This window comes from Abramis brama, assembly GCF_963993115.1.
Source record: "Abramis brama genome assembly, chromosome: 19".
NCBI lineage: Eukaryota > Metazoa > Chordata > Actinopteri > Cypriniformes > Leuciscidae > Abramis > Abramis brama.
The window spans coordinates 25,774,190-25,846,278 of NC_139981.1; the positions used below are offsets into that span (position 1 = coordinate 25,774,190).

General features: G+C 41.1%; 1 protein-coding gene and 1 long non-coding RNA gene across 3 annotated transcripts; one reads left to right on the forward strand and one right to left on the reverse strand.

The window, feature by feature from the left end:
• The first annotated feature begins 3,081 nt into the window (after positions 1–3,081).
• haao (3-hydroxyanthranilate 3,4-dioxygenase) lies at positions 3,082–51,696 on the forward strand. Of its 2 annotated transcripts, none has more exons than XM_084093840.1 (11): positions 3,082–3,203; positions 27,417–27,513; positions 27,607–27,685; positions 29,141–29,224; positions 29,378–29,484; positions 29,640–29,729; positions 35,839–35,882; positions 36,766–36,911; positions 50,100–50,168; positions 50,315–50,397; positions 51,337–51,696. In XM_084093840.1, the coding sequence occupies exons 2-11, from the start codon at positions 27,425–27,427 to the stop codon at positions 51,419–51,421; spliced, it is 876 nt and encodes a 291-aa protein (XP_083949966.1). In that variant the 5' UTR covers positions 3,082–3,203; positions 27,417–27,424; the 3' UTR covers positions 51,422–51,696. The 2 variants fall into 2 exon arrangements, with proteins under 2 accessions (XP_083949966.1, XP_083949967.1); XM_084093841.1 differs by lacking the exon at positions 3,082–3,203 and adding an exon at positions 21,709–21,727.
• A 16,604-nt stretch (positions 51,697–68,300) lies between these two features.
• LOC311070130 lies at positions 68,301–69,518 on the reverse strand. Its single transcript, XR_014603622.1, has 3 exons — positions 69,114–69,518; positions 68,557–68,612; positions 68,301–68,428 (listed from the first exon to the last, which is right to left on the reverse strand). It is a non-coding gene; the product is annotated as an uncharacterized lncRNA (long non-coding RNA).
• Positions 69,519–72,089: the final 2,571 nt, after the last annotated feature.

The following is a 72,089-nucleotide window of genomic DNA, read 5'->3' on the forward strand; positions in this document are numbered from 1 at the left end:
CATGGGTGGTGGAACATTTTTAGGCACATCAGTGCTATCCTGTCTCAGGGAGTATGAATGATCTTCCAGAATTTGTCCAGTGGGAACATCATTTGTGGATAAAAACAAAACAGGGACATTTTTTTCCCCTGCAGGAAAATGACAGCTGCAGATGCGAGAATGGACACTGGGCTTCCGGTCAGCTCGTCTAAGGATAAATTCAAAATAAGCAATGTTAGTTTTATGGAAGTTACACCTTTACAGATTAAAATTACAAATTTCACACAATAAAATATTTGTATTAAATTAGAATGGAGTTTTCCAGCATTTACATTAATCTTCTTCATTGATCTGTCCACGTTTATATAGCACATTAAATATAGTTAACATTTACTACTAAAATAACAAAGATTAATATCATTGTTACCTAATGCCTTAACTACCGGTAATGCTGTTTACAAATACAATCATATTATTATAAGTGGGTAAAAGCCAAGTTCACAAATATCAGGGTGCAGGACCCACCCTTTCTATAATTATATCCAAACAAGTTACAATAAAAGTCAATAAACCAGGTATTATTTTGAATATTTTAATTAAACACATTTCTCGACGTAACGTTAGCCTTTAATAAAACTGCAGCGGATCTAATCTATTAAACAGTGGCAAAGTAAACAAGCTTTTAGATATTTTAAGAGAAAGACAAAAGGTATTTTAGCTGTTGATTTGGTTATGAAAAACGTTTATTCTTGCTACTGACCATCTGACCGTCAAAGTAACATTAGCGTGTTAAGCAATGCACCATTAAAGTTTCGTCGTGGCCACATTAAGGCAGTAAATACGGTGTTCACATGGAAATCATCGTTGTGTGAGCACCTTACGGCACGAACCCAGAGTCTCCGCTGGGTAACATCAGACGGAAAACGGTAAAACGAGCATCTTTCATTCGACGACTTGTGGTTGCATCTCGGGACAAAACAGTCTCTCCACAGAAATAAAGAACTGGTAATCGGTTACCTTAATATCACAGAATTCTGTGTACAACAATATTTGGAAAAACTACAATTTGAAAAGACTAAGTATATAATGTTATGTATATTAACTGAAAGGTAAACTTCTAAGAACGTGAAGCTGAAACGCGGGCTAGTGAGAGATTTCATGTTTGTCATGATGACGTCTAAAGTCTCCGCCAAAGGATGTAGTCCCTTTTAGCAACTTGTTAGCAACCACCGTTTTTAAGACACAATAAAGTTTAAAAAAATCACAAGCAGGTTATAACTGGTGTGTTTTATGTCATAGATCAAAACGTGAAAATATTTAGAGGCTTTGTTAACCACAGACCTTATTTCAGGCGATTTAGCAAAAACCCATTCAAAAAACCCATAGACTTTAGGGCGAGGGAACCGGTAGTGCTAAAATGCTAACTCACTTCCGCGTTTTGGCCTACAAAGTGACGTCATAACTTCGGCACTCTATATTCTTAGGTTTCCAGAAACCAATTTTTTGTAGGACCAATCAACGAACAGAGGGAGTGGCTGAGAACGATGACGTTGATGTAGTGCGTCAGTTTGAGTTGGAGTAATGGCAGCGGAGAAAGATGTGAGAAAAGATGTGAGAAAAGCTATTCGGTCCGTTGTTGCAAAACTGCCGAATATACAGAAGTTAAAGCCGGAGCAAGAACAATGTTTGCTAAGTTGTGTTGGTGGCCATGATGTTGTGGCCCTCCTCCCCACGGGGTTCGGGAAAAGTTTGATTTCCAGCTCACTCCGCTAGCACTAGAAGTGCCAGAATTCCATAACTACTAGAACTGCCGCAAGCGGTCATTTTGATCGCTATTCAAAACTCTATATCTTTAATGATAAATCCCCAATTGAAAGATTAATGCATTGTATTAGGATGTCTTTTAAAAACAAAACAACACCAAACTGTACATTTAAACAAGTTTAATTATAATTTATAAATAAATAATATTCGTAGATGTCCTGAACAAAATAGTAGCCTATGTTTTCATGTTTCCACTGTTTGATCGCTCCCGCCGACACACACAGCATATTCCAGCATTGCAGCCTGTTCATTATAGCCATAATAAAATATAATAATAAAATAGTCAACCTAACATATAAAAATTCCACTGCTCTGTTTCTCAGTACTAGTAGTTACCATTTTATGCGTGTGAAGAGGATGATTTTTTCCGTCGATATTGGAACGTGAGTGAAGTTCAAAGCCTATGACAAAGAATAGTTTAGCATCCAAATACATCGCAAATGTTGAAACATTTTGATTCTAATTAGAGAGTTACGTGAGCCCAACGCCGCTTACTTTCACTTTCGCTTATAAAGCATTTCATTTTGGCTTTAGTTATTTTTTCATTCTTGTTCTGTTCTGAATATCATTACATTTAAATGATTTGTTGTTGAATATGTTTAGTGTATTTTTTTACCACATTTTATTGTTGCGTAGGCTATATTGGTATAATAATACCGCGAAATTCAGTGCGGTCAATATGACCGTTAATGGCCGAAATAGGTAAATATGTTCATTTGTTTTTTTTGCCTTATGTGTAATTTATATGAAAAACATTTTAAATGAAAATACAGACACTTTTAGGAAAAGTCAGGTACCAGCAGGATTGTATTTAATTTTTTCAACAAAGTTATTGCAGATATAAAATTCAAAACGGTCAAAATGACTGCCATGGCAGTTCTAGTGGTGAATGAGTTAGCTAAGGCGAACGATAGGGATGCAAAGCCGATAGTTGTTGTCGTCTCCCCTCTTGTTGCACTAATGGAGGACCAAGTGAAGAAGGCAGAAAAGTTGTTTCCGTATCGCGCAGTAGCCTGGTGATCACTGTACAGCATTTGCGGCAGATCCGAAACGACCGCAGCGGCGTATTGTTAATGATTAGACCCAGCTTCGACAGTTGACTGAATACATCACTGTCCTTAGTGTCAAATATACATTTAGAATTTGTAAATGTTTCCGGCCGGTTTCGGCGCATGACATATGTCACGACCACACGTTAGCGATTGGCTATGGCAGATCCTGAGTGACTCTGGGCAGATCCAATAGTTTTGAACTTTAACAGAGAACCCGCCTACAAGGAAGTAAACGTTTCTCAATGGAGAGAGGCCAGACTCTCTGTACAAATGAAATGTACGAGAGTCTGGTAGAACCAGGCTAGCTACGTGCACTACCAGAAGATATCTTCAAATCTGCGGCTGCTGGTAAGTGGCGTTTCATTCTCAGCAAAGTGATTTTGATGTTTGTTTACTTATTATTATTATTATTATTTTACAAGGATGACGTGAAGAGAGCATGCAGATATGTTGTTTATATTGCTGTGTGTTGGCTGTAGAAGTTCTACAGCCAACACACAGCGAGAAGTAACTGTTCTCTTACGAGAGGTTCTCTCGTATTGCGTAAGTTGCTTACGCATCGGGAAAGTCTTCTTTCTTCGAGACCTGAAGCCAAAAAATTATCCTTAATTTTGTATTCATTGTCAACGCAGTGCGGCAGCCGGCAGACCTAGGCAGGCTGTATAAGCGTGCTCATTGGCTGCTCGGCGGCAACTGCTTAAGCCTATCAGTGAGCACTCTGAAACGTGGCCACCAATGAGGGCGCTTCGCGCCCTCCACACCCTTCTAACCGTCAGAATGGGTGTGGCCAGCGTGTATATAACCAGTGCTCACAGGCTAAAAATCTGATTTTCTTGTCTTCAGCGAAGCTCTTCGCATCGCTGGATCTTGAGAGCCGCCGCCGTTGAAACCAGCGACCAGCAAGCCTAGGACAGCGCCTGAAGAAGCCTGCCGCCTTCGCCGCCTTCAGCCTTCCGTGCCTGCTACGCTATCCGGCGTCATATCCTTTTACTGCTGTGTGTTCGCCTACTGCGACACACTTTTCTCTCTATCTAAAGGAGCACGGGGCGTTTTTCTCAAAATGCCCCGTTTTTCCTGTGGCTCGTGCCGCGCTCCGCTCAGCAACGGAGACCGCCACCTCATCTGCGCTCTCTGCCTGGGCCGCGAGCACGCCGCCACCGCACTCTCCACGGGCGGCTGCCCTGAGTGCGAGGAACTTTCAATGTCGACCCTGCGGGCTCGACTTGAAGTTTTTGACCAGGATGTCGCTCTGCCTGTCCCTGCTGGGCCGCGCAAAAAGAAGCGCCGCTCACAGCGACCACCGGAGACCGACGAGGCGCTTCGAAGCTCGCCGGATCCTCTCCCTCGAGCTTCCCTCTCGCCTTCCCCGCCCCCCCTCCCGGCCGCGCAGCCGCTGGCTCCCGCCCGCGCCGCCGCCGCTTCAGGGGATGAGGCGGACGAGTTTGATGAACGCGCCGCAGACAGCTGTTCCATCCTGGCCTCTGACAGCGAGGAGTGGTCTACTGCCTCCTCTTCAGTCCAGGAGACGGGCCGTACTCGAGCGGGCGAGGACGCGGAACTTTTACGCCTCCTCACGCGAGCTGTTGAACAGCTGGGCCTTGATTGGTCTCCTCCTCAGGAGCCAGCACCGAACAGACTCGACGGCTGCTGAGAAGGGGTATAATGCCATTCCCCCCGTGGAAGAGGCGGTCGCAGCGCACCTTTGCCCGCCCTCTGGTTGGCGCTCAAAGGCTGCCCTCCCGTCTAAGGCTTGCAGGACCACATCAGCCCTCGTCGGCCACGCTTTCTCCGCCGCCGGACAGGCTGCTTCTGCACTCCACTCTATGGCCATACTGCAGATCCTCCAAGCTAACCTCCTCCGTGATCTGGATGAGAAGGGCTCGGAGTCTGCTTCCATCACGGATTTGAGGAGCGCGACGGACCTCTTCCTTCGCGCCACGAAATCCGCTGCCCAGGCCATTGGACGGTGCATGGCCTCTCTGACTGTCGCAGAAAGGCATCTCTGGCTCACGCTCGCGGATATGAGGGAGTCTGAGCGCGCGGTGTTCCTTAACGCCCCCCTCTCCCCCACCGGCCTGTTCGGCCCAGCGGTAAACGGGATCGTGGACCGCTTTTCGGAGGTTCAGAAGACCACACAGGCTATGAATTTGTTTCTGCCTCGGCGCTCCAGGCCTGCTGCACGCCGTCCTCGTGACCAGCCTGCGCAAACCTCTGCCCAGCGCCCAGCTCGACCTCCGTCCTCGCAGCGACGACAGGGCGCGTCAGGCCGCCTCCTCCCCGGGGACCCCGGCAGAGGATCGCGGTGAAGCCTGAGCCTGCAAAAACCTCCTAGCCCGAGGAAAGAAGCGACGATCGTGTCCCGCCGCGGCCGGACCATCGTCAAAGCTTCGCGCTCTGTCAGTCCCCGTTGCTACGGTTACTGCAGACCCTCATCTCGCAGCCAACGAGCCGGTGAATTCACCCTCTCGCCTGCACACAACCGCCGTTTTCACGGCGACCCAGAGATATCTCGAAAAGAGCATTATGCCTGGTCGCGCGTCTCGCGCTGTATGTGTTTCAAATGCAGTAAATGTGCCCACTTATCTGTGTTCACCTCTGCACACAAGCACCATAAACCCTGTGTTTCTCACAGAGCCCGCTCGCATAAAGCAGGCAGAAGCTGCTCGAGCGTTAAAAGTAGGTCACGTGTCCACCCCGCTGTGCCCACACCTACTCACTGCCCGCTCTGTTACACAACCCCTCACGACCGGTCATGTTATGAGTACAGATGCTGTGCCCGCTCCCACGCGCTCACACATCCTTTCGAATACTTCGCCCCCGACGACGCTTTCAAGCGTCGCGCCCCACACTGTATGTTCCCCGTCCAAAGCCACCGGGACGCTGTGTGTAAAACGGCCAGTTATCGCTGCCTGCGATCCGCCGTATCTAAGCACCGAGAGCGCGCGCGCCGCGCCCGCCCCTCCGTTTCGAGCTCTCGAGCCCGCGATCAGCGGCGATCAGAGCCCGGAGGCCATTCTGCCCCTGGCTGTACACGCGAAAGCGTGGGAAGCTATTCCGGGCGCGTCAGAATGGGTGCTGAGCACAGTAAAACAGGGCTATACTCTGCAGTTCGCTCGCCGCCCTCCGCGCTTTCAAGCGCGTATCGAGACCAGAGTGAATGGGGAAGTAGCACATCTACTTCGAGCAGAAATAGCCACACTTCTGTGCAAAAGGGCTATAGAACCGGTTTCCCCTTCCATGAGCGAGTCTGGCTTTTACAGCCGTTATTTCCTCGTTCCCAAGAAGGACGGAGCTCTCAGACCGATTTTGGATCTGAGACGTTTGAACAAGGCTCTTATGAAAAGACCGTTCAAAATGCTCACAACCAGACAAATTCTCGCGCAGATTCGCCCGAGGGACTGGTTTATATCTCTCGATCTAAAAGACGCGTACTTTCAGATCCAGATAATACCCCGTCACAGGCCATTCTTGAGATTCGCCTTCGACGGTCAGGCATATCAGTACACCGTCCTGCCGTTCGGCCTGTCTCTGGCACCCCGTACGTTTACGAAGTGCATGGACACGGCTCTCGCTCCCCTGAGGGGTCGGGGAATGCGAATTCTGAACTACTTGGACGATTGGCTGATTCTAGCACAGTCAGAGGCCGAACTCATCGCCCACAGAACAGTGCTTCTAAGCCACTTGGACAGCCTGGGGCTTACGGTCAATTGGACCAAGAGCTCGCTAGTGCCCAGTCAATCAACCTCTTTTCTGGGTTTGGATCTGGACTCTGTGGCAATGACGGCCCGCCTGTCGACACAGCGCTCGCTGCATTCGACGCCTGGCCGCGTCCTTCCGGCCGGGCAGCACCGCACCTCTCAAAACATTTCAGAGGTTGCTGGGTTGTATGGCCTCAGCTGCAGCAGTGCTTCAGCTGGGTCTCTTGCGGATGCGCCCGCTACAACGCTGGCTGAATGCCCGAGTGCCTCACAGAGCCTGGGCTTCCGGCGGCATCCGAATCAGAGTGACTCAGAGCTGCGTTTCAGCACTGAAGCCCTGGTTAGCGGCCGACTGGTACCAGCGGGGAGTGACAATGGGAGCCATCTCACACCGCAAAGTTATCTCGACGGACGCTTCCACCTCAGGTTGGGGCGCCCTGTTCGAGGGCAAACCGGTTTTTGGCCTGTGGTCAGACCAGGAAAAATGCCTCCACATAAACTGTTTGGAGATGATAGCGGTCGAGAACGCGCTCAAGCGCTTCCTCCCATTCATACAGGATCACCATGTGCTAGTCCGCTCGGACAACATGTCCGTGGTATCCTATGTGAACCGACAGGGCGGTGTCAGATCCAGGAATCTGTGCAAGCTGACAGAACGCCTTCTTGTGTGGGCTTACCGCTCGTTGCGCTCGCTGAGAGCCACGCACGTGCCGGGCCACTTGAATATCGGTCCAGACAGACTGTCCAGGGACAACATTCCCCCGGGAGAATGGTCCCTGCACCCCCAGACAGTCCAGTTTCTCTGGCGCCTATTCGGCAGAGCGGAAATCGACCTCTTTGCGTCGGAAGACAATGCTCACTGCCCGAGATTCTTCTCGAAAAGCGAGGACGCGCTGTCCCAGACATGGCCCAGCCTCCCGCTGTATGCTTTTCCTCCGATCTCCCTGTTGCCACAGGTCATTTCAAGGATCAGGGAAACGCACCACTCAGTGCTTCTTATAGCCCCGCGCTGGGAGAACCAAACTTGGTACCCAGAGCTAGTGAGGCTGTCGCGCTCATCCCCATGGCCGATCCCGGTGAGAAAGGATCTCCTCTCCCAAGCCGGTGGATCGATCTGGCATCCCCATCCAGAGCGTTGGTCTCTGCATGCATGGGTGATCAACGGATACCCGTTGACCTGCCAGAAGGGGTCGTGAACACGATCACACAATCTAGAGCTCCCTCTACGAGACGGCTCTACGCATCTAAATGGTCAGTGTTTTCTAAATGGTGCGCTACTAAGAGCTTGGATCCACGCGCATGCGGGGTCCCGCGGGTGCTTTCCTTCCTACAAGAGCTGTTGGAAAAGGGCAGGTCCCCTTCCACGCTCAAAGTATATGTGGTGGCTATTGCAGCGTTCGCTGAGACGACGCGCGGCCGGGTAATAGGAAGGAACGAGCTCATTATCCGCTTCCTCAGAGGAGCTAGACGGATGAATCCCCCGCGGCCCCCCTCGGTTCCTATTTGGGATCTGTCCTTGGTCCTGGAGGCCCTGAAGGCTTTTCCCTTTGAACCGCTCGAATCCGTGGATTTAAAGTACTTGTCGCTTAAAACCGTTTTTCTGATAGCCCTGTCTTCAGTTAAACGTGTGGGGGATTTGCACGCGCTATCTGTTAGCCCTGCATGTCTTGAGTTCGGACCGAACGACTCGAAAGTCATTCTCAGACCGAGACACAGTTACATCCCCAAAGCGATTGGAACCCCTTTTAGGGCACAAGTCATTTCCCTTTCGGCTCTGCCAGCATCCGATAATGGGGACAGTGATAACCTCCTATGCCCTGTCCGGGCGCTGAGAGTTTACATCACGCGCTCCGCCGCTTTCAGGCGTTCAGAGCAGCTCTTTGTTTCCTTCGGCGGACGCACCAAGGGTCTCGCCGCCTCGAAACAGAGCCTGTCCAGGTGGATAGTGGACGCGATTGCAGCAGCTTATGCCTCCAAACACCTGCAGTGCCCTCTGGGTATCAGAGCCCACTCTACTAGAGGCATGGCCTCTTCGTGGGCCTGGTCCAGCGGAATTTCTATTCACGATATTTGTATGGCGGCGGGCTGGGCCTCCCCATCGACATTCGTGAGGTTTTATAACCTGGAAGTTCCCGCCTTACAGGCAAAATTACTGTCAGTGTAACTGACATATATGCTCTGCCCAGCCTCTCATGTGCAGACTACGTTTTCATGCTGACGATATGTCTGGTATGGCACTTGGGGTGAAGTGTTTTATACTCAGACCGGCTGGACCACTCTGTTTCTCATTCCCCTTTACGCGCTGCTTTCCGGTGTTGGCCCGCGCTGCCGGCCGCCCGTATTCCACTCTGTGGCGCTGGGGTCTATTCTCTTCATGAAAGACCGACTATGTCGCTCTTTTCTTACCCTAATAAGTGCTTGTGTACTGTATGGGCTCGCTCTGCCGGCTCTACCATTTTGCACTGTTATACGCTTATAGACCGGCCGCGCCGCTCTATTTTATATATACTGAGTTATGTGCTTGTACTGTGTTGGCCCGTCTCTCCGACCGGCCACCTATTCTAGCATACGTACTGTGTGGGCTCGCTCTGCCGGCCCTACTAATTTGCACTGTTATACTCTTATAGACCGGCCGCGCCGCTCTATTTCTTATATTGTGTGAAGTGCTTTGTACTGTGTTGGCCCGTCTCTCCGACCGGCCACCTATTCCAGCAGAATGTTTTTCCCCGGTCTCCCTGGGATTCATGGGCTGGATGCTCGGCGCACACGGCGTTGACAAAGGGTTCCCGATGCGTAAGCAACTTACGCAATACGAGAGAACCTCTCGTAAGAGAACGTACTCGGTTACCTAACGTAACCTCGGTTCTCTCTAGAAGAGGGAACGAGTATTGCGTAACCTGCCGTGTCGCGCCACGAGCTTTTGCGCTTCTGACTGCGAAAACCAGATTTTTAGCCTGTGAGCACTGGTTATATACACGCTGGCCACACCCATTCTGACGGTTAGAAGGGTGTGGAGGGCGCGAAGCGCCCTCATTGGTGGCCACGTTTCAGAGTGCTCACTGATAGGCTTAAGCAGTTGCCGCCGAGCAGCCAATGAGCACGCTTATACAGCCTGCCTAGGTCTGCCGGCTGCCGCACTGCGTTGACAATGAATACAAAATTAAGGATAATTTTTTGGCTTCAGATCTCGAAGAAAGAAGACTTTCCCGATGCGTAAGGAACTTACGCAATACTCGTTCCCTCTTCTAGAGAGAACCGAGGTTACGTTAGGTAACCGAGTACGTTTTCCTGAATGCCATCAAGATTGAAACCGAGACTGATTTCATAACAGGTCAATAAACAAATAGTTAAAATTAAGTCACTTACATTTTAGACGCAACGACTGTTTTTGTTCTGTTTCAGCAGCGAAAATAGTTCCAAACAAAGATCACAGCAGAACCATAGCGCATCTCACAGCAACACTTGTTGCATTACTGAATGATTCAGCGTTTTGAACGAATCGGCTGAGTCAAAGATTCAATTACCCATTCATAAACTGCCTCATTCTGAATAAATCAGCTTTTTGAACGAATCGTTTGAATGAATGACTCAATGACTCGCTCATTAAAACGGTCGCCTGCCGCCTCCTACTGGCGGTTTAGTTTCATAAAGTATCATTCTTTTCAACATTCCTTATTTTTGTATATTCAAAAATATTTAAAATAATCTAATTTAATACAGTTATATTTTTTCAATGTAAATTATTTAATTTGATTGGTAACAGCCTAGTGTCTTATTATTTTAATTGAATATATTGATCAAATTTAAGAATTTGAAATGAAAGATGGAGCATACATTTAATAAAATTAGGGGGAAAATACCCTTTATAAAAGGTACAAAAAATTTGTGTTTTCAAACAGTGATGTAATGAAACATTGACAATTTAAGTTTGAAGGGAGAAAAGCCTCTGTTTAGGCTATTAAGGTAATGTAATTTTGCCAAAATAACTTTTATTTTAAATAAATGTTAATTTTAAATCAGCCTACTTCAGTGTGATATGTTACCATATTATCATGCTTAACACTAAGAATTTGAATAATTGTAATGTGATGATCAGATGCAGATATCTAAATCAAATAGGCCGGGAGCCAGGTCCACTCCTCAGGATGGTTTTGCTACCTTTTTTTTCACTATTATTTCCTATTATCTTACACCTTGGGCCATCACAAGTTGATAACGACCACCCCCAACTCGGCCCCGTTTGGTCTCAGGGGCCAAAAAACACCCTTTTTGGGAAAAGCTTTTGATGGAAAGATGTAATTGTGAATATTAGGGTACTGCAGCTACATAAATGGCCATATAACCCTAACATTTTGCATGGTGTATCCTGACACATAAGGGAAACTAGCAGAAAAAGCTTCTGGGGATTGCTGCCTTTTTGCTGTCAAATATCACCCTCAACATACCCCAAAAGACAAAAAAAATGGCTGTCCACCTGACAAATTGTCATCAAAAGTGATCATTTTCAAGCATTTTATTATATATATCACTGCCTCAAATGTACATGAAAAACTTCCCAAGTTTATAAGCTTCAATTTAAGTCCAAGATGACCTTTCTATCTAGAGGATTATAGCTGGTATAACCAAAGTTCTCCACTGTACCTCAAATCGGAGAAAACAGAACTTTCAAGCATTACCATTCCATATTGGATTAAGCATATTTTTTGCACATGAACAATGTCTTAAACAAGAGTTGAGACTTGATTTATGTACTCCTATACTATATGAAGCGAATTGCATGAAAAGTGAGTAATGTTATGCCCCTAGGTCAGGGCTATTCAATTAGCTTCATTCAAGGGCCGGATTATTAAATCGGAATGTCAAGGAGGGGCGGTGGGTTTAGCTTATTTATTGAAACATTATTTATTACTTATTGAAACATAACAGTATCAATAAATAAGCTAAAGTAAACCTAAAAAAGTATTGTATTTACTTGGAAATGTGGTACCCAACAGTATGCAGATTTATGAGTCTTTAATAAATAACTTATTTACAGCTATGTACAAAAATATGAATTATACAAGATCATAGCTATTGGTAAGAATTATTTTATTTATAATTATTGTAGGCTTAAATGAAAATATTCTGACAGTGAGACATGATAATCACAGGTAAAACCATGCATGGCTACTCATTCACTACCACTGTATAACAAAATGCCTAAACACAGGTAAAAAATATACACAAAATGAATTGTATATTCCTCTACCCACCTAATTAATCTACTGCAATATAAATGACTATAAGATAGTATTCAGTATAAATATTCCACATTTCTGCCCAAACCATAGTAAATTACTACAGTACATTCACGGTAAATGTTTGTAAAGGTGGTGATTAGGGGATTTAAAGTCTTCTAACTTCGTTCATGCCACAATGTTTCTGCTGTTTACCTCATCAGTCGTGTTGGGAATGTTGAGGCTGCTTCATCTGATTTAAAACTAGTTAAATCATCGAGTGATTTGTGGTCTGTAACAGAGGTGTGTCGAATTTAACAAATTCTCACTGGATGTCGCAATGCTGTTTAATAATAGTGTCCAGAACCGGGAGTAAACGCAACTCCTTTAAGCTTGCGTTCCGTTATCCACTGCGCAGTTCAAAGTAAAACTAAACTGCGAGTTGAACTGAAACTAAACTGAAAACAGTGCTATTTGTTCTATATTTGTTGTTACTGACCGAGAAACAGCTTCAGATGATTCAGTGACAGAGCGGTCCGAACGAATCTGAATCGTTTCAGACCATTATGCAAGCGCATTTGGCCAATTCATGGAAAGGAAATAATTGAACCAAAGATCGAACAAAAGATTCGCACCATTCACAAATGATTGGTATCGCTGGTTCAGTCGACAGAAATACGGGACACACATAATAACTGCTGAAATATTCGGACTGAAAACGTTTCTCAGGTTAGTCGGAGCGCTCATGGTACGCACAGTGCGTATAGACGTACAGCTGCACACGCCACTACGGCCACTCGCATGTCTAACCAAATGTAACCACACCGCAAGGAAAAGAGGCGGAGGGAGGTTGGGGTGCCTTTGGGCCAGATGGAGATGATTGAATTGAATAGCCCTGCCCTACAGTAGGTGGACTGGGGTCAGGGTACAACATAGGGTACATTCACACAAACTCAATTAACCAAATGTGAGATTTATTAAAGTCCACAAAGTCCTCGCAACACAAGGAATAAAGATGACCCTAGTGTGCAGTCTGTTATCAAAAAGCCAACCTTCAATAGAGTAAACGTTAGTAACCTTCTGTACAGGTAAACATTCTTTACAGCCAAATGGCGAAACGTGTCAGTTACATATGGTAACCCTCGTTCCCTGAGGGAGGGAACGGAGACGTACGTTGTGACCGACTGATAGGAATCTCGCTAGAGAGGACTTCGAGTAAAACTAAAACGAGCCAAAATATGCATGCAAAACGAGCATGCAGTCATTTGCATCAGCTGTTAAGCCTACAGGTATATAATGAGCAGCAGGTGTGACGTGAGCTCCTTTTTTCCTGAGGAGCCAAGCCTGGTAAGCTGGCCGCCCCGACGGGCAGCAGCAGATGTGACGATGTACGTCTCCGTTCCCTCCCTCAAGGAACGAGGGTTACCATATGTAACCGCGACATTCCCTTATTGTATGTCGTGACCGACTGATAGGAATCCCTACCAAAGCACCACAGCTGCTGCACCCCATCCAGTGCCCGGTGTAAGCCTGTACCCCTTCTTGCCTGGACGGACGATAGGAAAGGGCTTATACAGAGCGTATCTGTCACTGTTGTTCCGTGATAACCCATACAGTGAGATTATTGGATAATACTGGGAAAGCGTGCCCTTTCTATGGAAGGGGAACGCTGCGGAAGCCACTTTCTTCGAGGGAGTTATGTGGAAAAATACATATGGACTAGCCCGAAGATTGTACTGCATATGAATATTGGGTAACTTAGTCCAAGGGAAAGACACGGGGCTTTGATTAGGAGCAGCCGTGGAAGTATACACATATGGAATCCCTGTAGGGTCACACATATGGAACCCAGCCTAACACCTGATCTCTGAAGGGAGTGGTAGGAACCTTGGGCACATAGCCAGGCCAGGATCTCAGTACAACATGGTTGTCACCCGGCCCGAACTCTAGGCACGATTCGTCGACCGAAAATGCATGCAGGCCCCCTACCCTCTTGATAGAGGCCAGTGCAATCAGCAGCAAAGTCTTCAAAGAGAGAAGCTTTAAGTCTGCTGACTGCAAAGGCTCAAAGGGAGCATCCTGAAGAGCTTGAAGCACCAGGGAAAGGTCCCAAGAGGGTATGGAGGGGGGACGAGGAGGGTTTAACCGTCTCGCCCCCCTAAGGAACCTGACAACCAGGTTGTGCTTTCCAACTGATTTGCCATCTATGTGGTCGTTATAAGCTGAAATAGCGGCAGCATGTACTTTGAGGGTGGAGGGAGACAGCCTTCGCTCCAACCCTTGCTGCAAGAAGGAAAGCACGGACCCTATCAAACATCTTTGGGGGTCCTCTCGGCGAGAAGAAAATCACTCGATGAACAGGTTCCACTTCAAGGCACACGTCTCGTGGACGGCGCCCATACAGAAGTGATGGTGTTAAGTACCTCTGTGGGTAAGTCACCTAGAACCAGAGATGGAGTTTCCAGAGGTCCGAACGCGGGTGCCATAGGGTGCCCCGTCTCTGAGTCAGAAGGTCCTCCCTCAGAGAAATGGGCCAGGGAGGGACTGTCACAAGGAGCATGAGTTCTGGGAACCAGGTCCGGGTGGGCCAATAGGGGGCCACCAGAAGGACCTGCTCCTTGTCCTCCCTGATTTTGCACAGGGTCTGTGCAAGTAGGCTCACTGGGGGGAACGCATATTTGCGGAGGCCCCGGGGCCAGCTGTGTGCCAGTGGATCCGTGCCGAGTGTTCCCTCAGTCAGGGAGTAAAACAGCTGGAAGTGAGAGGTCTCTGAGGAGGCAAACAGGTCTACCTGAGCCTCCCCGAACTCTCTCCAGATCAGCTGAACTGCCTGGGGGTGGATTCGTCATTCTCCCGGGAGCACAGCTCATGATAGCTCGTCGGCCACACGGTTGAGCACACCGGGGACATACATGGCTCGAAGTGACCTCGGATGCTTCTGACTCCAGAGGAGGAGATGGCGGGCAAATTGCGACATGCGACGGGAGCGTAGACCACCTTGTCGGTTGATGTACACAACGGTTGCAGTGTTGTCCATACGGAACGTGCTGCCTGTAGCGGCCTCTTTAAGCGGCTCAGAGCGAGACGTACTGCTAGCAACTCGAGGCAGTTGATGTGCCAATGCAGTTGAGGGCCCGTCCACACCCCTGACACTGCATGCCCGTTGTACGTGGCACCCCAGCCGGTGGCAGAGGCGTCTGTGAACACCACAGCATGCCTGGAAACCTGTTCCAAGGGGACTCCTGCCCGCAGGAACGAGGGGTCTGACCACGGGCTGAAGGTCTGGCGGCACGCCGGTGTAATTGTCAACCGGTGAGTGCCGTGATGCCACGCCCATCTCGGGACTCGGCCATGAAGCCAGTGCTGAAGCGGTCTCATATGGAGCAGCCCGAGCGGAGTTACCGCTGCTGCCGCTGCCATATGCCCCAGGAGCCTCTGAAAGAATTTCAGTGGGACCGCCGTCCTGCCATTGAAGGTGTTCAAGCAGTTCAGCTACGGCCCGCTCCACTGGTGGGACACGTGTGTATCCCTTAGCCGCCCCGCCATCAAGAGTGGCGAGGGAGGAGGAGCCACCGGAGCGGTTTCTGGAAGCAAAAGGTGCCATCCTGCGATCCCAGGTAACGACCACATTCACAGAAACACACAGATAGAATTTCATCTTTATAAAGACGAGTTCTATCTGTGTAAACTCCCTTTAGGGACTGCTCTCATTAGTGCTGAATTACGCAGGGGAGCGGTCACTGCGAACACAGACAGGAATGTGCAACTGTCTGTGCGCTCTCTCTCCTCGCTGGTCTTACCAGCCGTGAAAACGTCCTTTGAGTGCTCTCAAGCGCACCTTACCAGCTGTGAGAACAGCTTTTGTTTGCTCAAGTCAAAACAAAAACAAAAAGAAAAGAAAGAGAGAGAAAAAAGACCGCTCGCGCTGCTGTGCTGTGTCACCCGCACCAGTGTGGAGAGGTCTGAAGAAGAAGAAGCTCGCTCAGTTTCACAATCTCCTTGAAGATATGTAGAACAACATTGAAGTGCTTGGCTCCGAAGCAAAAAACTGAAATGCAATCGCACCTGCTGCTCATTATATACCCACCCTGCGGGGCTGAACAGCTAATGCAAATGATTGCGCGCAAATGTGTATTGGCTCGTTTTAGTTTCACTTGAAGTAGATTGGCCTCTCTAGCGAGATTCCTATCAGTCGATCACAACGTACGTAGAGAGTGACCGACCGATAAGGGAGCTAAAATACAGCTCAAATGTAAAATAGAAAACATTTATTTGGTTCTTAGATCTTTTTGCTGCTTATCCATGCTGTACTTCGACGACTGGTCATGTTAGTGTATTGTATTAGTGTAGAATATAAATATTACTCTATTACTAACCAGACTTTATTTTCTGTCACACATCTACAGAAGTTTTTATTGAGAATTAACAGAGGTTTAGATGTTGATGTCTTATTGAAAATGTTTTCATTTGAGGTCACCATCATGGAGAGCATGAATGTTATGGACTTATGGAACCCATATGGAATGGTAATGCTTGAAAGTTCTGTTTTCTCCAATTTGAGGTACAGTGGAGAACTTTGGTTATACCAGCTATAATCCTCTAGATAGAAAGGTCATCTTGGACTTAAATTGAAGCTTATAAACTTGGGAAGTTTTTCATGTACATTTGAGGCAGTGATATATATAATAAAATGCTTGAAAATGATCACTTTTGATGACAATTTGTCAGGCGGACAGCCATTTTTTTGTCTTTTGGGGTATGTTGAGGGTGATATTTGACAGCAAAAAGGCAGCAATCCCCAGAAGCTTTTTCTGCTAGTTTCCCCTATGTGTCAGGATACACCATGCAAAATTTTAGGGTTATATGGCCATTTATGTAGCTGCAATACCCTAATATTCACAATTACATCATTCCGCCAAAAGCTTTTCCCAAAAAGGGTGTTTTTTGGCCCCTGAGACCAAACGGGGCTGAGTTGGGGGTGGTCGTTATCAACTTGTGATGGCCCAAGGTATGAGATAATAGGAAATAATAGTGAAAAAAAGGTAGCAAAAAACATCCTGAGGAGTGAACCTGGCTCCCGGCCTAAAAGAATATGGGCGGTTTGCGGGTGGATTATTTATTTTTAACAGTGGATTCGGGTGACTCAAAGTGCACCAGATTAATGAATTTATCTTTAAAATGTACAAAATTTTCTTACGGGGGAGCATGCCCCCGGACCCCCCTAGAGGTAGCGAGCTCAACCCACAAAAATACTGTGGGAAACACATTAGGCTATATGATGATCTACAAAAAAATACAAATTTAATTATCTTATTATTAAAATACATTATTAGGATTTTAACACCTCCGCCTCATTTTGAGCCAGGAAAAACACAGCCCCATTTAAAGCCTTGTTCCATGTGCCCCCTTTTATACTTTGAGCACCTGCCCCTCCAGAGGTCTCTGCACGGCCCTGCTGTATATTGTTAAGCAACGAGTCGATCACACTTAAATCATAAAGCGTACAGTTCCCACGAATAAAATTTCGTTTGATAGATAAAATCTTTCTTCTGACTGCATTAATCACGGATAACGCCTCCATTTATGTTCTCTGTTCAACGTAAGGGGCGCGGCACCGGATATAAACGTGTGACCTGAGACAAAAAATTCAAAAGTGACGCGCATGCGTCTTTGAAAGAACACATAGGTGTATATATCTATGGAAAGAACACAGGTTATACCAGGCACATGTATGTTTTCCAATTAAAAACATGGTTGAAGATGTTGGCTCCTATCCCTCAATAAAGTAGGCTACATCCCAGTCGTCATCAATATACAATTTGTTATATAATATCATAGTTAGAATTACAGGGGATTAATATCAGTTTTGGGGGGGTCAGATCATTTTTCTGATATTGTGAAAAAATATAATTACAGTTACAATACAAGTCAACTCCTATTTTCACTGTAGGAACATTTTAATGTAAAGCGATTTCAGACACCCCTATTGTGGACCGTACCATTTTTAACCACCGTGGCAGAAGCAACGGAGATAGAGAACGACTTCAAATTCTCAAGCAAGTGTCAACGTTGAATGACAAAACGCTAGTTTCATAAAGTATCATTCTTTTCAACATTCCTTATTTGTATATTCAAAAATATTTAAAATAATCTAATTTAATACAGTTATAATTTTTCAATGTAAATTATTTAATTGTATTGGTAACAGCCTAGTGTCTAATTATTTTAATTGAATATATTTATCAAATTTAAGAATTTGAAATGAAAGATGGAGCATACATTTAATAAAATTAGGGGAAAATGCCCTGTATAAAGGTACAAAAAATTAAAAAAGTGTTTTCAAACAGTGATGTAATGAAACATTGACAATTTAAGCTTGAAGGGAGTAAAGCCTCTGTTTAGGCTATTAAGGAAATGTAATTTTGCCAAAAGAAGAACTTTTATTTTAAATAAATGTTCATTTTAAATCAGCCTACTTCAGTGTGATATGTTACATTATCATGCTTAACACTAAGAATTTGAATAATTGTAATGTGATGATCAGATGCAGATATCTAAATCAAAGAATATGGGTGGTTTGCGGGTGGATTATTTATTTTTAACAGCGGATTCGGGTGACTCAAAGTGCACCAGATTAATGAATTTATCTTTAAAATGTACAAAATTTTCTTTTGTATGACCCCCCTAGAGGTACCAGGCTCCACCAACAAAAAAATGTGGGAAACACATTAGGCTATATGATGATCTACAACAAAATACACATTTAATTATCTTGTTATTAACCCTCTGATGGTCCTCGGTCATTTCTGACCGAATAATTTTCTGTTTTGAATTTCTAAAAATCACAGCTTCATCGGAGGGTTATGATACTTGGTGACTTTTATTGAATTAGGTATGTGAATACAAAAAAAAATTGAGGTCATGATCCGAGCATGCTAAGTGGTCGTAAAAAAAAAAGAGTCACACTCGTGGTCTTCGGTCAAAAATGAATGGGAAATTTACAAAAACACAAAAATTCTCTGAATTTTTATCTGTACAATCTACAAATCAGCCACGATTCTAAAAAAAAGTACACCGCAGTAAAGGGGTGACACTCTACAACATCAAGAGTGCAAAAAATTCAAACCCACCCACACACACACACATACAAACACGCCTTTATACACATACACACCAATAAATTCAGATTACAAAAAATCTGTTTTGAATTTAAAAAAATCACAGCTTCATCGGAATGTGACGAAACTTGGTGACTTTTCTGGCATTTGGTATGTGAACACACAAAAAAATTGAGTTCATGATCCGAGCATGCTAAGTGGTCGTAAGAAAATTATTCAACATTTTGGTGTTCGGTCAAAAATGACCTCCATAGGAAATGAATGGGAAATTGACAAAAACACAAAAAAATACATTCAATCCACATCTTTAAAGTAAGTAATTTGGTCCAAAAACAACTAGAATTCACAAGCATCTCCATTTAGAGCTATACAGGCATCTAGTGGTAAACCCATGCAATAACATGATTTATTTAATTTTATGTTTAATAAATTGATTTATTTTTTTTATTTTTATTTTTTTTCTGAAAGCCTAGTCTCTATTTTAACCGAAAATACTGCATAGAAAAAAATTAATTAAAATAAATAAATTTAAAAAAAATAATCATTATTTTCAATGGCAAAAAATGGACTATAAATATTGCATAAATATTAATAAGTTCAATCAAATTGTCTCAAAATTGCATTGGTTTTTACTGGGATGGAGGAAGTTTCATTTTTAGGTGTCCGGTCACTTCTGACCGGGAAGGCCCCCAGTGTGACTGCTAAACGAAGACCATCAGAGAATACATTATTATGATTTTACCACCTCCGCCTCATTTTGAGCCAGGAAAACCCCTGAAATAGGCAATAGGCTTCTTGTAAAGGTATTACTTTTACTAGTAGGCTAATTAGAATGGAATTTCAGTGCACTTCTAACTTTTGGGAGTTGATCAAAACAGTTCTCTTTTGGATATATAATAATATATTCTGTAGCCTACTGATTATCAGTTTGTCGCATTGTATGTGTGTTGCACAACACATGTTGCACTTGGCGATCACGGTGGGGATTGATATGGTAGTGGACCATGATGGTCATAGAAGAAGTGAAGGAGCAGTACCCCCCAATTATGGTGGGGTAAATCGCACTCTGTATAATATGGTAATGTCTAACCACGCCTAAAAGGGCTTTTATTTTGAAAAGTAGGAAATGGGTGTAATTCTGTTTTGTTGATATCAAGAATTATCATTTTAACTAGTGAAAATTTAATTGTGGATATCAAGAATTAGCATTGTTACTAGTGGAAATGTAATTCCTGATATCAAAAATTATGGCAAGCCATTTTAGCTTAAATTGTACCCAGCGTTACTCGTCGTAATTGCATTTTTACTAGTAAGAATTCAATTAGAGAGCTCTACAATTCAATTCTTACTAGTAGCAATTACAATTAGAGAGCTCTCTAATTCAATTATTAATAGTAAAAATTACAATTAGAGAGCTCTCTAATTCAATTATTACTAGTAAGAATTACAATTACAGAGCTCTCTAATTCAATTCTTACTAACAATTACAATTAGAGAGCTCTATAAATTCATTTTTACTAGTCATATGTCTCCATTGACTTCCATTCATTTTTAATTACGGAGCTCTACAATTGAATTGCTACTAGTAAGAATTACAATTAGAGAGCTCTCTAATTCAATTATTACTAGTAACAATTACAATTAGAGAGCTCTCTAATTAAATTCTTACTAGTAAGAATGCAATTACAGAGCTCTCTAATTGAATTTTTACTAGTAAAAATAAGAATTAAAGATATGTATAATTGCAGAGCTCTGTAATTGAATTAAAGAGCTCTGCAATTGCATTCTTACTAGTAATAACTGAATTAGAGAGCTCTCCAATTGGAATTGTTACTAGTAATAATTGGATTAGAGAGCTCTCTATTTAAATTGTTACTAGTAAGAATTGAATTAAAGAGCTCTGCAATTGCATTCTTACTAGTAACAATTCAATTGTAGAGCTCTCTAATTGTAATTCTTACTAGTAACAATTCAATTGTACAGCTCCGTAATTAAAAATGAATGGAAGTCAAAGAGACATAGTAAAAAATCATTTGTAGAGCTCTCTAATTGGAATTGTTACTAGTAAGAATTGAATTAGAGAGCTCTGTAATTGTAATTCTTACTAGTAATAATTGAATTAGAGAGCTCTCTAATTGTAATTGCTACTAGTAAGAATTGAATTGTAGAGCTCTCTAATTGAATTCTTACTAGTAAAAATGCATTTACGACGAGTAACGCTGGGTACAATTTAAGCTAAAATGGCTTGCCATAAAAAATTGCCATTTTTACTAGTAGAAACATAATTCCTGATATCAATAACTATCATTTTAACTAGTGAAAATGTAATTGTTGATATCAAGGATTCATATCCCGGAAATGAATAAAAGTTAAAACGGCTTGCCATAGTCTGTAACCTTACCCGTATCACACAATTGCTGCAAAAGTGTTTTGCAATACAATATGAACACAATAAGTACATTGTACCTAACAAATATTATTCTTAGTAGTAAGTACATAGTTAAAACGTGACCCAATATTTGTTCAAAGTTTACACTAATTAAAAATAAAATTAAAAATTAAAAAAAGATTCTGCTATGAATCTTTAGTTGATTGTGTTGCTCTTGGCAGAAATCTCTTCTTGGCAGAAATGTCTCCTCACAGCTTATATAAAATCTGTACTTTGACTTGGCTCTTCAAAGCCCTTCATTTCTGGTTTTAAGTTATTGCCTTAGAAAGGATTTGATATAAAAGATGACTGACAACGTGATCTCTAATGCATTCCCTGCAAATGAGGAATTCATGCATCAGACAGAATCACTTCCTTTTTGTATGCAAAGCTACCACTTCACTTCAGTTTGGTAAGTTTTTTTAATTTTTCATAATTCAAACAGATAATTCTGACACTCCTGTAGTCACAATTGCAATTTTTGAAAAACTTTTTGCTTATTGAATGAAATAAGGATTTCAGTGGAAATGACTGCAGGAAATAGATCATGCTTTCCTTTTCATTTCACATTCCTTTTCATGAACACCTAACACAGGAATAGATTGAATATTTTTGACTTTGAATGATGCATTAATAATGTGGTATGGTATTCATAAATGCTACCACATGTCATTTTTGTTTTGTTTCATTAATTCAAATACAGTTGGCTGGACAATACAACATAGCTTCTATGAGGAAACAAGAGGTTATGTAATGTTAATGAGGAAGACACCCGGTTTCACTTCCACCTTTTTATATATGGTTCATGAGCCATTTTTTTGTATTACATTCTAATGGCAAGGACATTTTTAAACAGCTCGTTAAGGCTCTGTTGTGAACTAATTAAGGAGTTGTGCCACTGCATCATCATCATGACTGCAACCCCATGGATTCAGTTGCTTGAAACATTCACAGAAATGCCCAGACATTAAAAATGTGCTTGTTTGTTTGATTGTTTGTTTTTTGTCTGATGGTCCAAACAAAAAGTGCAAATTAAAAACTCCTTTCATATTTCTGCAGACCCACTAACATTTGCACACACACACACAAAAAAACTAATTGGTTTTTTTTTTTTTTTTTTTTTCCTTTTGTAGTTTTGTTCATGGTTTTGAATCCAGCACTAATTTAGCTAGCTTTTACCATGTGACAATATGAATTTGCACCAAAATTCGTTTTTTTGATTGGACATATAACCTTTAAAATCACTTGTTGGTTCAGGTGTGCTTGATTAAGGTTGGAGTTGCATGCACGCATGTTGTAATTACTATAATTTCAAGATGACAACACATGATGTTCTTCTTGGAGCTACTGTATATGTACATATATACAGATGTAATCGAAATTATTCAACCCCCATTGCAAATCAGGTTTATTGGGAAAATTTACAGACTTTAAGCTGTTTGCAATGAACAAATCAAACAAAAGTAATTAAAATAGCTCAACACAACAAATGTTTCAAGTGGTTTCCCCAAATTCAACTGAAAATGCAAATTGTAATGACTTCTGCAGTCTCAAAATTATTCAACCACCTGAATAGAATCCCTCACAACAGCACAAATCTGCAAAACAGATGTTGACACATGCCCTTGTTTAGTTGCATCAGGTTGAGCTAGAATGCATGGAATATCTGAACAGGCTAGGTTTGTTGAGTGTGACATGTTTGACTGCATGTTAGAAATATGACTAAGTCAAAAGAATGGCCGTCCAAAAAGTTAAGAGAAGATATCATCGGCCTTTTCAAACAAGGAACAGGAAACAATAAGATAGCGAAGGCACTAAATGTTCCTAGAGACACCGTTGGAAGCATAGTTCGCAAGTTCAAAGTTAAAGGGATAGTTCACCCAAAAATTGTAATTAGCCCATGATTTACTTACCCTGAAGTCATCCTAGGTGTATATGACATTCTTCTTTCAGACGAAAACAATCAGAGTTATATAAAAAAATGTCCTGGCTTCCAAGCTTTATAATGCCAGTGAATGGCTATATGTCTTTGGAGGTCCATCAAAGCACATCTATTCATGATTAAAGTGCTCCACGCGTCTCCGGGGGTTAATAAAGGCCTTCTGAAGTGAAGGGATGCGTTCATGTAAGAAAAATATCCATATTTAAAACTTTATGGACTAAAATAACTAGGTTCCGGCATAGGTAGCCGTACGCATCAATTTATGCAAAAAGAGTAACCCTTGAACTTGACGCACAACATAATGACGGCAATTGACGCCTCTCGCGGTTCAAACAAACATGAGTTCAAGCAACTGTGTTCGTCAGTACATTGTGCATCAGGTCAAGTGTTACTCTTTTGGCGTAAAACGCGATGCGTACGGCCGTCTGCCGGAAGCTAGTTATTTTAGTCGATAAAGTTTTAAATATGGATATTTTTCTTACACGAACACTTCGCTTCAGGTTTCCATGCCAGAACTCTAAGGCATACACCACTACTGACCCAAAAGCACAAGAAAAGTCCCTCAAAATCATATAAATAACAGGGTTTCAGGGCATTAAAAGTCAATAAATGGATTTTGCGATAATTAAGGCCTTAAATGGCAGTAAAAAGCATTCAATTGTAATCCTACAGGCATTAAAAAATGTTATCGTTTTGAAGAAAATTTTATATTATCAATTTATTTGAATATAGCCTTCATAATTAATTATTTTTATTTGCTGTCGCAAAATATGTATGTTAGTGTGATAAACACGTGGAACCAGTTTGGTGATTTCCTCTGGCCGGAGCAAAGTTGCGGAGGTGACGCCAGAAATAAAAAATCAATTTTGAACAGCAGGAATAAGACTAGACCAGAAAACTGGGAAGGTGCAAGGAAGACAAACAATTTAGAACATGGTTGCAGGCCGTTGGTGGTCTTTTGGATTACAATTTGGCCGTTGGATTACAATTTTGCAAAAAGAAGGATTTTGCAGCGTTTGCAAAAAGGTATTTAAATTGGGTAGCTACACGGGAATCAACGCCGTAAAATCTCATATGCAGTCTGACAGCCACAAATCGACGGTAAAAGGCAGACAGCAATTAACTATGTGTATTAACTTTCTCTCATCAGCTTGACATCCGCTATTGAAGCTCACTTTGCGTTTTTTTAACGCGTTAACGCATGAGATTATTTTTGTCCAGTTTAACGTGTTAAAATATTCAACGCAAAACGCAGCATTCGTTAATTTTTGTCATCCTTTAGGTAGCGTTACATTATATGATCCCGAAGTGACTTTGGTTTCCCCTCAAAACCAAAACAAACAGTGCTCCAACCAATCACCGACAGAGGGTGGGTGGGCTGCACGCGAAGTCGGAGCTGAAGAAGAAGCTGGCTCAAAACCTCACAACACCCTCCCCCTGTCTGTTAAGATGAGGCAGAAATGAAGCGGAGAGAGAATCCATGTGCAAGCATTACTTTTAATAAAACAAACAGGTAATCCAAGCAGACAACAGAACTTAGGACAGGAACATGGAAACAGCTACAACGACCGACAAAAAACAACTGAAGCACAGAGGTTTATATACACAGGCAAACAAGCTAAACAAGATAACAAGGGGGTGTGGTTAATCAGAAACACCTGGGGAGACTAATAAACAAGAAAAACTACAAAGGACTACAAAACATGGCACAGGACAGGAAATAACAAGTTCACACAAGACAAGGGAAACACAGGACAGGAATCATGACACTGTCGGTGATTGGTTGGAACACTGTTTGTTTTGGTTTTGAGTGGTTGGTGAAACCAATTGTTTTTGTGTGCAGATCTCAGAGCCTAGGCTGCCTACAGAGACGCGTTTTTTTGACGGCATGCTTATGGGGCGGGCAGCTGGCGGATCGTTAGGAAAGATTAGATGAATGTGATCTTTTTTGGGGGGGGCCTGAAATCACTGATACAACCTTTAAAGGTCCCGTTCTTCGTGATCCCATGTTTCAAACTTTAGTTAGTGTGCAATGTTGTTGTTAGAGTATAAATAATATCTGTAAAATTATAAAGCTCAAAGTTCGATGCCAAGCGAGATATTTTATTTAACAGAAGTCGCCTACATCGAACGGCCCGTTTGGACTACATCCCTCTACTTCCTTCTTTAATGACGTCAGTAGAACAGTTTTTTGACTAAACTCCACCCACAGGAATGCTCCCTCAACTCTACCGAAATTCGTTTATGTACTTGCGCACTTCTTATAACTTACTGTTTACTCGGCTCTTACGGTGATTTTCTGAAGTAAAACTGACGCTTCATCTTTTGTGTGATGTACAATAAACTTTATTAAACTCATCAGTATATGTTTAATCATCATTCGGACCTGGTCCGAAACAGCAGACTTGTAGGCTATTAATAAATAATGGATACATACAAGCAGATGACAAATACGTTATAATAACCGTAATTAAACTATTAAACTACTAAACTATACAGCACTCTGACTCTGTAGGCATTATTGTCCGACTCGAAATGAACACCGTTCTGATATTATCATCATTCCATGAGACTTATTTTACATCTTGTGAAAAGGCATAATACGGGACCTTTAAATTAAAAGTTGTCATTTTTTTTAAGCCTAATGTTAAAAAATTGATAGCTTTCAATTACACTGTAATGTTGGATGGCTATAATTAATGTTTAAAATTAGGGGGGAGAAATAAGTTTTATCCAGATATCAATAGCTGTATTAGTATCAGTGAGACTGGCCTTTATGTTGTCTCTACATTCATTTGTAGATTTGTAGATACACACACACACACACACACGCAAGTTTTGGGATTCTGTTCTGTATAGCGATAAAACAAAACTAGAACTTTCCGGCCCTATGGATCAACGTTATGTCTGGAGGAAGAAGAATGAAGCATGTGCCGAAAAGAACAGTCTGCATACAGTTAAGCATGGTGGTGGCTCGGTGATGCTCTGGGGCTGCTTTGCATCCTCTGGCACTGAAAACCTGCGCCATATGGAAGGCAAGATGGATTCACTGAAGTATCAGGAAATCCTAGATGAAAACGTCATTCAGACAGTAGTAATGCTGTGAAAATGACAAAATCTATAACATACTGTATTCAGATTCTACAGTAGGGAATTGTTGAGAATACAGTATTACTGTGAAAACAACAGAAATCATTTACAGTGAACCTATATTAGATAAAGATAAATAGTAAGATAAATTAATTGCGATTAATAACGATTAATCAGAAAAAATTGTGATCGGGTAGAAAAAAATTCAGTAGAATCGATTCATCAAATTATACAAAAATAATGCAGCAATAATAACGGAGTAACACGTGCTTACTGTACGACTCTTTACGTTGATTACAATTCACACCCACCAAAACTTTACAGCGAGAAGCTGGTTTGCTTTATCCAGCCAAGAAACGTGGTTTGCATATAATCTGGCCATACAGCGGTGGGCTTTCTTTTCATTAGAGGTCTTTTGGACTGATTGTTTGAATGCATTTGCTTACTGGATAATTGGACTATAAACTCAGATCAATGAGGCCTATAATATCAGTCTGTTTCAAAAATGTACCTTGAAAAAACTTGCAAAATACAATTTTGTGAGAATCACCCTTCAGTCTGATGGTTTACTTTGTTGGATATAGCAATGATGACAAAATGAATGTTTTAATCAAGATAAATGGTGTATGCTTAGTTTCACGATAAGTGTGCGATTAATCGCGATTAACACAATGTATCTATTGACAGCGCTATTTGGTTTATTGATTTTTAGTAGTGGGTAGGCTTAACTTTGGCCCAAAATCAAAACTTTATTTATTCACATATGTCAGGTCTTCAATGTCTAATGGTGAGTCATTTAAATGCAAATGTAAATAATTTATATCACATAAAAACCTGTAAAACAATGGTCTCTATTTTGAAATCCAGGTTTATGCTGCAGTGTCCGCACTGAAAGGTTACTGCTGTGTAAACATGGATTTCAACCTCACAGTCACATACTGCATACATGAACACCACCCCTATTACTAATTAACTCAAAGTCATAAATTCTCTGATGTACTGATCCACTGCTCAGTTGCTGCCTAACCGGACAGATTAATTCAAGCATCTCGCTGTATTCCCAAATTAGAGAGAAAAATGACCAACCAATCTCTTCATGTAAACATTGACAAGTGGATTGCTGAGAATGAAAGTTCATTTTCACCACCTGTTTGCAACAAATTAATGTAAGTTGAAATGATCTTTGATCAACAAACAAAAAAATATGTTTTTAAATCACATTTACAAACAATAACCCCTATCTTTACATGGTTCTCTAGGTTTTTTTATCAGTTGAATATTATGTATGTTGGTGGTCCAAACGTGAGAAAGGATTATCACATTGAGGAAGGGGAAGAGGTAAGGTGCTACATGTACTACCAATTAAATTACAAATTTACATGACATGACAAGACTAGCTGACTTGATTTTCTCTTGATTAAATGATCTGCATTTTGGGAATCAGACTGCACCGAGAATGCTAACAGTTGATAAGAACAGAATTAGCCTTGAGATTTACAAAAGGTTAGTGCTTGAGACTAAGAGAAAATGGACAAGGGGACAAAACTCATAACTAAAGATGATCTGAATATTGATAGTGCTATTTTTGCAGATTTTCTACAATTGCTTTGAAGCTTGATTGCTCTCCATGTTAATTGTTGCTAGTCAGGATTTACAGCACAAACGTGCACTACATTGCATTCTACTAATACTATTCCAGACTGGAATAGTTTTCCAAGTACACTTTGCATTTTTTTAATGGGGACAGAGTCTATGTGAAGATGCAATTACCTGCTTTTAAGAGCATGTTTGTACCTAATATATTTTAGTGTCATTCACACTGTATTGTCTTTCTTGATTTTACCATTTTTGGCAACAGCACCCTGAACTATAATTTTTATTTATTTGCAAGTTTTAGGTAACGCCACTATAAAGTAAAGTACATACAACCAGCTTAATAATAACATTAAGGCACTGAAAGTGCAATATTAAATCACTATGTGTAATATTATGTTGGTGCTGTGAGCGATTATAGGAATTTTGTTTAAAGCGATTATAAAAAAATTAATCTTTAACTATTTTTCTATCTTCACCCACTCATCACCTCTCCAAAGCCCCGCCCTTCAAAGACATGTTAGCCAACCTTATGTCAGCATTTCCTAACACACAAAATGATTTACAAACATTTCTGATTGGCTAGTTTTAAGGGTGGCAAAAAGAGCACCTGACTTGTATATTATTATTACTGATTTTTTGGGGGGGTTTTTTTGACAAATCTCAAGACAATCCTATCTCAACTATTTCTATAGAAAAATGTAACTCATCCTTTCACTAATGTTTCGTAGGTTAAATATCTAATGGATTTCTCATTTGTAAGTCACTTTGGATAAAAGCATCTGCTAAGTGAAAAGATTTAAATGTGTAAATGACAAATAATTCCTTAGTATCTTTCAGGAAGTAGAGAAATTTCCTCAATGGCATTTTTTTTACAGCACCTTTACAGTGGCCAGCTTTCAAATCAAACCATAGCAGGAATTTAATAGAACTGTCTCTTGCTGAGTCCCTTTCAAAAAATGACATAGTTTAGTGAGCAAGTCAGAACTCTGTTCTTTAGTTAATGTTTTAATTTTGATCACCAGAGGTCAGCGCAAACTATCCAGCTGAGCCATGGCTGTATTTTCTCTAGATATTACAGGCATGATAAGAGTGTACTTTACCCCTTTATTTCAAATAAAGGCATATGAGGCTAAAAGATTTGTTATCCACAGTTCACAGAACACTAATATTCCTGTTTCACTTGTCTTTGTGTCTCAGCTCTTTTACCAGGTGAGGGGTGACATGGTTTTGAAAGTGATAGAGAACGGCAAGCATAAAGAAGTACATATTCGAGAAGGAGAGGTGAGAATAATCCAGATTTGTCTGTGTGAGCTGCCTCTTAAATGGCTCTGCTATTGTTATTGTCTGACAGGCTGAATTCATGTAACAAAAGCCAATTTAGTCTATAAAGACATTTTATATGCTCAAAAGCCTGCTTATTGCTGCTGTATTCAGATGTTCCTGCTTCCAGCACGGATTCCCCACTCCCCTCAGAGACAGGCAAACACAGTAGGGCTGGTGGTGGAGAGGAGGAGGCTTCGTTCAGAGACAGATGGCCTCAGGTACCATGGGATACTACTCCCAGTCACATCCATTCTATATTACGTCTTCCATTCTCTTGTGACCTTATCTGAACCATGATACTAATAGATGCTATATCAGGGAATAAAAGATAAAATATGTGTGTGATATTTGGTTTCCTTTTACTTTACTCTAGGTACTTTGTGGTTAATAGTACAGATGTCTTGTTTGAACGTTGGTTCTACTGTGAGAACCTTGGAACCCAACTAGTTCCCATCATCAAAGAGTAAGTCACCAGTGTTTCTCTCTCTTTTTATATATATAATAAAATAAAATAAAAAGATATAACTTATATATTAATATATATAACTTATATTTATAACAGTATCTGCATCTACTGAAATGGCAAAATTATTTGTTTAAATTATATGAAAAACGTCTCGGATTACGACTGTAACCCTGGTTCCCTGAGAGCAGGGAACGAGACACTGTGTCCTGAGACACTATTGGGGAACGCCTCAGCGTGACTGATGACGGAAGCACTGTAAAGCACGGAATGACTCTCAAATTGAGAGGAAGCCAAGAAGGATATACTTCCTATTTTAATCTAGCAGAGGGGGCTTGAACCAGAAAGGCCCACGTCTCCAGCTACCGCTAAGCTAGATGTGCTATTGTATATAACTAGGACAAAGTAGCAACAGAGGCCCTGTAACAGCTTCACAAGTAATATAGGGGCTTGAGGGAACGGAGGCCGACTAGCCCTTTTTTTATTATTATTTTTAAAGGAATTGGACTAACTATGTTCTACCTCCTAAAGGCTAGCTGGAGGAGGCTAAAGAATGCCAACAACTCTTCCACAATAAAACTATGGAGCTACAGGGAACTGAGATCTCTGTAAAACGATTCTCACTACTGGGAGGAGATCTAACAAAGCTCACACCTGTTATTTGGAGAGCGGAAGCCGCAGACATGTGAACTTTCATATTAAGAAGAGGCCTACCACGCTTCTGTTATTATGTTGAAAGGCGTGCTTGCTAACAAAAAGCCCAAGCTGGACCGTCAGACATCATTCCAGTCCTTTCTAGGGCCTGATGTTGCATGAGGAGGGGGAAGGAAGACGAAGAGGCTAGCTGTAATAATCCTTAAAAGGGGAAGGAGGCCTCTGGAGAATGTTATTTGCCTCTGCTGGTTGCATCTGAACTGGATCACTTCCCTGAGGTCCTGCTTCTCATTGCGTGAGGAGGTGCACAAGCAGCAGCACTGTCTCTCTGGCCCCACCTTCGGTCCTCAGACCGAGACGGGCCAGGGCCCCCTGACTGGGACCAGCGTGGTATATAAGATCTAAAGGTAACTGAACACGCTTTTGCCTCTCTGAATTTCCAGACCACTGCCTTGACGGATATGCCAAACAATTCTAAGGGTGAAACTGGGGCATCGAGAAGAAAGGCCTTCTCTTTCTCCCCGATGCTCGCCAAGTTCACCCACAGGTGTCTCTCCGTGGCCAACATAGTCAGACATCATCGATCTCCCGACCACGCCGGTAGTCTGCTTGGTGGCCCGGAGAGCCAGGTCTGTGGCGCGGCGCAACTCAGCGACCGTGTAAGGGGAAAGACCCGGACCCTGGTCCAAGTCTCTCAGCAGGTTGGCTTGATATACATTGCTATTGTGTGCAGTGCAGCACCAGCCTGACCCGCTGCTACACATGGCCTGCCATTTATGCGTGATGTAGTCTTAAGTGGCTTAGATGGCAAGGCCGGAGCTTTCTGCATTGATGTCTCACCCAGCGAGAGATAGCTTGCAATCATCTCTTCAATGGGAGGCATTGACTCACACCCATGGTCGCACATTCCCTCAATATTTGTATAGTTGGCATGCTGATCTCGATGGATGCGGGCAGAGTACGGGTTCTTCCATACCTTCTCAATCTCGGAATGCAGATCGGGAAGGAATGGAAGGCTCACAGGAGCTGGTGGATTGTGGCCAGAAAGAAACGGCTCGTCCAGCCTTCCCCGAGCGGCCTCTTCCATCCTGCTCTGCCATGACAACTCGAGCCTGGCGGTAGCGTGCTCCATTACCTCCAAACAGCTCAGCATATATGGGGCAGGAGGGCTTGAAGCCAGAAGAGCACTGGTTGCTGGACCAGAAGTTCTGTTCCCTTTCAAAAGCTACAATCGATGCTGCGCTGCTTACCGCATTGGGAACGTCTTTAAACGTGACCAGCTGTGAATATAGTGTGTAAACGCGTCAATAGAATTGACCCAGAGGTAATATAGCCTCGGTCGGTGACGTCATCGGCGCGCACCCGCGACACGAGGCTATAAATAGATGAGCCACAGGTGCATCTACAGGTCTTTTGGTTTCAGACCACTCTGTGTATGTGTGTCAAGCAATCTCTCTCTCTACAAAACTCACTTCAGATCTTTGTTAGGAGTTAGTGTTCAAAACTGGCAGTGTGCAGATTTCTCTCTTTCTCTTCTCAACATACAAGTGAAAAGAGTTCAAGTTAAAAGAAATCAGCTGGTTAAAAATGAGCAGCAGAGTAAGCGCTGTGTCCCTCCATGTTCTCGTCCTATGTCAGAACTGGATACACACACTTACTGCTTTGTTTGTTTGGCGTGTCGATCTGGCTGAGGAGCGAGAGACGGTGCACAGCAAACAACAAAAAGAGTCCCATAAAACACTCACAGTCTATAAATAAAGATTGTAAATATTTGTGTCTTGTGTCCTCGACATCGAGCCATTCTACTATCGCGGGTGCGATGGCACGCGATTAGATGATGCTGCCTCAGTTTGGAGAGACGCTCGCGGGCTATCTCTCCCCTGGGATCACATTATCAGATGCATTTTTCAGCGGTCAGACTGGTTCTGTGCTGTACACTATGGCTGTGTTACAGGCATACCAGGTTGATCTTATGAAAGATTTAAACACAGCCTATCATCCAGACCGAGTTTGCTTGTCTGATTGATTTTGGCTGTGTTTATTGCTGAGGAACTGATATGTATTGTGTGTATATATATATACATATACATATACATACATACATATACAGTGAGGAAAATAAGTATTTGAACACCCTGCTATTTTGCAAGTTCTCCCACTTAGAAATCATGGAGGGGTCTGAAATTGTCATCGTAGGTGCATGTCCACTGTGAGAGACATAATCTAAAAAAAAAAATCCAGAAATCACAATGTATGATTTTTTTAACTATTTATTTGTATGATACAGCTGCAAATAAGTATTTGAACACCTGAGAAAATCAATGTTAATATTTGGTACAGTAGCCTTTGTTTGCAATTACAGAGGTCAAACGTTTCCTGTAGTTTTTCACCAGGTTTGCACACACTGCAGGAGGGATTTTGGCCCACTCCTCCACACAGATCTTCTCTAGATCAGTCAGGTTTCTGGGCTGTCGCTGAGAAACACGGAGTTTGAGCTCCCTCCAAAGATTCTCTATTGGGTTTAGGTCTGGAGACTGGCTAGGCCATGGCAGAACCTTGATATGCTTCTTACAGAGTCACTCCTTGGTTATCCTGGCTGTGTGCTTCGGGTCATTGTCATGTTGGAAGACCCAGCCTCGACCCATCTTCAATGCTCTAACTGAGGGAAGGAGGTTGTTCCCCAAAATCTCGCAATACATGGCCCCGGTCATCCTCTGCTTAATACAGTGCAGTCGCCCTGTCCCATGTGCAGAAAAACACCCCCAAAGCATGATGCTACCACCCCCATGCTTCACAGTAGGGATGGTGTTCTTGGGATGGTACTCGTCATTCTTCTTCCTCCAAACACGTTTAGTGGAATTATGACCAAAAAGTTCTATTTTGGTCTCATCTGACCACATGACTTTCTCACATGACTCCTCTGGATCATCCAAATGGTCATTGGCAAACTTAAGACGGGCCTTGACATGTGCTGGTTTAAGCAGGGGAACCTTCCGTGCCATGCATGATTTCACACCATGACGTCTTAGTGTATTACCAACAGTAACCTTGGAAACGGTGGTCCCAGCTCTTTTCAGGTCATTGACCAGCTCCTCCCGTGTAGTTCTGGGCTGATTTCTCACCTTTCTTAGGATCATTGAGACCCCACGAGGTGAGATCTTGCATGGAGCCCCAGTCCGATGGAGATTGACAGTCATGTTTAGCTTCTTCCATTTTCTAATGATTGCTCCAACAGTGGACCTTTTTTCACCAAGCTGCTTGGCAATTTCCCCATAGCCCTTTCCAGCCTTGTGGAGGTGTACAATTTTGTCTCTAGTGTCTTTGGACAGCTCTTTGGTCTTGGCCATGTTAGTAGTTGGATTCTTACTGATTGTATGGGGTGGACAGGTGTCTTTATGCAGCTAACGACCTCAAACAGGTGTATCTAATTTAGGATAATAAATGGAGTGGAGGTGGACATTTTAAAGGCAGACTAACAGGTCTTTGAGGGTCAAAAGTCTAGCTGATAGACAGGTGTTCAAATACTTATTTGCAGCTGTATCATACAAATAAATAGTTCAAAAATCATATATTGTGATTTCGACATGCACCTACGATGACAATTTCAGACCCCTCCATGATTTCCAAGTGGGAGAACTTGCAAAATAGCAGGGTGTTCAAATACTTATTTTCCTCACTGTATATACATAATATAATATAATATATATATATATATATATATATATATATATATATATATATATATATATATATATGTATGTATTATATATAATATAATATTGTCTGGCTGTTCTTTGGTCACATTTAATTCTGAGGAATTAAAGCTGCCTCCGAACACTTCTCTCGTTATGATAAAACGTTTGAGAGGTTCTCGAGGTGGTGACTCGTGTGATGGCCGGATTACAGCTAGACTGCCCTCCTTGAGGATCTCCATGACGTTAACTCGTTCATGGGGAAAACCTTATTCTTGTGCATCTTTGTGCCCTGGACGTCTTAAGACTATCGTGGGTGCAGGGGTGTGTGGTTATGATGGGCCAGTCCGAAGAGACGCTTGCTTCTCTTCTTTTTGCTCATCGTCATTTAAGGAGGGTTCAAAAGCAGAGTGTAACGAGTTGCGCTCCCCCTCATGAAACCTGGGGACCTGCTCGTTGCATTCAGCAGCCTCATAATAGACCTAAGACAAAATCCTGAGGGTTGTTTTGTCCCAGGGTTGTGGGGGTGTGCCCCGACGGGACGAGGCATTTAAATCAAACAGCTCCTGCCTAAGGTACCTTTTTCGACTGTACATCCTGTCACTCTTGAGGCCTTCTGCTCTCCGCCGTTCACGACGCTGGAACAGGAGAGATCTCATAGACTGTCCAGTCCATGCTCTTCAGGCCTACGTCCACCGCACTAGCCAGTGGCGTAAGTCAGAGCAACTGTTCGTCTGTTATGGGGGCCGCAACCGAGGGGCTGCTGCCACTAAGCAGACCATGTCACATTGGGTCAGGGATGCTATTGCTCTTGCCTATGAGCTTCGCCAACGGGTCTAAGGGCTCACTCCACCAGAGGGGTCGCCTCCTCTGCTGCCTTGGCAAGAGATGCCCCCTTGCAGTTTGTTTGTGATGCGGCAGGCTGGTCCTCTCCGCACACATTCGTAAGATTTTATAGTTTGGATGTTCATGCCACTCCGGGCTTTCACGTCCTTGAGTCGACACCGCAAGCTAATGTCTAGGGCTTTCTTGCGTTCTTGTGAGCACACCTACACAACCGTAAGGAGTCCAGACACCTTCAAGCACGGCAGCGTGGGCATTCTCGTTCCCAATGTGCTAAGCAGCGCAGAATCGATTGTAGCTTTTGAAAGGGAACGTTCCGGGTTACTTGACTGTAACCCTGTTCCCTGAAAAAGCGGAACTAGATGCTGCGCTGCATTGCCGTGCTGATGATGTCCCAGGACTGCTCTTCAAACAAAATATCTGACGATGCACCTGTGGCTCATCTATTTATAGCCTCGTGTCGCGGGTGCGCGCCGATGACGTCACCGACCGAGGCTATATTACCTCCGGGTCAATTCTATTGACGTGTTTACACACTATATTCACAGCTGGTCACGTTTAAAGACGTTCCCAATGCACTAAGCAGCGCAGCATCTCGTTCCGCTTTTTCGGGGAACAGGGTTACAGTCAAGTAACCCGGAACGTTTTCATTCTTCGTAGTAGTATGTAATAAAAGCATGTGAAACTTCAATATTCTGTTCCTTAGTTAAAGTATACACACATATTGCAAATATACCTTGCATATAGAGATGTGCCAAATACCTTATAATTACTTAAAAACAAAATAAATTCTAATGAATAATATAAAGAATAAATAAAAAATAAATAAATAAAGTCAATGGGGTCTCTCAGTAGTCCTCTCAGTTTTTTCATGTGCATATGCATGTAAGCACAAATAATGACTTGCTTTCGTATATCAGGTTTATGGATTCCAAACAGCATAAAACAGGAAAACCTGATCCAGGTAAATAGAGTAGTTCCCTTTACTGTTTGTTGTTTGTCATGCACGATGAAACAATGTGAAATAACTTTACATTTAACATGCCATTATTGTATAGTGCTATTGTTCAGGGGTCTCCTGATGACTTGTTCTTCTCTATTTCTGAAGGTTTTGTGTAATATTAAAGGGTTAGTTCAGCCAAAAATGAAAGTTCTGTCAATTACTCAGCCTTATGTCATTCCAAACCTGTAAGACCTTCATTCATCTTTCTTCTCTTCCGTGTCAGTCTCTGACGCTGTTCTCATTGCAAACACAGTGCAGCACTTCCGGCTTCTACGTCAGAACGCCGGCTCAGTATTGACATTCGTTGTGGTGCTCACGTGAACAGTGTCAGAGATTCACTTGGAAGAGAAGAAATTGTTGAATAAAGTTGTTATTTTTGTTTGTTTTTGCGCATAGAAAGTATTCTTCTCGCTTCATAAAAATAAGGTTGAACCACTGTAGTCACATGGACTATTTTAACGATTTCTTTACTACCTTTCTGGTCCTTGAAAGTGGTGCAGTCTGTCTATGGGGTGGGGGTCAGAAAGCTCTCGGATTTAATCAAAATATCTTCATTTGTGTTCCGAAGATGAACGAAGGTCTCAAGGGTTTGGAACGACATGTGGGTGAACTATTCACTGTATTAATGACACAATTTTATTTTTGGGGGTGATCTAACACTTTAAGTGATGTCGGTGCCAGGCCTGACTCATATGGTACCTCAAACCAGATCAGACAGACAAAAAACAAAACAAAAACAAAAGAAAACTGATGTTGTTAATATCAAGTAGCCGTTATACACTGTGGTAACTTATTTCTTGTACTTAATAATTTGGTTTATCCAGTAACTGTTTAATTTTTCCAGCTGAACCCATCAAGCCAGCCCCATACCCACTTAACACTATGGATGTGATGACACCGTTCTGCTTCAGTGAGTGGGTGGAAAAGCAGAAGCCTGCCTTGGCCTATGGTCAGCCGGTTGATATGTTTGGAGCAAAGTTTGAGACTGAGGTGAGGAACTAGCTAAACCAATCTGTCCTACTTCCTGCAGGAGTCAGTCAGATGAGATCCTAATCATTAATCAGTAGGGATGTGACGAGATTAAAACGCGACGAGATTTCTCGTCGAGGTGAAACTTTGTCTCGTGAGTTGTTGTGATGTCAGCGTGATGGAGCGTGAGGGTGAAATTAGTATTGAAGATGCCCCTGCCACTTTTAAATCATTTGTGTGCCGGGCCAATCACACACACACTCCGCGCACACACACACACTCACTGTCCCTCGCTCACTCACTCACTCACTCGCGCGCACGCACACACACACACACACACGCTTACTCGCGCGCGCACACGCGCACACACGCACACTCACTGTTGCTCACTATGGTAAGCCAAAGTATTCATAAACGCCTGGTCAGGCGTCTGATTGCACACTGACACGTCAAAAGCGTGCGTTTTGACAGACAAACGCGCGTCCCTGACGCGCGATTTGCCATAAAAGCGCGCGTACTTAACGTGCGCTTTGTGGTCACTGAAAACGCGCGTCAGAAACGCGCGGTTTTTGCATCAAAACGCACGTCCTCGACGTGTGATCTGCTATTTAAAACGCACGTTTGCAACGTGCGCTTTGGGGTCACCGAAAACGCGCGTTTTTGACACGCGTTTATAATAACAAAAATGGGCGTTGAAAACGTGTGTTTTGACTAGGACAAAACGCACGCTTTTGACGTGTAAACAGTTAACCCAAAGAGGCAGTACAAACGTGTGTGAAGTTTCCAACCAGGCGAAAAGGACGCGTGAAATACGAGTTAAAATCAGTTTGAACGGGTCAGTGTCATTGGCTGCTGAAGGCTTGGGTCTAACCATTTCTGTGGGCTTAGGGGGGTTTAGCTACTGTTCATAGACTAGACTACCACCATTTAACATGCCATAGGTCAGGTTATTCAGCCTATCTATTTTGTCCTTTTTTGTAGAACTTATAAAAATAATATATTTAAATTGCAGTTTTATCAAAATTTAGATAAAAAATAAAATTGCCTTGTTTTTCTTCGCTCATGCCTTTTTGTAAATAAACACATTAGTGGTCATTCTAGCTCTAACATGAAATCATTAACATTTGTGTGGGAAAATCAGTTACGGTGGAGGTAAGCAATCAATGCAGGTTAATCAATATCTGTCTTTAGAGAACAACATGGACTTTTGTTGTGCTTACATTTGAAGGTATCATAAGCAGATGGCGCTTATTGAAACCTTTTTGTTCAAATATTGTGCGCTCAACACAGACAAACAGTAATTAAGTACACAGGTGATATTATCCATTTAATTTTAAGACTTAGTGTTTAAATAGGGTATTTTATACTTTATAGAAGTATTTAAGATTTACAGGATTAGAATGAGAGCTTGTGCTCAGGGCAGGACATATATAAGAACTTAATTAATTTGTTCCTATATTTTTTACATTTTCTTTTTCTTGTGTAGGCCAAAGAAAATATCTAGATTGCAATTTTATGAAAACATTTTTTTTTTACCAAGATAAGATTGCCTTCTTTTGCACATTAATACCATTCTAGCTGTATATCTATACCTCAAGTTTTCAAACTTTAAAAGTTAACATTTGATTGGGGAAAAGTGTACAGATGTGGTTCTTGATCGATGCAGTTGTAATGAAAATTTGTTAAGCAACATAACCTTTTTATATATATAAAATGTATCACTATTGCGAGCAGGGTGCCATCAATATCCTTTACAGGGACCAAATTACAGAAACATCCGATAGTTCACTCAAAATTCAAAACATTCTGTCCACATTTATTCACCCTCATGTTATTTCAAACATGCACAAGTCATCCTAATTTTTAAGATTTAACATATGCTTTTTATTTCTTTTCTTAAATGTGAGCAATGGTAACAGAACTAATTTACATCCTGGGATCAATCAATTATATTTTTTATCCAATTTATTTTCTACAAATGTGATGCATCTTACCAGGTTTCAAATATAAATAAATACTGTCTATGTTATAAGGCTTATGTTATGAAGTCTTCACCTCATTTAGCACCAAATAAAACCAGTCAACCCATTAACATAGATAATCCATCTCTAGATAAATGGATAGTCATCTACATCTAGATCGATAGATAGGTTCCCTAGGAGGAGTCTTTCATATTCCACTGTATGTGTTTTCCAAACAACCCTAAATAGCCGACTTCCTGTTGGGCGGAGCTAATAACATAGAGTGCATAAGTTGTTCGGCCCGATGAGATCTGTATGTGTACCGAGTTTCATATGATTACATGCAAGCATGTTTGATTTATGGACCAAGTTTTCGGACCCCGTTCCAGGGGGCGCTGTCGAGCCCCCCTGCCACGCCCGGGTACCAGCTTCAGCCCGGCCCTGATGGCCGCGGGTTCTGACCTGTGTGCAAAGTTTCAAGAGTTTTCGTGCATGTTAAGGGCCCCAAAAGTGCCTGAATAGTCGTAAGAAAAATAGTAATAATAATAATAATAATAAATAATCCTAAGGAAAACAATAGGGCCTTCGCCCTTTCAGGGCTTGGGCCCTAAAAATAATCAATCCGAAAACAATAGGGCCTTCGCCCTTTCAGGGCTTGGGCCCTAAAAACATGGCACATAAAGTTAAACTAATGATTTTTGGGTGTGTGTATTGTAAGTTGTATACCATTTCAATTCGTTGGGTTCGTCTGCAGCATGCTGCAAAGCACACAGTACTCCTCTGCATTACCTATACATTTGTTAACATTAAAAAGTTAAATGTGAATTCTTTGGGCAATCGTAGTGTAGCCAAACTAAATGTCAACATACACGACATGAAAAATACTATTTCAGAACGGTTCTGAAATTACATTAAATCATTATTGCATTACTTTTTGCAACCTTCAAGTTATTTTGATGTATATCTGGATTGTATTTCTGTATATTTGAATATTCTTACTTGATTAAATACATTTTTAGACTGAAGATAGCATCTAAAGAGGTGTAATATGACATACTGTACATTAAAATACTGTACATACATTACCATTACAGAATTAAAATTAAATTAAATAAAAAATGGAGCACCCCAAACAAGTAATTATCAAAAGAAATAACAGCAGTAGATAAATACCAATAGATTCTTCATTTGTGATGTGGAGGCAAACTATAACTCGGGCTTTGATTCTTTCCGTACATTTTTATATGTGTTTTAGAGATTGAATTCAAATCAAATATTAAGATTACTGCCATAACTATTTCTGAATAGGATGTCTACTCCATACATATTTGGAATAGTATGGAAAAAATATAAGGTTCAGATCACTAAAAACCATACATGGAAGTCGAAGATCTCATCGGTGGAGTCTGGATGTCATCTAGTGGAAAATTTTGGTACTGCGCACAATACAATCTTTCCTAAAGCTCATTTATTGAGACATCAACCTAAAATCTGGCCCAGAACTTGTCCAGATATTTAACATTGATTTTCTTGAAGTTTTAGGGTTGAAAATGTTTTGTAAAAAAATAAAAATAATAATTTTATATATATATATATATATATATATATATATATATATATATATATATATATATAAACAACATTATGTATTGTATACATTTGAAAAATGTTCATGAACTTAAACTACTTTAACAACTTTGTTTTACTTTACTAATCTGAGAAGTGTACCCTTTTAGTACCCTGTTAGTTCGCAGTGCATTAAGTAATGTTAACAACAACTTTTGATTTTAATTAATATTAGTAAAGGTTGAAATGAAATTTGAAATTAACATGTAGAAGTGCAGTTCATTATTAATTCATGTGAACTAATGTACTTAAATAATGTATGAAACCTTTTTGTAAAATGTTACCAAAATTACAATTGGAAAATAAAAAAACTGTGTTTTTTCTCTCTTTCTTTTTTTAACTTAAATGATAACTATTGGATTATAATAACTCACCAATTATAATCCCCTCCTCTGTAAAATTTGCCATCGATAATTCCATGCTGTTTTGCTTGGGTTTAATGATAATACAAGAGACCTAAACCACATAAGGCATGAGCGAAGAAAAACAAGGCAATTTTATTTTTATCTAAATTTTGATAAAACTGCAATTTAAATATATTATTTCTATAAGTTCTACAAAAAAGGACAAAATAGATAGGTGACCCCAAAGCGCATGTTGCAAACATGCGTTTTAAATAGCAGATCACACGTCGAGGACGTGCGTTTTGATGCAAAAACCGCACGTTTCTGACGCGCGTTTTCAGTGACCACAAAGCGCACGTTAAGAACGCGCGCTTTTATGGCAAATCGCGCGTCAGGGACGCGCGTTTGTCTGTCAAAACGCACGCTTTTATGGAACGCCAAATGGGTCAAATTTCGCCACTAACGAAACGCCTTTCATTCTCAAAACGCCGGTGTTTACGGCGTTTAAGACGAAAAGACGCCGCAAAGTACGGCGTTCTGTGGTACAAACGCCGCAAATTACGCCGTTTGCAAAGCAAAATCGCCGTCATTATCGGCGTTTTTTTGATCCAGCCAATGACGCCGTTTCTGACGCCGTAGGCCATCCATAATACGCCATAATTTGCGGCGCTTCTGTCTGGCAAAGACGGCGTAAAAAGCGGCGTTTTGTATAATATTATAATCAGCCCCTCCCTTTTCTTCAAAGTTCAGCCCATCTAATGAAGCAAATGGACAGACATATGTAGTAGATTGTCGATCTGAATGATCGGTTCTGTTTTTCTAACGTTGTTAGGACTAGTGTTTGGACTTTTATCGTGTCATATTTTTTATTTCTTCATTGGGCGCGTGTATCCTTCTTTTTCCTTTATCATATGTGGGTATGATTTTAGCCTCTGTTTACATTCATGTCTGTAAAATACATTAGATTTCCCAGCAATCTTACTACGTTCAATAGGGCATTGGCCTGCGTGCACAGGCAGGGGTATCATTTTGCTCTTAATGACAGGGGTTCGGATCCAAGGTCCGACCGTATTGTTTGTTTTAACCCAATGTTTGGGGTCATGAGCCAAAGACGAAGATAAAATCACTCGCTCTTGGCTGAATAACTGTTGTAGCTTTAATAAGAATCAGTATAACGGTATGCCTATATTTAATTCAAACAGTGAAACTAATGTTTTTTTGTTTTTTTTTACATTTGATTATTCAGTTTCTGTTGTTAAATAACCCTAATGTAGGATAACTTGAACCCCTAAACCCCGTGGTTTACACTGATGTTAAAATAACACTTCTTATGCTACAGTAAAACACTGATGTTCACTTTTAGAAGTTGTAGGGATGTTTTCTTGTCACAAAAAGAATGTGAAACACGTACATGGGTTATATAATTTTAAATATATTTTAAATATAATTTATGTTACACACTTTAAGGATTATCATATGGCATATCGAATATCGCATTATTTAATGAGTTATCGCATTTTTCTTCAATATTGTGCAGCCCTATTCTGTAGCCTATTGATGTGTAACAAAAACATTCACTAGTAGGCTACTCGCCATCGAAGGCGGCTATTCTCCAAGTGATAGTCATTTATAAATATAATGTTTCAAAGTTTCGTTTTGTGTAGCATATGAATTTCCTGATAGGCGGAGGGTGAACCAAAACGCGCTTCCCATTTAAAAAAGCAAGTTTCAAGTTACTTTTCACCGTGACTCCCCTCTCAATATCCGCTCTTTGCCAGTTTCACATTTATGTTTAAATATTATAATAGGCTATTGTTATTTTATTTCATTTATGTTGTTGATTATGAATAGTGAACAGCATGAGTAAGAGCTATAGGCCTAGCCTACATCCATGCGCAATATGACGGGACACATGAAGATTTTAACCACTTCATTAAGTTTTGTTTTGTAGACAGACTTTATTACAGAATTTCGTTTTGTATGATTTGTATCTTAATTTTATTCAACGTTTCATCAAAAAATGGCCTGGATTTAATAAAAAAAGAAGCAAACCAAGAACATCGGGTTTGGATAAAAGTGAGTAACAAACGAACCATGTTTCCGCGGCCTTTGGGGCCGAAACAGCATATGTCTTTCTGCTTTTAATGAATGTCTTGCATGTCTCAATTACAGCAAGCCTCTAGGAAGTTATGATATTTGTGGCTTTAAAGCAATATGCTGTATTGTATAAAGTGGTATAAATAAACATGGTGAGACTCGACTAGGCTATAGAGTGCTGAACTGCAGAGATGGTCCACATCACTATATGACCAGACCAGACTTTTTTTATTTTTGTATGGCTTGAACGAGACGTCGGCAGATCCCGCTGCTTCAAGGTATTTAAATAAGACTAATAAAAAAAACACTTTTTTTTTTTACTCTTTTTTTAAAAACAAGTTTTTAATTACTCCAGTAAATAGGCAATTCCAAAAGTGCTGAGTCCAAGTTTGACTGAAACAATTAAATCCAAGATTTTATTTTAGAAAAATACAATAGGCTACATTTTTTTTTTTTTTTTAAATACACATTTAAAAGAAAAACGTAATACAATAATTAGCATTAGCCATTATGGAAATACAGACATCTCACAACTCTTTATTATTTACAGTCCAAAAAAAATAGCATGTATTAGGCTATAATACGAGAAGATATTTCTTACAGTTTTCCCATGTATTTTTTACTGAAGCATTGTATTGTATTGTGTTGTGTTTTAGGGTTAAGGAAAATTCGAATTTTCCGTTAATTTTCTGAATTTTCTGTATCAGAATCAGAATTTCTGGCGTTATTTTTAAGGGACCATTGTGGAAAAGGGGGCTAGAGATGGAAAATGTAATCGTCATTTTTTGCCAAGACTCTAAAAAATGCTGGGTTGTTTTAACCCAATGTTGGGTCAAATATGGACTAACCCAACGTTGGGTTAAAAAATGCAGTTTAAAAATGGACAAATTGCATTGTGGACAAAATCAAAAATGGACAAAAATTCAATTTAAAAATGGACAAATTGCATTGGTTACTTTAAAAATGTAACCCAGCGGCTGGGTTTGTCCATATTTGACCCAACATTGGGTTAAAACAACCCAGCATTTTTTAGATTAAGATACAAATCATACAAAACGAAATTCACTTTATTTAAAGTGAATTTCGTTTTGTATGATTTGTATCTTAATTTTAATCAATGTTTCATCTTGTTTTAATAGTGGCAAAAAATGACCATTAGCCTACATTTCCCATCTCTAGCCCCCTTTTCCACAATGGTCCCTTAAAAATAACGCCAGAAATTCTGATTCTGATACAGAAAATTAATAATTTAGTGTTACCAAAAAAAAAAAAAAAAAATTATAATCTTATAATCGTTATATTGTATGACATCAGAATGAACCGTTAAGTTAGTACAAAATATATTATTCACTGTTAGCAATATTAATGTCCATTTTACGGCAATGGCAGCGTGATAATAAATAATTTATATGTGAAATATATTGCAGTCTTGTATGATGGTCAAGAGCAGCGGTCGTCCTCGCTTGGGCTGGAGTCATCTCTTGTTTTAGTTCAATAGTTTAGGAAGGCTCTACCTCCTTTCGTGGACTATCCTGGGAACTGCTAAAAGAGCTTTATGGTCTTAAAAAGCGAAATGGACTATATCGTGAACACAGCAGCCACTGTAAGCGGGCTTAAAACAGTTGCTACACCTCCTCATACAAGCTGTCATTTCTGTAATAAGTAGCCTACCGCCTGCTACTCGATCAGTTGTCAGCTATTGGGTAGTCTTCCGAAATTTAAAAGACAGACCAATACAAAAGAAACGAAATGAAAACAATACGGTCGGACCTTGGATCCGAACCCCTGTCATTAAGAGCAAAATGATACCGCTGCCTGTGCACGCAGGCCAATGCCCTATTGAACGTAGTAAGATTGCTGGGAAATCTAATGTATTTTACAGACATGAATGTAAACAGAGGCTAAAATCATACCCACATATGATAAAGGAAAAAGAAGGATACACGCGCCCAATGAAGAAATAAAAAATATGACACGATAAAAGTCCAAACACTAGTCCTAACAACGTTAGAAAAACAGAACCGATCATTCAGATCGACAATCTACTATATGTCTGTCCATTTGCTTCATTAGATGGGCTGAACTTTGAAGAAAAGGGAGGGGCTGATTATAATATTATACAAAACGCCGCTTTTTACGCCGTCTTTGCCAGACAGAAGCGCCGCAAATTACGGCATATTATGGATGGCCTACGGCGTCAGAAACGGCATCATTGGCTGGATAAAAAAACGCCGATAATGACGGCGATTTTGCTTTGCAAACGGCGTAATTTGCAGCGTTTGTACCACAGAACGCCGTACTTTGCGGCGTCTTTTCGTCTTAAACGCCGTAAACACCGGCGTTTTGAGAATGAAAGGCGTTTCGTTAGTGGCGAAATTTGACCCATTTGGCGTTCCATACGCTTTTGACGTGTCAGTGTGCAATCGACGCCTGACCAGGCGTTTATGAATACTTTGGCTTGCCATAGCTCGCACTCTCACTCACTCGCGCACACTCACTCTCGCTCACACTCAACCCGTCGTGGAGGACCGTTAAAATTAAACATGCTAGTCTTTCTGTCGTGATGTCCTGAAGCATCGCAGACGCGTAGGTTGTCGCCCACTATGACACGATACGAAATGAAACGATCGAATCTTGCGTCCCGACGCCCGTTGTCCTTTACGAATCTCCACGAAACGGATCGTGCCAAAATCGCGCTAAAATAGTGTCATCTGAACCAGGCAGGCAGGTAATAAACATTTGACCTATCGCGCAAAGAACCTATTAAAGCACTAAGACATGGAAACAGTATAGCTACCATTCACATATCACAAGTCATATCGACATCGCAATATTAAACAATGTTATCGCACATCGCAGCTTTTCCTCATATCGTGCAGCCCTGCCCAAAGGTCTCAACTGCTGCCAGAAATCGTCGACATGCTTATATTCTTGAAAAAGAACATGACCATAATCTTAGTCTGTTCTGTGTAGTTAATTTATCTCTTTTTCATGCTTGAAGAAAAAATTTGTTTTTGTTTGAACTTGTAGTTTTGAGAGAGCAGTACTTTGATTATGGATACACACTTACTGTTTGCATTTAAAGTGTTATTTCAGTTATTTATATTTATTTTATTTATACTGTTTGGTTTTTTTTATGTTCGATTTGTGGAAAGGAGTTAGATTTCTCATGTGAAATCGTACAGGGGAGAATCCAGACGGTAGAGTTTATAGCAAAACATTTTGCAGTGTTTGCATGTCCTTTACTGCATAGAATTCATTAAAATAGAAGTAAAATAACATTCATTACAAGTTGATTTCAAAATGCACCTAAATTGTTTTGCATTTTGTGATTTTCAGTTGAATAAAACACTATTTTCCATTCATATATTTCATCATTGAGGATTTCTTAAAAATTGTGTAAAAATCTCGTCTTGTCTCGTTCTCGTGAACCCAATCTCGTGTCTCGTCTCGTCTCGTGGAGTAAGCGTCTCGTCACACCCCTATTAATCAGAGGTCTGACTATGAGCAATTTCTCATCAGAAAGGTATCGACATAAGCATAAGGTCAAGTCAAGTCAATTCACATTTATTTATATAGCGCTTTTTACAATACAGATTGTTTCAAAGCAGCTTTACAGAGATAACAGGAAAATAATGCAAAAAGTTTGTTTCCAGAAGAAAATAGCTTCACAGTCCAGCTTAAGTAAGTTCAGTGATGTTTCATTTTTGTTTTAAAAAAGTTATTAATTTAGTTCATTTATATATATATAGCCACTTTGAAGTAAACCGTGATATCATCGTCCAGCTCAGTTCAGTTCTTGTATAATAGTGTCAATGCAGGCAGATACATTTTATTGTTGAATATTCAATTAAATGTTAAATTTAAAGGATTAGTTCACCTCAAAATGAAAATTTACTAATAATTTACTCACCCCAATGCCATCCAAGATGTTCATGTCTTTCTTTCTTCAGTGGAAAAGAAATTAAGTTTTTTGAGAAAAACATTGCAGGATTTTTCTCCACACAATGGACTTCAACGGTAACCAAATTGTTGAAGTCCAAATCAATGCAGTTTCAAAGGGCTTTGAAGTGCTTCAAAGGGCTCTGCACGATCCCAACTGAGGAATAGGGTCTTATCTAGCGAAATGATTTGGATGACGTGCATCATCAACATCATCAACATGTAACACCCTATACTACTGAAAAAATGAAAGAAATGCTTCCAGAGGTCATAGATCATCTTCTTAATATCATTAATTAATTTTTGTCACTAGGATATGTACCGAAAACTTTTAAGCTGGCTATTATTAAACCTTTTATTAAAAAAACCTAACTTGATCGTACAGAATTAGTTAATTACAGGCCGATCTCCTGAGTGTGCTCGTTGTACCATGGCATTGGACTATTTTCTTTAATCTTCTTTAAGCGCAAAGGAGCAACTGTGTCTAAAGTGCTGGAAAAGAGAGAGTCAAAAGTCGCAATATCGAGTTCTTCTTAGCTATCTGGGATGCTGAGGAGATGAAACTGATCAGGAATATTATAGCCTAGTCGGCTTTTTAACCTTGGCTAAATGGAGTATACACAAGGCTAGATAATGATCTGAGATGTCATCGCTCTGCTGCAGAATTTCAATGGCATTAACATTGATTCCATGTGACAATATTAGATCTAAAGTATGATTATGACAATGAGTGGGTCCTGACACGTTTTGTCTAACTCCAATAGAGTTCAGAATGTCTCTAAATGCCAATCCCAATGCGACTTTTACGTTATCTATATGTATATTAAAATCACCAAGAATTAGTGCTTTTAGTGCTTTTGAAGTAAGGGATTGAATATTCAGCAACCCAAGCTTTATCATTTGTTCATCTGTATTGTATCTATTTTTTATTTGTTGAACATCGATAAAATTTTTACCCTTAAATGGGTTTGGGGGAACAGACACAGTCTCTATATGATGATATCTAGGTGAAATAGTCTCTTTGTGATGGGATTTATCTGACCTCAGTGACGTGAGACAGGTAGCAGATGGTCGGTTTAGCCAGTCTGTCTGCTTCCTGACCTGAGCCCCAATTCATGTTTGAGCTCTAAGACTATGTGCCATATTACTAGAGAGAAGAGCAGCACCATCCCAGGAGGGATGAATACCATCTCTTTTCAACAGGTCAGGTCTGGCCCAAAAACCTTTCCAATAGTCTATGAACCCTATATTATTTTGCGGACACCACTTAGACAGCCAGCCATTGAGTGAGGACAGTCTACTAAGTATCTCATCACTCTGGCGAACAGGAAGGGGGCCAGAGCAAATTACAGTGCCTGACATCGTATCTCTGACTGGCGAAGTCGAACGTCATTATTGCCGACGTGAATAATAATCTTAGAGAATTTACGATTAGCATTAGCCAGTACTTTTAAATTTGCTTTGATGTCAGGCGCTCTGGCTCCTGGCAAACGTGACTATGGTGGCTGGTGTCTCTATTTTCACGTTCCGTGTAATAGAATCACCAATAACTAGGGCACTTTCAGCAGGATTCTCAGTGGGTGTTTCACTGAGTGGGGAGAATCTATTTGTTATTGTAATCGGAACGGAAGAGCAGTGTTTTGTCCCGCGACTACAGCGTCTCACGGTCACCCAGTTGCCTTGCTGCATGGGCTCTACAGCCATAACCGAACAATGTACAGAGTTCACTAAGCTAGTCGCATCCAAAGCAGTATGCCCTTGCAGTGCCCTTGCATTCTTACTATCCTCGATTAAAGTTTGGATGCGTGTCTCTAGTTCTGAAATCTTCTCCATCAGCCTGACTATCTCCCTGCATTTATCACATGAAAAGTCCTCTGTGCTGACAGAGAAGGCTATGCTATACATGTGACACGAAGTGCAAGTGACAATAACAGGAGAAGAGATTATTCACTGTGTTTGACTGACCCTACTCACCACAGTTGTTTGATGGACTTGTAAAAGGCGCGAACGCACACGAGACGGCAAGCACGGATGGCAGGTTAACAGGCTAGCGATATACTAGCGTGTTGTGCAAGCGATAACGATTTAGATAAAAGCTAGCGATGTCAGATTAATAATAATCTAATCCCTAATAAACAAAAGTACAACAAGAAGGTAGAGCACGCTTATCATCTACTGTGGTTCTCATCTCACACTCAGAACTCAATAACGTCATCACGCACAGCGCACGTCATGAATGACGTGATCAGTCTCTTAAAGGGCACACCGCACAATAATGTGATGCATGTAAATACACAGTTTCGTTCGTTACAGGATGACTCTACCGTTTACTATCTCTATTATAGTAACGTATAGCTGTCACGTTTTGAGTCATCTGTTTTTCTGTTCTGTTCATGTCTGTGTTTCTTAGGGTACATTTACACGACAACGATATGCTTAAAATGGAAAAAAGTTTTATGTTTTTAGTTGAAAACTGTGTCGTGTACACAGCCCCTAAATTAGTTTTCTAGTTTGTTTCAGTCGTCCTCCGTTCCCTGTCTGTTTGTCACCATAGTTACGGATTGATTTGAGTATTCAGTTCAGGTGTTCCTCGTTTTAGTTACCCTTTGTTTGCTGTGTATATAAGCCCTCAGTTTTAGGGTACGTTTACAATGATATGCTTAAAATGGAGAAGTATTTCCTTTGAGTTGTCAGTGTACAGATGACACCATTGTCAAAACGATCCCAATTCACACATATCCACGAAAACGACTAAAAACGCTGTATTCTGCTGCCAGGCCATTAGATGGCGATTAAACACTATAGACTTGACGTCTTCGTCTTCAGAGATTCACGTTTTTGCTGTTTACACAGAGACCGTTTTCAAAAACTTGCACTTTGAAAGTGTACTTGTACTTTTCAGGCAACCAAAACGCCATTGTCGTGTAAATGAATAGCCAAAACGCATAACATTTATTATGTTTTTAGTTGAAAACGGTGTCGTGTAAACAGCCCCTGAGTTAATTATTGGTTCTCTTATTAGTCTAGGTTAAATGCTATATAGTCTGTTTGATGCTGGTCTGCCTGGATTTTCCTGAGTTTCTTGGTTTTGAATTTAAAATAAAAGTTTTTCCTCGGTTCTGCACTCCTTCATCAAGAGAGTCTTTAAGAGGCACCGTGAAAATAACATTATAAAGGTTTGGTCAAGAATCAAGCAATGGCAGTGATGCATATGCTGACTTAGATTTTCTCTCTGTTAGACGCTACTCTTTGGTCCTGGGATATCTGAATCCTCTAGAAGACGAACTGATGGCTGGATTTGGCAGCTGGTAACATCTATTCTTTATATTGTTACAGAATTTCTTCATTACGGTTTTTTTTTTTTTTTTTATCTTTATGTTCCCTCTGAAAAAATATTTATTTTAGTTTCATACTTTTCCTTCTATTTTCCTACTTTGGATTGTGTTTTATTTAGGAGGGGTCCTCCAATGTTTTCATGAATGGCAAGGAGTACATCCTGTCTGCAGGGGATTGTCTTCTTATTTTTGGAGAGACAGAGTAAGTGTGATGAGCATTTGTGTTACTAGTGTGTGTAAAAGAGGTCATGAAATGCAGTTCCAGATTTTGCACCAAAAGCGTTCCATTATTTGTAAAAAAATATATATATAATTTTCCATCCTTATTTACACTCTCTGGGAAAGGGGCGTTACCTCAGCAGAAACGGAAGTAAATGGCCTTCACCTTTGGCTGTCAGAGCTCATTCAACCAGGAGTATGGCGGCCTCTAAGGCCTTAATTTCGGGTGTATCCCTTCAAGAGGTTTGTGATGCGGCGTGTTGGTCTTCCCCGATCACATTCGTGAGGTTTTATAGCCTGGACCTGGACACTACCCGAGGTACTCAGGTCCTTATGTCTTAGTTGTGCCACAGTTTTAGACAGGCACTTGTAAGTACGGCGTTTGGGTATTATCGTTCCCAAAGTGTCATCGACGAAGCGTGAGTTCCCCCGATAGGAAACGTCTCAGGTTACGACTGTAACCCTAGTTCCCTGAGAAGGGAACGAGACGCTACGTCGCCATGCCATACTTCCTTCATCCCTGTGATCGACTTGCTTCGGCTAATGGAAGCTAACGCCAGTCATTCTGGATGTGCTTTTATTCTTTCCTGGTCGTGAGATCACCCACCCGTGACGCCACTGGACTAGTTGACATTCATACTTCAGACGCAATCACGCGGAGGCGTGCCCAAAGCGCTATCGACGCAGCGTATCGTTCCCTTCTCAGGGAACTAGGGTCACAGTCGTAACCTGAGACATTTTTATTCTAGCGTATGTGTAAATATCAAGATTCTCCATTTCATGACCCCTTTAAGTGAAAGAATTGTTTGCAAGGGATGGGAAATTTCAGTGAAAAGAAACCAAATCAACAAGTATTTATGTCAGTGTGAATGATAACAACTGTTTGGTTAACACCACTGTTTTTGTGTGTGGGCTTCTTTAGGTATCAGTGGAAACGGTCACAGGATTGTGTTGCTTTGTATGTTGCCCAAGACCCAGACAGGAAGAGACCTTTCCGAGACACATAAAGAAGTTAGATCACTTGTTTAGGGCAAAATGTATGACCTTTAAAACTTCATATTCTTTCCAATGTACAGCTTTTATTGTAAACACTTATGTATCCACCACAGTATCATATTCACAATAGTCATCATATTCAGACATTAGACAAATAAACATACATTCCTTGTATTAAGCTATAAATAATAATACAAATCTTAAGAAACATCTCTCAAATCTTCTAATCAATTTAAACACTCTATACATGCAAAGGTGCAAGTCGATAATAAACTCTCAAAAAGTTTCTTGAATATAATTTTTGTAATTAAGTCTCCATCATAATCCGTATTATTCTTTCATTTCATTTAATTTTTCCAACACCTATGGACCTTAAAATACCAACTGCGTAATATTTCCTATTCTATCAATCCAATATTAATTTCATGAATGTAAGCATTTGATAAGATGATTGGCTGCAATGTAATTAGGTATATATATATAAATATTTATTTATGTATTTATTTCCCTTTTGGGCTATTTTGCTACACAGGATACAGCTCAACCTAATTACATTGCAGCCAATCAGTCTTATCAAATGCTTACATTCATGAAATGAATGAATATATATATATATATATATATATATATATATATATATATATATATATATATATATATATATATATATATATTGTTGTAGATTTTTTAATTTATCTAACTACATCCTATAATATTTATATAATATTTACTAGCTTACTTCCTGCGCAGGAATAATCGACAAACAGACTTCAGCAAATGTCCTCTAAATGCTTTAATCACGGCCGGAGGATCTCTCGAGCGGTTCTCAGAGAATCTCCCCCAAGAAGAAGCAAGGCCGGAGGATCTCAGACAAATTCCATTGAGAATCCCACCAGCTAAAAGAATACAACAGTTTTAATAGAATAGGGAGGTATGGCAAAATTATATGAATTTGATTGGTTCTTCATATGCAAACCCTTCTGTCACTAGGTAAAGCAAACTTTGTTTTAATGATTACTTCATTGTTAATCACAAGGTTCAAACTTAGTCATCTGTCTAGTTTCATTTGCCATATTTGTTATTTTTACACTCACACAACCAAAGTAAAAGGGATATGGCAACACAACATACAGCATTCAAAAACACAGGACAGAACGTTTTAGTACATTGTGTTTCAAAGTGTTATCATGTTAGGTCTAAAAAGAGAAATAAGGTTAGATGTAGTTTGATATACAGTTTACTATTTTATCTATTAAAAATCCACCACAATACACACAACGGATTATAATTAATTATGAACATATAGATTGGCTATAGATCAGCTTTCAGAATACCTTTTAACAGAATTAACTTCAAATCGACTGATCTGTTGTCCACCGAACCAACAGTACAATCTTCTTATCAACTCTCAAAAAAGATTATTTAACGATAATCTTTGGTTCTGAGCAAGAATGCACATGTGTACTGATGTGTAGATCATCGGTGCGTTGTTCGTGAACTCGAAGCGTTCTTTGGGTTCTTCTGGAGGACGTTTGCAGGAAGATTTGAACGAGGTAAACTCAAGAGTCAGATTTGCCCGAAAATCAGGAAGATGCTGTCTCATCCGAAGGAAAAGAAAATGAGCCAGCAGGGAAGAAATGAGCAGGGAAAAAAGAAATTAGGGAAGATGAGCTATTGACGTCATCCTTTAAGGATATATCAGTCCACACCTATTTTGGGTGAAATGACCAATAGTAGTTAGTAACTTTTAGCGGAAGTAACTTTTTTTTTCTTTTTTTTTTTTGGTCTCCTTCTGACATACTAATTTGCATGTTTTATGATGGTGTCAGAATTGGTAATTTTTACTCCCAAAGGATGGTAAAAATAGTATAACATTTTATCGTAACATACTATACATCGTTTGAGCAGTACAAGAGGAATATTTTGATACCAAGGAAGATATGGCTGGAAGATAATAAAGTAGAGACACATTCTTACACTTGAATATAAGCACTTAAATGGTGGGGGACATACATACACAGGGATATATCCATTATATACATTTACATATACATTCTGGGATGACTTAATTATGAGTTAAATGGAAAGAATGTATATTGGGTGCGTTTCTCCAATGTCCATGCCACATGGCCTTTTGTGCTTGCCGTGGGAAGGAAGTTGAGTTGATTAAGATATTTTTGAACCTCACGAAGTAGCTTCGAGGTGTCTCTGTTTAGCATCTGCAAAACAACTAAAGTGACAATGGGGCAATTTCGATCCAGACTCATCGGCACTAGGCCTGTGACATACATGAAGAAGTCCAAAAGGTTAAAAGCTTCTGAAGCTTAGAGCATCGTGATTCAGTCCAGATGCTACAACTGCGGTAACAGAAATCTTAAATGGCACGGTTCCACATAATGTTGGTAGGCCTACCTGACAACAATGTGCTGCTAGTCAGAACAGTGTTTCATAAAGCATAAAAGCAAAGGTAGGTAATGTGAGGTAATGTGAGGTTTAAGTTAGTTAAACAGCTAGCCAACACACTTGGCCACATTGTGGTAGAAATGGTGGATAACACCAATGGTGGATAATACTGCATCATGTAAGATGCAGTTCAATGCCCTCAAGCCAGAAAAACAGGGCTGTATAAGTAAAATACATAAGCATAACAAACCAAGTGAAAAAAGGGAAGCTGTTGACCTGACAGTTTTATGTCAATGGTTGTGTGAGGCTGTTTATTTGTTACCTAAGGCAACAATGCTGATGTATTAGAGCTGGTTTCATTCCAAAGCCAGAATTTTTGTATTGAGCCAACCATTCTTACCTATATTGGACTTTATTATACATATAATTTTTATACATGCATATTATTATTTGCAATTTCCTGACATTCAAATTGAGCTTTATCTTTGCATCTTTATGGAGTGCAATAGAGTTCTCAAAACAGTGTCTTTTAAAAAAAAAAAGTCTTCATTAAAGAGTTTTAAGCCATGAACCAAACCAAACAGCCACAAAATAACACTACAAACTTTGATTTGAAGCAAAAAATATTTAAAAAAGAGGGTAAAATCTACATGCATCTCAAGCATTGCAAATTACATAATGAAATATAAAATAACATAAATATAAAACTATTAATTAAAAGATGTTGACAGTGTATATATAAATAACATATTGCATTGCAAAATATGCATATACAAATGGTTAAGCAGAGTGTACAGTGTCTTTCACACTGCTTTATGTGAGTGTAGCAAAATATCTCTTTAGTGCCCACCCAATTACCTTATTTCAGTTCTCTGATTAGTGGAGATTTCTTTGAAGAAAGAATTCTGCTGTTAAAATGATTTAAAAAATAAGTGGAAATAATGCGAACTGCGAGAATAAATGGGATTTTTGCTTCCGGAACCCGACTGTTGCACTCTGTAAGCATTGTAGGATTTACAGGCCTGCTAAACACTTTATCCCAATACAAAATCAAAGATTTGTAAAAGGTCAACAGTTTATGTGTACAGTGGGTTATTTTTTTTATACAGTCAGTTTATAGCCTCATCTTCAGAGTGTTCCTAATAACGTGCTTTTCAGCTACAAGCGCCGCCAACGCCCAAGGAACAGCATATTCAAGTGTCACCAGGCCTATGAAGTTATACCTAAATTCTGAGTAGTCCCAAGGACATGCTCCGAAAAGCCTAAGCAGATACCCCCAGCTGAACTCCCATAGATAGATGAAGAGAGTGTAGACAGTCAGCCTGACTGGTAGTGGGCAGTGTTTCTTCTGCAGTGTCACACTTAGACCTTCCATGTAGAAGATGGCAGAGCTGTATATAAGGAGCGCCCAAAGGCTTGTGTGGCCTGCTAGTCTGTGGTCATGGGTGTAGTACCAATCCCAGGATGCTGTGAATGCCACCTCACAGAGGCACCCATGTAGGGCGTAAATGTACAGTCGGGCGAGAGGGGAGAGGGGGGAGGATGTGATCTGCTCGGAGACGTCTGTGGCATCAGTGTCTGCAACAGAAAAAAAGTCTATTGTTAGCACAAGTAGATGTACCAGTGGCGAGGCCACATAAGGGCCAGGGTGGCTCTGGCCCACCCAATCAAAGATGCCAGAATATACTACCAATGGTTTGGAAATAAAATGAAACTGCAAAATAATCATATGTTGTGTATATATCATTTGTAAAGTGTAGCCTATTATTAAAAATACATATAACATCATGTTTTTATTTCGCGCCGGCTCGATGAGTTTTCCAGAGTCACAACATTGGCTATGCGGATGATTTGAGCTGATAATACTGTGCCGCTTTGTTTCATTTTTACAGTGATTATTTATTCTAAGGTAACAACAACATAGTCATCTGTGAGTAAACAATTTCTACAAAATGAAGTGATGATTAGAAATTAAATCGAGTTTCAGTGTATCCTTCCCGCACTCCACTATGATGGTGACACACCAAACACTTAAAGCTTTGAGAAGAGCTCTGCTTTCAAAACAAGCTTTTCCAGTAAAGAGATACTTTTTCCCAACGATTAGCTGTGCAGTGCAGCAATCTGTTTTTATGTCACATTTGTATAGGCATACTGACGAGCGAGTGGAGGTAAACCACACTGTCAGCTCTATCTTGTATATAGCGCTGGTAAATCCGATTTATTCTATTGAATCGGTTCATCTAAAATGGTACTCCTCTCATGTGTAGCTTTGGAAAATCTGGTTCATTCTAGCAAATCAGTTCATCTAAACGGTCCTAGTGAATCACTTCGTTTGGATGGTTCTTAGGGAACAGATTCACCGATTTGAGTCCCATATGGCATTTCAGGTCTTTTTTTTTTTTTCAGCTTATGTCTAATTAAATATTCCAGTTAAATAATATAGCAGTATTCTAGTTTATTACTATTATTATTTGTATTTAGCCTAATATAGGCAAAATGTGTTTAAAAAAAAAGTATTTTCAACATTTTCTAACAAACATTCTAATTATTGGATATAATATAATTGGATAAAAGTTTATTGTGGTGAACAGGACGAGGCCGAGGGTCGTGAGAGAATGGCGCGAGGCCAGTGGCCTGATTGATGATGAGCGACACCTGCGCGACCAGTGTTTGGAATAACGCTGTTTAAAAGAACGGCGTTAGGTAACGACGTTATTTTTTCAGTAACGGGGTAATCTAACTAATTACTTTTCCCGTCAATACAACGCCGTTAACATTACTGGACGTTAAATGCGGTGCGTTACTATGCATTGATTGAATAAACGGTTTAATCCAAACGCACCCCTGGCTCGCACAGCTAGTGAGGAGGTGGGTTAATAACGAGATAAGTGATTATGATTGGCTAAGGCAGTGTCATGTGTTTCATGGTAGCCAATCAGAGCCCGTGTTTTTACACACATGCCAGCACACGCGCGGCGCGCCACTCACACACACACACACCAGTTTTTTGTGTGTGTGTGAGAGAGAGAGACAGACAGAGAGAGAGAGAGAGAGACAGACAGACAGACAGAGAGAGAGAGAGAGAGAGAGAGAGACAGACAGAGAGAGAAAAAAACAGAAAGAGAGGCACGGGCGCGATCGAAAAGTCGCAAAGTGTTTACATTTGTGTGCGCATGCGCGTAATTTGCACGGGGGTTACGGGGGTCATGACCCCCTCAAAAATCAGATCCAGCTAATATAACCCCCCCAATATCATCACATCATTCAGATTAAAATAAATATGAAATATTCCGAATGAATACTTTTGTTCGTTTTCGTAGTTGAGCTGTATGCGCAACGTATTTTAGTTATCTTATTAAAATACCTAAAAAAAATACGTACATTATTAGGAATTTACCACCTCCGGCTCAATTTGATATTATCATTATTATTATTATTTTTATTTTTTTTGTTCTTTTTGCATGGAGTTTGCAAAGTGACAAAATGAATCAAAGCACAACTAACGTTAGTCCACACTTGTATTTTCCCAGTTTCTGAATTTGATGTTATCAGAGGCTATGCAAACACAATTTTTTTAATCTACTTTTGAGTCTTATTTCATGCAAAGTGATAATATAATTGCACTTTCATTTTCTCTATTTGAAAGTTTTTAATGCTGTTATTTGATGTTAAGTTTTTAAAATGTGATGTTAATAAAATACATTTTAACAGTTAAACTTAAAGATTTTGTTAGTGGATGGTGAGTTTTGGTGATGCCCACCAATATGTGAAATCTGTTCAGAATAAAGGTGCAAGCTGCACTCCAGTGTGCCACCCTGTATTGTGTAATGTATTGAGAGTTGAATTGTGCATAATACATTTGCTGCATGTAGGTGCCAATACAGTGATGCAATTGATTAATCTTTAAGTTCTTGTTTGTTTTTTTTCATAAGATATTGAACACACACAAAAAATCAATTAAGTAGAAGCTGCCACTGCTGGCTATGTGCTTAAACACTTAATTCAACTACTTTGTCATTATGGCATAAATAGTCAAGTGAACAGCTGCATTTATGTTAAGTAGCCTAAATCAATAAAAGTATCACAATGTATTTCTAAAACAGGAACGGCAAATTAGCATGTTACCTTTTACACAAGAAAATTATTCAATAAATAAATAAATTAATAAATATGCCGCGAGTTTAACCCCCCCAATGGTAGACCCAAAGTTACGCCCGTGTGTGTGTGAGAGAGAGAGAGAGAGAGAGAGAGAGAGAGAGAGAGAGAGAAAGAGGCGCGGGTGTGTGTGTGTGAGGCGCGGACGTGATCGAACAGTGGAAACATAAAAACATAATCCGTAATTTTGTTTATACAGGACATCCAAACTGCAAAGTGTTTTAAGTTACTGCTAATTTAAATTTTAAGGAAAACAAATATATTAATCTGAAATTTAGCAAATTAATTTTCAATTCATTCAGGTACAATTACCAAACATATCTCAAGGTCTTTTTGTCTTTTTATTAATTTAATTAATAAACTAATTATATAAAACATATATAATGTTATATCTGTCGACGTGCAATAAATATCGAAAGTTATGTACAAACACCTGTCTGTTCTACTCATTTCAACTGACTTGTGAAAACTGCTCAAAAAAATCCAAATTCTTTGACATATAGCAACTTTTTTTTTTAACAGTAACGCAAATAGTTACTTTCCCTGGTAACGAGTTACTTTTATTATAGAGTAATTCAGTTACTAACTCAGTTACTTTTTGGAACAAGTAGTGAGTAACTATAACTAATTACTTTTTTAAAGTAACGTTCCCAACACTGTGCGCGACACACGTCTCGTATCTCTCATGGAGGAGACCAGGCCTGGATTTTATGTTGTGTTTTGTTATATGTGACAGCAGTCGTCCGTGAGGGGCTGCTGTCTTTACTTTCATTTTGTATTTGTTTATTTTATTATTAAAGTATTTGAATGTTCGCCGGTTCCTGCCTCCTTCTTCCCACAACAACGAACTGCGTTACATTTATATTTTGGATATAAACACTTATGTCAACGGTAGCGGTCAAAATAAAGTAGGCCTAAATCCTTTTGAAAGTAACTAGATGCTTCAAATAGCCTGAAGATTGTAACAATTACATTGTTACACCAGTAGGTGGCAACAAGTGACTGTTAAAAATGTATTTTCATTTAACCATTTATTCAAGAGATTCGTTCAAAAATGCTCATTCGACCAGTAATGAAACAATTGGGCTGCGTTCCAAAACGCATACTCAATGAGTAGGTACTTAATTTCAATAAGTACTTACTTAACGAGCGCTAAGAGTAGGTACTTTATAGCCAGATCTCGTTGAGTATGAATGCGAACCAGACATCTGCCATGTTGACGTTATCATGTGACCTACGACGCGTTATCACACGCGCAACAACTTAAAAGATTCGAATGGACACGTTTAATTCATCTATCTGTAAATATCTTGATATTGATTAAACTTGCTAATTTTGTGGTCTTTTTGAAGAAACTGCTGCCCATTTATTTTGCGAATACATTTAGGGTTGTGTCACGGTGTGACAAAAGCCAGATAAAGAGAGAAAGTAAAATCCTCGTGAAGGCAGTATTATTTGGAGACCTCTGGTGGATGGTCGTCTCATCACACCGCGAAATCTGCTGCCATGGCAGCGAGGCCAATTGCCTGATTGACAACAGGTGAGGAGAATTACAGAGAGTGTTGTGAGAGGAACGTGCATTAAGATGGGGCTTTAAAAAGAGAGAAGAAACAGACGGTCGGGGTGGTTCTCCTCCCGTGAGATACTGTGTACATCCGTTTGACTGTCTCTGAGAGAAGTGGAGCCCGTGTAGAGACGAGAGTCGATCTGGTGGGAGAAAGACCGGTGGGTGAGTGCTGGCCCGAATGCACGTGTGCGAGTGGAATGCAGTGCCTGAAGTGACGATTCACACGGTTTGTGTTATGGAGTGAAGTTTATCGTGTGGAGAAGTATTAATAGTCTGCTGTGCACTCGCTTCTATAGTCTTTCACCCGCTGTCTCTGAACGGGGTTCGTTACATCCAGCGTCCAACTTACCATTTGAGACAGTCCCACTCTGTGAATGCTGCCGATCCATTAATTCCTGTTACATTGTTGCAGCGTACAGTTGAACTGGAGCGTCTTGCTTAAAGCAATCTTCCTGTCTGGTGGTCTCCACATGTCCCGATCGAAAGCCGCTGCCCTGGTTGGAAAGGAGAGAAGGTAGTACAGATGAATGTTTCATCCACTGTTGAATGGTCAAATCCTGTTGCATTGTTGCAGTGTACAGCTGAACTGGAGCGTCTTGCTTAAAGCATCCTTCCCGTCTGGTGGTCTCCACACGTCCCTATCAAAAGCCGCTGTCTGGTTGGAACGAGAGAAGGTATTGCAGCTGAATGTTTCATTACTGCTGAATGGTCAAATCCTGTTGCATCGATACAGTGTACAGCTGAAGTGGAGTGTCTTGCTTAGAGCATTCTTTCCGTCTGGTGGTCTCCACATGCTTCATCGAAAGTCGCTGTCCTGTTCAGAAAAGGTATTTGAAATGAACGTTTGATATGCTGTTGAATAGTTAAACCCTGCTACCTGGTTACAGTGCACAGCCGAAGTGGAGTGTCCCGCTCAAGTGTCCTCTCCGTCTGGTGGTCTCCAAATGTCCCATTGAAGGCTTGTCCTGTTCAGAAAGAGAGAAGGTATTTCAATTGAACGTTCTATATGCTGTTGGGAAGTTAACTCCTGCTACCTGGTTACAGTGCACAGCTGAAGTGGAGTGTCCCGCTTAAGTGTCCTCTCCGTCTGGTGGTCTCCAAATGTCCCATTGAAGGCTTGTCCTGTTCAGAACGAGAGAAGGTATTTCAATTGAACGTTCCATATGCTGTTGGGAAGTTAAATCCTGTTACCTGGTTACAGTGTACAGTCAAGTGGAGTGTCTCCCTCAAAGCGTCTTCTCCGCCTGGTGGTCCCCACCTGTCCCTACTGAAAGCCTCCGCCCTGTTCAGAAAGAGAGAAGGTATTTCAATTGAACGTTCTATATGCTGTTGGGAAGTTAACTCCTGCTACCTGGTTACAGTGCACAGCTGAAGTGGAGTGTCCCGCTTAAGTGTCCTCTCCGTCTGGTGGTCTCCAAATGTCCCATTGAAGGCTTGTCCTGTTCAGAACGAGAGAAGGTATTTCAATTGAACGTTCCATATGCTGTTGGGAAGTTAAATCCTGTTACCTGGTTACAGTGTACAGTCAAGTGGAGTGTCTCCCTCAAAGCGTCTTCTCCGCCTGGTGGTCCCCACCTGTCCCTACTGAAAGCCTCCGCCCTGTTCAGAAAGAGAGAAGGTATTTCAATTGAACGTTCCATATGCTGTTGGGAAGTTAAATCCTGTTACCTGGTTACAGTGTACAGTCAAGTGGAGTGTCTCCCTCAAAGCGTCTTCTCCGCCTGGTGGTCCCCACCTGTCCCCACTGAAAGCCTCCGCCCTGCTCAGAAAGAGAGAAGGTATTTCAATTGAACGTTCCATATGCTGTTGGGAAGTTAAATCCTGTTACCTGGTTACAGTGTACAGTCAAGTGGAGTGTCTCCCTCAAAGCGTCTTCTCCGCCTGGTGGTCCCCACCTGTCCCCACTGAAAGCCTCCGCCCTGCTCAGAAAGAGAGAAGGTATTTCAATTGAACGTTCCATATGCTGTTGGGAAGTTAAATCCTGTTACCTGGTTACAGTGTACAGTCAAGTGGAGTGTCTCCCTCAAGCGTCTTCTCCGCCTGGTGGTCCCCACCTGTCCCCACTGAAAGCCTCCGCCCTGTTCAGAAGGAGAGAAGGTATCACTGTTGAGCGTCGCATCTTGTTGAACCATTGAACCCTGTTGTATTGTTGCAGGGCACAGTCAAAGTGAAGTGTCCTCTTGCCGGGTGGCCTTCCGTGCCCGTGTTGCAAATTGTTGCTGCTGTTCGGAAGGAAGGAGAATAGCCGCGGCACGTGGCTCAATCAAAGTGTCGTCTTGCTGTCCACGGTCCCCTCCTGGCCCGGCCTGCTCGCCACCTGCGCCCCTGTGACCCGTCTGAATTGAGGATCCCCGTCCTCTGGATACTTACCTCTGGGCAGCCTCCGGCACTCGTTCCATCCTCACCACGAGTATTTACCTGGTTCCAGTCCGAATGGGGTCCGAGTAGCCAAGACGTCCTTGTGAGCCCTGTAAAGAGTACTTACCCAGTGACCTACCTGGATGGTGTGTGTCCTCCTTGATTCCTCTCCGACGAGCCGCAGGGTGTTCACGAACGTCCATCTCGCTCCGGTCCAGGGGCCCATCGAATTGCTTCTGGCGACAAGAAGGAAGATTTTAATTAGGACTTTTCAAATTATCTGCTTTTAACTCAATAAAGAAATTGTTATTCCTTTATCCTCTGTCTGCTGTTTGGTTCCTTGACACGCTCCTCGAGGCGGTACCCGGTCTCCAGGGGTGGGTGCAGTCTGGCTTGGCCCACCCCGACCTGTGACAGTTGATTTTTAGTTCTTATATTTAACCCTACTAATGTGACCCAACGTTTTATCCTTAACGATGTTATTTATTTTTATTACAAAATCCCAAAATTGTCATCTCTTGAATATGTTGTTAATTATTATTTTTTTATATCCAAACATTTTCATCCACATGCAAAAGTGGCTAACTGCTTTATTTTTTCCTCTTTTTCTTGTTGAATTTAACTGTCGTTTCATCCCTCAGGCCTATAAATAACAAAAAATGCTTTTTTAAAATGTATTATAATGAATTATTTAAGAAAATATATATTAAGATATTCAACCTTGTAGGTTCTTTTTTCCTGTGTAAAAAATCTCATATGTATGCAAACCCATAATAGATAGATAGATAGATAGATAGATAGATATTATGGGTTTCCATACATAATGAGATTTTTTTACAGATCTCATAACATCAATAACTCGACAGCCCTACCTAGAACGGGTTTCCTCAGCGTTTGTAATGTCTGCACAAAGGGCAGCTGTGCGAAGATTCGCCTTTGGAGGAAAACTGTTGATTTTATACTCGAAAAATTTAAGTATAATTAATATTAAAAATTAATATTACCTCAGAATGAATTGCATTGCTATCCCAACCCAAAACATACAATAATAACAACGATAAATGCTGACCAATACTTAATTATATTACTTTTTACTGAAAATGATATAATTCAATAAAACAAACAAATTGTAATGTATGTCATATGACATAGCTATGCATGATTGAATACACTCTAGATGTGTATATAATGAACATATCTACATTTTCTTTCAAACAATTAAATAAAACATTAATTAAATAATTATATTTTATTTACTGACAACAATGAGAAATATTAATAAATTAGTAAAAGAATGAATGAAAGTCACCATCACACAATAAACAATGTCATTTGATTTCAGTATTATTTAGAAGACAAAAACGCTTTTTAGTCTAGATGGGATGTACCCAAAAAGTGAAAGTGAGGAGCATTTATGGGTATAAGTCGGGAACCGGCCTACTTTACATATTTGAAGGGTGCTAAATCCAAAAAAAACTGGTACCCAAGCGAAATTGTGAGTTTTTGACCTTCTAATTTGCATATCAAAATGGCCGCCAAATTGCCTATCTTGCTCAGTCATTGGACCATTTTCCCCTAGTTTTTTTGTAAGTAGGCAATCAAGATGAGGAAATTAAGTTTCTGGATCGATAGTCAAGGGTCAGAGCAAAGATATAATGGAGGCTCACTGCCTTTTTTATGTATATATATATATGCAAAATACCAACTTTTAAGGTGAAATTAAGCATTACTTGTGTCATTTTTTAAGGCCGACATACATATTCAATCAATATCACTCTTAAATGTTCCCAGTGTATATATGATATGTGATGTATTCCATATTACATAATAACTAAGAAAAACACCATTGCAAGTTGTCTGAGATTTCATTTTTTTATGCAAATTAAGCATTTGTTCTCTAAATTCTAAGACGGGAAAAACCCAGGTGAATAGGAAAAAAAACACCATGAAACTTCCTCCGGGACATCGTGCGTAAAACGGCCAGCCATCGCTGTCTGCGAGCCGCCGTATTCAAGCACCGAGAGCACGCGCACTGCGCCCGCGCCTTCGAATCAGGTTCTCGAGCCCGCGGAATGCGGCAATCGGAGCCCGGAGGCCATTCTGCCCCTAGCCGTACATGCGAAAGTGTGGGAAGCTATTCCAGGTGCGTCAGAATGGGTGCTGAGCACAGTAAGAGAGGGCTATTCATTGCAGTTCGCTCGCCGTCCCCCGCGCTTTTGAGCGCGAACCGAGACGAGAGTGAATGGGGAAGTAGCACACCTACTTCGTGCAGGTATAGCGAAACTTCTGTGCAAAGGGGCCATAGAACCGGTACCCCCTTCTCTGAGCAACTCAGGCTTTTACAGCCGTTACTTCCTTGTGCCCAAGAAGGACGGAGCTCTCAGACCGATTTTAGATCTGAGATATTTGAACAAAGCTCTTATGAAAAGACCGTTCAAAATGTTCACAACCAGACAGATCCTCGCGCAGATTCGCCCGAGGGACTGGTTTATTTCCCCTCGATCTGAAAGACGCTTACTTTCAGATCCAGATAATACCCCGTCACAGGCCATTCTTGAGATTCGCCTTCGACGGTCGGGTATATCAGTACACCGTCCTGCTGTTCGCCTGTCTTTAGCACCCCGTACATTCACAAAGTGCATGGACACGGCTCTCGATTCCCTGAGAGGTCAGGGCATGCGGATTTTGAACTATTTGGACGATTGGCTGATTCTAGCACAGTCAGAGGAAGAACTTATCTCTCACAGAACAGTGCTTCTCAGCCACCTGGAAAGCCTGGGTCTCACGGTCAACTGGACCAAGAGCTCATTACTGCCCAGTCAGTCAACCTCTTTTCTGGGTTTGGAACTGGACTCTGTGGCAATGACGGCCCGGCTGTCGACACAGCGCGCGCCGTATCCGACGCCTGGCCTTGTCTTTCCAGTTGGGCAGCGCCGCACCTCTAAAAACATTTCAGAGGATGCTGGGTTGTATGGCATCAGTTGCAGCAGTGCTTCAACTGGGTCTACTGCATATGCGCCCGCTACAACGCTGGTTGAACGGTTGAGTGCCTCACCGAGCCTGGGCGTCCGGCGGCATACGAATCAGAGTGACTCAGAGCTGCGTTTCAGCACTGAGACCCTGGTTAGCGGCCGACTGGTACCAGCGGGGAGTGACAATGGGAGCCGCCTCGCACCGAAAAGTTATCTCGACGGACGCATCCAACTTAGGTTGGGGCACTCTTTTCGAGGGCAAACCGGTCTTTGGCCTGTGGTCAGACCAGGAGAAATGCCTCCACATAAACTGTTTGGAGATGATAGCAGTCGAGAACGCGCTCAAGCGCTTCCTCCCACATATACGGGACCACCATGTGCTAGTCCGCTCGGACAACATGTCCGTGGTGTCCTACATGAACCGACAGGGCGGTGTCAGATCCAGGAATCTCTGCAAACTGACAGAACGCCTTCTCGTGTGGGCTCATCGCTCGTTGCGCTCGCTGGGAGCCGTGCACGTGCCGGGCCTCCTGAATGTCGGCCCAGACAGACTTTCCAGAGACAACATTCCCCCGGGAGAATGGTCTCTGCACCCCCAGACAGTCCAGCTACTGTGGCGCCTGTTCGGCAGGGCGGAAGTCGACCTTTTTGCGTCAAAAGACAACGCTCCCTGCCCGACGTTTTTCTCAAAGAGCGAGGACGCGCTGGCCCAAACCTGGCCCAGCCGCCCGCTGTATGCTTTCCCTCTGATCTCGCTGTTACCACAGGTAATCAAGAGGATCAGGGAAACGCGCCACTCAGTGCTCCTCATAGCCCCGCGATGGGAGAACCAAATCTGGTACCCAGAGCTAGTGAGGCTGTCGCACTCAGCCCCATGGCCGATCCCGGTGAGGAAAGATCTTCTCTCTCAAGCCGGTGGATCAATCTGGCATCCCCATCCAGAGCGCTGGTCTCTGCATGCGTGGATAATCAACGGATACCCGTTGATTTGCTAGAAGGGGTCGTAAACACAATCACGCAGTCTAGAGCTCCTTCCACGAGAAGGCTCTATGCATCTAAATGGTCAGTATTCTCTAAATGGTGCGCTACTAAGAGTCTGGATCCACACACATGTGGGGTTTCACGGGTGCTCTCCTTCCTACAAGAGCTGTTGGACAAGGGCGGGTCCCCCTCCACGCTCAAAGTGTACGTTGCGGCTATTGCAGCGTCCGCGGAGACGACGCGCAGCCGTGCAATAGGAAGGAGCGTGCTTATCATCCGCTTCCTTAGAGGAGCCAGGAGGATGAACCCCCCGCGGCCCCCCTCGGTTCCTATGTGGGATCTTTCTCTGGTCCTAGAGGCCCTGAAAGCGTTTCCCTTTGAACCGCTAGAATCTGTGGATCTGAAATACCTTTCGCTCAAAACCGTTTTCTGACAGGTCTGCCGTCAGTAAAACGCATGGGGGATCTACATGCACTGTCTGTTAGCCCCGCATGTCTCGAGTTCGGACCAAATGACTCCAAAGTCATCCTCAAACCGAGACACAGGTACGTCCCCAAAGCGATTGGCACTCCCTTTTGGGCGCAGATCATCTCCCTGTCGGCTCTGCCAGCATCCGATAGTGAGGACAGTGATAACCTCTTATGCCCTGTCAGGGCGCTGAGAGTTTACATCACACGCTCCGCCGCCTTTAGGCATTCTGAGCAGCTCTTTGTTTCGTTTGGTGGGCGCACCAGGGGTCTTGCCGCCTCGAAACAGAGCCTGTCCAGATGGATAGTGGAGGCTATTGCAGCAGCTTATGCGTCCAAACACCTGCAGTGCCCTTTGGGCATCAGAGCCCATTCCACTAGAGGCATGGCCTCATCGTGGGCTTGGTCCAGCGGGATTTCTATTCACGACATTTGTAGGGCGGCAGGCTGGGCCTCCCCCTCTACATTTGTGAGATTTTATAACCTGGAAGTTCCCGCCTTGCAGGCTAAACTGTTATCAGTTTAAGTGATATGTATGTTCTGCCCAGTCGTTCATGTGCAGACTACTTTCGTGTACTACTAGCTTTTCTGGTGAGCTGCACTAAGGGATGAGATTCTCTATATACAGGCCGGCGGAGCTGCACTGTATTTTCCCCATCACGCGCTTGTGCACTGGTGCTGGCCCGCGTTGCTGGCCGCCTATTCTCCACTCAGCTGCGCTAGGGGTTATACTCTCTATACATAGACCGGCGAAGCCGCTCTATATTCTCCCTATGATGTGCTTATGTACTGTGCTGGCCCGCGCTGCTGGCTGCATTCTCCATGCTTATACATAGACCGGCAGAGCCGTTCTGTATTCCTATGAAGTGCTTATGACATGTGCTGGCCCGCATTGCTGGCCGCCTGTTCCCGCATGTTGTGTTCCCCGGGCTCCCCTGGAACTCATGCAGTGGATGCTCGGTGCGCACGGCGTTGACAATGGTAATTTTTTGGCTGAAAAATTAAGGATAATTTTTCTCACTGAATGCCGCGCATATGAGCCATTCAGAGACACGGAAGCGTCTGAAAGCAGCCGAGCCTATAAACGTTAGTGAGTATCGGTACTCGATTCCAAATATGTACAATTCTGCGAAATTCCGCGTTAAAACTAGATTCCGCGTCCGCAATTCCGTCCGCAATTCCGTCCGCAATTCCGTGATCGCGGAAATCATATGGCCCTAAATTTTGACCCACTATGGTTGAAAAAGTATCATTTTGGATTAATAGGGTAACAAGTTCAATCAATAACTAAGGAATATTGACATTGTTTGTCTAAAAAAAAAAAAAAACAGGAAATTTACCAAAGCGTGTGAAACTGTTATGATCCTCTTTGCTGTTACATTCACCTCAGGCAAAGGGTCCTCAGAGATGGGACTGACCATGCTATGTCCTGATCTAAATATTCAACTTGGGAAGTTTCATGGTGGTCTCTTTTTGAATATTTTTCCCTATTCACCTGGGTTTTTCCCGTCTTAGAATTTAGAGAACAAATGCTTAATTTGCATAAAAAAATGAAATCTCAGACAACTTGCAATGGTGTTTTTCTTAGTTATTATGTAATATGGAATACATCACATATCATATATACACTGGGAACATTTAAGAGTGATATTGCTTGAATATGTATGTCGGCCTTAAAAAATGACACAAATAATGCTTAATTTCACCTTAAAAGTTGGTATTTTGCATATATATATATATAAAAAAGGCAGTGAGCCTCCATTATATCTTTGCTCTGACCCTTGACTATCGATCTAGAAACTTAATTTCCTCATCTTGATTGCCTACTTACAAAAAAACTAGGGGAAAATGGTCCAGCGACTGAGCAAGATAGGCAATTTGGCGGCCAATTTGATATGCAAATTAGAAGGTAAAAAACTCAAAATTTCGCTTGGGTACCAGTTTTTTTTGGACTCAGCCCCCTTGAAATATGTAAGGTAGGCCGGTTTCCGACTTGTACCCATAAATGCTCCTCACTTCTTATAGAAGGCCATTTTTCTGAAATCCGTCCAGTCTATTTTTTCCACAAATGCCGCCATCATCTTTCCTTGCAGGTCCTGCTCCACCACAAAAGATCTGCAGCAAATGCACAGAAATCAAGAATCAGAAAGGTGCTGTAATAGCTCTGTTTGAAATTACAATAATTAAAATAAACTACAACTTAAGATTTAAATAGTTGTTATTCATTTCTGTAGTATACTCACTCAAAGCCTTCATGAGCCACTCTCCACCAGATAAACACACATCTGTTCATCTGACCCTGTAACATCCAGACAAGATCCATGTTACCTCTGTGATTTATGAACTCAACACTACATTTACACGTTGAGGTTGTTTTAACTTTTTATCCAACATAAATGTTCCTCAATTTATCAATTTATCAATGGACAAATAAAATAGATAACTTATGTTTAACGTTAGTTACTTTATAGATTTGTTCTACATAATAGCACACATTCATCACTCAGATGTCTATTTCATGTTGTGATATTTCAAGATTTTCCTGTCAGATGTAAATAGACATTTAAAATAAGCGTCTTTAAGATGTATATGGTTTATGTAAATCCACTTTAGAGACGTAACTTACGTGTCTTTACTGGAGCTCCCGTTAGCTAACGTTATACATAATAAAACGTGTTTTTACAGCAAAATCACAACTATACTATACTGTGTAACGTCTTTACACCTTCAACAATTCAACAGTTTACTCTACAGTAGTTCAACACATGCAATTTTTACAAAAGGAACTGTGTTTACTTACATTTGAAAGCACCCGCGTCGCCGATCTCTGCGATGTTTGATAATGACGTATCCTCTCGCGTGGCCTCCTGGGATAGAAGAGTATCCATCGGTTGAGCACTCGAAAATCTGGCCGGAAGCAGTAAGCCATCCGGGAACTTCTCGCCTACTCTTTTATGAATACTGATGTTTCAAACGTACTGCTTCCTTCACGTACTGTTTTCGTCTACTATATAGTAGGAAAGTAGGCATATTCGAACGCACTTAAGTCCGAATCTCGCGATAATTAGTACGTCACCCAGGTAATTCTCGCCTACTCTTTTGGATTCGTACATACTTTTTCGCTCGCCTACTCTTTTTCCCATACTAAATAGTAGGGAAGTATGCGGTTTGGAACGCAGCACTGAAGTCTATATGAGTGAATCATTGAATCATTCATTCAATCCATTTTTTTTTTTATTAATTCAAATAAATACAATTTTAAATAGACTGCAGCAATTATCATTTTGCTGTGGTGTAATGTAACGAAGTAATAATACTTTGTTACAGTACTTGAATATTTTTTGGGAGAATCTGTACTTTACTTGAGTTTTTATATTTCTGACTGTCAACTTTTACTTTTAATCCACTACATTTCCTAAATAAAATGTATACTTTTACTTGAATACATTACAATACAATACATTTCCACAAAGCATATTTTTTACTTACTACAAAATAAATTTGGAAAAACACAAACTGCAAGCAAGCATGTGCAAACAAGTGCTTGCACAAATGTGGCTGATTTCATTTTCCGGATTGCATCCGTTGCTGGAGTGGCTGGGAAGGGTCTGCTGTCATTATACATTAGGAGAGCGGCCTCTAGAGGCAAAATTACGGTGGCCGAGAGAGCTCAACGCGCTGCAACTGAAGAAAACACATGCAAATAGAAAAAACACCCGCAAATTAAGAAAACATCTTCATCAGTTTCACAACACATGTGTGCTCCAAATACTCACAACACAACCAAATACAGAAACGCGCTGCAAAACTTCACAACACAACCAAATACAGAAACGCGCTGCAAATAGGACAGAACACAACGGAAATGTTTCCAGGGAACCCAATAAGTGACGGACGGACGGCTGGGACGTGCTTATTGCTCGTGAGCTTTACCTATGCCCTACTCTCTTAAAAGGGCAGACGGAAGAGCCCTTGAATTGGGCACTTTGGAGGGAGCGGGGCACTTGTGTGCCATTATGTTGATGAAGGGAGCAACGAAAGACAACGTAATTTCCTCATTATTTTCACCTGGGATGTTCCCATGACAACGCAGCGCGTGTCCATCAGCTGAATAGCTGTTCTTACCAGAAATATAGTATTATTGCTGTTAACATAACTGTTGCAAATAAATATACATTTTATACAACACAGTTTTTAAAATATGCGTTATATCTGTGTGTGAGTGTCTCAACTTTAAAACTTGCCGTCTCATATTTGGACCTATAGCTGCATTCTAACATTTCTTATGAAACTTATTTTAACATAACATGACAAAATGTGTACAATGTAACTGATGTATAGATTAATGTCTTTCCCTCATGTTCTTTTTCTCTATCTTTTTTTATTTATTTATTTATTTTAGTCTTCAGCTCATTGTTCTTTTTAGTATTCTTATGACATTGAACATATTGTACATTACATTTTGTATATTGTATACGAAGTTGTATGTCATAAACGTGTCATCTCTGTATGTTTTGCAAAAAAAAAAAATAATAATAAAAGTAGAGTCCTTATCCGTCACTTATTGGGTTCCCCGGAAACATTTCCGTTGTGTTCTGTTCTATTTGCAGCGCGTTTCTGTATTTGTTTGTGTTGTGAACTTTTTCAGCGCGTTTCTGTATTGGTTGTGTTGTGAACTTTTGCAGCGCGTTTCTGTATTTGGTTGTGTTGTGAGTATTTGGAGCACACATGTGTTGTGAAACTGATGAAGATGTTTTCTTAATTTGCAGGTGTCTTTCTATTTGCATGTGTTTTCTTCAGTTGCAGCGCGTTGAGCTCTCTCGGCCACCGTACAAAATAAAAACTATCACTGATGCCTCGTAGAGTTTGTTTTGACTTGTAAGGTTGCGTGCAGCACAGAGTGGGACACTTCAAAAACGGATTTAAAACATAGAAAACAAAATGGTATGTTATACAGTACACTACAGTACATATGTTCATATCACTATAAAGTAATTAATTTGTAGACTAGATGCCGCATTAATGCTGTCAAGGCTGAGGGGACGCTAACGCTAGTACCTCAAGTGGTTAAAACAATGTGACAAAAACACACGCAAGTCTGACCCAAATGTTTCATGTCACGATTGTTACCATCTATTTGCATTAGTTTATATCCAGCTGGACTCTTTTATGCATTCCTTATCCAGCGAAGTGGCATATTTAAAGCTAGTGACATGAGAAAGCAAACTCTTCATGCAGCAGACAGAAACATAAATTAGAAATGCATTCGACTTCAGTTTTTTTTTTTTCGTCACTGTAACATATTTTGATTAGATAATCAAGTGTTCTAAAATAGAAGCAAATAACGTGTGAAAGTATACATATAATATACATATGTGTCTAATTTCAATGCTATGCCTTTGTGTGTAAAGATGGCCATCTTTAAGCATGCCTGTTTGGATTTATATGAAATGGTAAAACTTTACAATAAGAGACCATTTGTAACATTAACTAAGGTTACTAAAAGTATTGTTCATTGTTAATTTTAACATTTACTAATACATTTTAACATTTTAAAGTTGTCTCTTACATTAGTTAAAGTCTGAATCACATTAAAGGGATCATTTCTGCATAACCGTCGATGGTTGGCTGTCACCGTTGTTTTGTTGCACTTTTCCAAACATGATAGAAATAAGGTTACCAACCAACATAATTGATGTAAATTCCCAGAATTTTACTGTAAAAAATACGGTAGACACATTTTAGATTTTATAGATTTAACTTAAAGGAGTAGTTC

Coding starts and splice junctions, on each gene's coding strand:
- haao (XM_084093840.1), top strand. CDS start 27,425: ATGACCAACCAATCTCTTCATGTAAACATTGACAAGTGGATTGCTGAG. Junction 50,169..50,314: donor ATGGCTGGATTTGGCAGCTG/GTAACATCTATT, acceptor TGTTTTATTTAG/GAGGGGTCCTCCAATGTTTT. Junction 50,398..51,336: donor CTTATTTTTGGAGAGACAGA/GTAAGTGTGATG, acceptor GGGCTTCTTTAG/GTATCAGTGGAAACGGTCAC.